This window comes from Wyeomyia smithii, chromosome 2, assembly GCF_029784165.1.
Source record: "Wyeomyia smithii strain HCP4-BCI-WySm-NY-G18 chromosome 2, ASM2978416v1, whole genome shotgun sequence".
Classification (NCBI taxonomy): Eukaryota; Metazoa; Arthropoda; class Insecta; order Diptera; family Culicidae; genus Wyeomyia; species Wyeomyia smithii.
In genome coordinates, this window is record NC_073695.1 from 110811464 (window position 1) to 110872558 (window position 61095).

At 38.8% G+C, this 61095-nt stretch overlaps 3 protein-coding genes across 3 annotated transcripts; all 3 read right to left on the reverse strand.

Moving 5' to 3' along the window:
* Positions 1–11789: 11789 nt before the first annotated feature.
* LOC129724681 (larval cuticle protein A2B-like) lies at positions 11790–12577 on the reverse strand. The gene is made up of 2 exons (XM_055679776.1): positions 12331–12577; positions 11790–12250 (listed from the first exon to the last, which is right to left on the reverse strand). Exons 1-2 carry the CDS (start codon positions 12442–12444, stop codon positions 11918–11920), a joined length of 447 nt encoding a protein of 148 aa, XP_055535751.1. The 5' UTR covers positions 12445–12577; the 3' UTR covers positions 11790–11917.
* A 6644-nt stretch (positions 12578–19221) lies between these two features.
* LOC129719818 (cuticle protein 19-like) lies at positions 19222–19610 on the reverse strand. The gene is made up of 2 exons (XM_055671228.1): positions 19602–19610; positions 19222–19536 (listed from the first exon to the last, which is right to left on the reverse strand). The coding sequence occupies exons 1-2, from the start codon at positions 19608–19610 to the stop codon at positions 19222–19224; spliced, it is 324 nt and encodes a 107-aa protein (XP_055527203.1).
* Positions 19611–19961: 351 nt separating this feature from the next.
* Positions 19962–31691, reverse strand: LOC129721121 (cuticle protein-like). The gene is made up of 3 exons (XM_055673300.1): positions 31214–31691; positions 20576–21023; positions 19962–20513 (listed from the first exon to the last, which is right to left on the reverse strand). Exons 1-3 carry the CDS (start codon positions 31220–31222, stop codon positions 20275–20277), a joined length of 696 nt encoding a protein of 231 aa, XP_055529275.1. The 5' UTR covers positions 31223–31691; the 3' UTR covers positions 19962–20274.
* Between the last annotated feature and the right edge of the window lie 29404 nt (positions 31692–61095).

A 61095-nucleotide genomic window follows, 5' to 3' on the forward strand; every position in this document is an offset into this window, starting at 1 on the left:
GGTAGAATCTACTACGTGTTTCAGAGGTTACTTCTGATAGAAATCTGACTGACGCCGGTACACTGGCAGTGTTGACAGAAAACATGATTTGCAACATAAATTTCGACATAATCAACTTTGAACAGCTCTAGTATTTTTTTGGGACACCCTAGCTTTTTAGTGTCTTCGGCCAAGTTGTTAGGCATCAAAAAACCTACAATTTGAAGTCATGAAACCTACGGTTCGAGCCATTTTGAGCTCTTTAGAATGGAATTTCCATTTAAATCTCCATATAAATTTTGTAACAGGTAGGCTTAACGTACGCTATATTGGACCGGTAAAATATATATATATATATATATATATATATATATATATATATATATATATATATATATATATATATATATATATATATCTATATATATATATATATATATATATATATATATATATATATATATATATATATATATATATCTATATATATATATATATATATATATATATATATATATATATATATATATATATATATATATATATCTATATATATATATATATATATATATATATATATATATATATATATATATATATATATATATATATATATATATATATATATATATATATATATATATATATATATATGTATGTATATATATATATATATATATATATATATATATATATATATATATATATATATATATATATATATATATATATATATAGATATATATATATATATATATATATATATATATATATATATATATATATATATATATATATATATATATATATATATATATATATATATATATATATTTTACCGGTCCAATATAACGTACGTTAAGCCTACCTGTTACAAAATTTATATGGAGATTTAAATGGAAATTTCATTCTAAAGAGCTCAAAATGGCTCGAACCGTAGGTTTCATGACTTCAAATTGTAGGTTTTTTGATGCCTAACAACTTGGCCGAAGACACTAAAAAGCTAGGGTGTCCCAAAAAAATACTAGAGCTGTTCAAAGTTGATTATGTCGAAATTTATGTTGCAAATCATGTTTTCTGTCAACACTGCCAGTGTACCGGCGTCAGTCAGATTTCTATCAGAAGTAACCTCTGAAACACGTAGTAGATTCTACCTACGCCTAGAATATTGACCTAGATTTGTTTGCTTGATCCAGTTGAGTGTATAAACTTGTTACGACAGGTTACTTCTGACGGAAATCCTACTGACACCGGTAGTTTGGTAATGTTGGCAGAAAACAAGATTTTCTGCATTTGAATCGACATACTCAACTTTGAACAGCTAGGGCTCTTCTTAGGGACATCCTATCTCTTCAGTGTCTTCTGTAAAGTTGTTAGGCATCTACAGTACTATATTTTACCATAATGTAGTGCATTATTAGAGTATTATTAAGCTCTCTAGAAAGGTAAATGCAAAAAAGTAGGTTTTCCCAAATAAATTGACTTGACTTTCGGTAAGTTTAGTGTTGTTTGGGGCCCCGAAATGAACCAAAAAAAATTGGTTCTGGAAAATCGATCACTTTGCCCCACCCTAGTGGTCATGGATCGTTGAACAGCTACAATAGGTGCTAGAGGCAACCAAAAACCATCGAGTGCGTGGAATTCCAAAGAAAACCATTTTGCCATTATTTATTAGATGACAAAATGAGCCGTACTGCCCCAATATTGTGGTGCATTCTGCCCCGTGGACGGGGTGCATTTTACCTCATTTGCCTGGTGCTTCTTGCCCCTTTGTGGCGGTGCATTTTACCCCAGCAAGTTTGCATTTATCCTCGATTGACGACTTTTATAAATTATTACACTCACTTAAAAAAAATTTTCTATAATGTTTTAGCATCAGATGCGAGTTTGAACGAATAAATACGGGTGTTTTGATCAGTATATAACATTGCGGCAACTTTTGGAGCTTTTTAAGAGAAACAATTTGCAATGCTGATATCGTAAATATCTGAATTCTATTCGAAGAAATTATAGTTTTTCATCAAAAAATATGCGTTTTTCATATGCATAGTGTATAAAATCATTGAAATTTTTGTCATGTTTTTAAATTGAATTTACTCAAATTTAAAAAATTAAATATTTTTTAAAATTCCTCCACTCAAAGGGTCAAGTATGCCCTTCAAAATGAGATCAAGAGATATTTTTTATGTTTGCCCCAAAAAGAATGACAAACAAATAAAAAAGGCTTATTTTTTATGAAAAACATTAATAACTTCGAGTAGAATTGAGATTTTAACGATATCAGCATTGCAAATTGTTTCTCTTAAAAAGTTCTAAAAGTCGTTCAAAGACAGTTTTAAGGTGAAACTTAAAATAAAAAAAGTTAGAGCGCAAAATATGTTTTTTTAAATATAAATCGGTTGTGTTCAAAGATAGAGAAAAACTTGTTTAACAAAGTTACTTGAAATTAATGGAGCTATAACATTGTAGAAAAAGTTTTAGAAAAAGTTAGATACTTGATTGCATAGAAAATTTTGGTCACCTTAATTTTTGATAATTTTTCAATAAGCGCTCTATCATATGTAACAGCTTTGTAGAAGAAAGTGTTTCTCCAAATTCTGGACCATTGTGCATCGGTTTTATCTCATAGCTTTAACAAGAATATACTCTGCTTTCGTTAACTGGTGCGTTTTACCCCAGGAACCCCTGCATGGTGTCCTAGGGATTAGAGAGCGGCAACCAATAATCGAGTGAATTGGAGAAACTTTGTTATTCAGGCCATGTCAAATAAATTAATAACCAACAAATAAATAAATAATTTTCCCGAAGACACTTAATCAACCAAACAAACGGGTCTTGCTTTGAAAATGTGTTTATCATTAAGAGGCTTTCGGCACTCCTTAAGCAAGATTATCCGTTAGCATAAAGATCTTAGCGCAAACATATAAACCAAATTTACTAAGCCGAGAGTGCCCTTTAATATTAAAAATATTTTTAGAGCCAGAACGGGTTATTTGATTTGTACAGTATATTTGACAAAGTCGTAGATAATGAGTTTGTCCATCCAGAAAAAATGTGCCTGATGGAATAAACATCGATCGTAGTTTCCTGTCGTTTTAAAATTAGTATGAAAGTACTTGTCAGCACCCACCACAAGCACAATCTTCCTCCCTGCAACCAAAATCGTTGATCTATTATGAGATAAATCCGGGTGTCTGCTGTATCCCGCACTTTAAAATATATATCCCGCACCGGTAAAATATATATATATATATATATATATATATATATATATATATATATATATATATATATATATATATATATATATATATGTATGTATATATATATATATATATATATATATATATATATATATATATATATATATATATATATATATATATATATATATATATATATATATATATATATATATATATATATATATATATTTTTTTTTTTTTTTTTTTTTTTTTTTTTTTTTTTTGTTTCAGGTGGAGGGAAAATTTGCATCCAAACCCCTGAGGTGACCAACCTCAGGGAGTGTGGGGTTGGTTTGAATCAGTGACCGGACCCACTAAAACCCCTCCAGTCTCCAGCCCATAATACTCCCCGGGACCACCGCCAGGTATTGCTTCGGGGAGCGGCTTTTGTGCTCTGTGCACCCTCTTGGTTCTATAGATCTCTTTGCTAACTTAGCTAACTAACCTGGAGACTGGCCGTTAGCTAACACTGGCGTGTCGGTGGTCAACCTGTCGCCTGTTTTGCAATTCTAAAACTATTTGAGAGGCGGCTGTACAAACCGCCCTCCAAATGTTTGGGTCTTTACACATCCTCCGAACTAGGTTGTCCGAAGTGGTGTCTGGCCCGCTCACTACCATCATGTCGCTCCGCGCATGCACAAAACGAGGGCACACGAAGAAGACATGCTCAGCAGTTTCTTCCGCATCCGCGCACTCGGGACACATGGGGGACCCCGCACGCCCGAATCTGTGTAGATACTGCCTGAAGCAACCATGACCTGACAGAATCTGTGTCAAGTGGAAGTTAACTTCTCCATGGCGCCTCCCGACCCATCCGGATACGTCCGGAATAAGTCGATGCGTCCATCTACCCTTTGCGGAATTGGACCATTCCTGCTGCCATCTGATCATCGAGAATGACCTTCTGGTGCCTCGTATACCCCTTGTGTCACGTTGATCGAAGCATTCTACATCCTCCTTAATGGCTATGCTGATAGGCATGATATACATATGTATATATATATATATATATATATATATATATATATATATATATATATATATATATATATATATATATATATATATATATAGGCATGATATACATATGTATATATATATATATATATATATATATATATATATATATATATATATATATATATATATATATATATATATATATATATATATATATATATATATATATATATCAAAATAATTCAAATATTGGGAGAGATATGATGATGTAAAATACTTAAACAGCTATAAAATTACAAGACGTAAGTAAAGCAAACCTGCGCCCGAAAGATAGGCCACCATGTGGACAGGACATTCCGCACTGTGATACGCGAGGTCCAGAGAGGAAAGCTCTTTAACCGGCTAAAAGAATTGGCACAGGCCTTCGTGCTCTCAAAATACTGGGAAAGCGGGAAGGCGAGACCTGAGAGGTAACTAAATTCTCAAAATCGTTCGGGTGAAGTATTTCCGGTATACCAAAGACTTCGAGAAACTATATATCTGAGGACTCGAGGTTTTCTCGTCCATTTGCCCGTGAACTCTATACAGTATCGGAAGTGTGGCCTTACCTTTATTCGCGGTTTTCGAAGTAGGGATAGTTGAATATAGTTAAATTTCCAGAGTGCTAATCGTCGTAAATCTTTTCAGTGATATCAAACCAGTGACAAAATAGAAATCTTTTTCGCAAGCTAGGCTAGTTACTTTAGTGATAAGTCAAAGAAAAAGGTAATATAATCTGTGCGTAAGGAAGTGCGTGTCTTAATTCGAATCTAACAGCCGTTCGACGGCTTTTTATTTTTAGTTTAGCCAATCGACTGTCGCCACATTTTACCGTTGGGCTTACGGTGGGCAAATTACCGCCCAACCGTCAACTGGGCTAGAGGGCCGCGCCGTCACCATCGCGCCGGACAGCATCAGCAGCAGAGAACACACATCGAAGAAAGACATCATCGTATTGCTTGCTGCTCATCGTTCGTGCTATCGTCACGCGCTGTAAGGCACAGCCAGAGGTATTTCAACCAGCAGCATTGCTACAGGCCTGTAAGCTGTAAGTACCAGAGCTCTTTTTTATTGTCCGTGTGCACATGCGACCGCCGGCTCAAGAATGCCGATCAATGAGAATTAAAAACGAATTTGGCTAAGCCCAGCGCCTGCGGACAAATATTAACAATGTTTTGTTCGGCGAAAGACAATGGTCTGGACTGTATAGCTAGACACGCACAGATAGCTAGAAAAGTCTCGTTGTAGAATAGAATATCGGAATAAGAGTTGTAAATGAACCTGTAAACATGTATTTGAATCATGGCTTAAAATATTACGCTACTACTCTCCCTACCACGCTGTTTAGTTTTTGGTGATTAGCTCCCTGGAAAATCTCAGCTCACGCGTTTGCCCGTGTCCGTGTTAGGTTTAGAACCCCGCTTGTGGTGGATTTGGCTTAGAAAGGCAACCAAATGACTGAAACGGTATTACGTTCGCTGACAGAGAGAGAGAGAGAGAACCCCCATGATGATGGTAGGAAGCTTTCAACGGGAGCTTCGCTCATATACGATTCGGTTGGAATCAGGGACTTATGGTCGTTAAAGTAGAATTAGATCAAGTAAGACTAGTGCGGGTGATTTTGGTGACAGCCGGACCGCTTTGATCCTATAGCAACAGAACCTACCTGAGGTTAGGTCTCATACCAGGCAACTAAATCTTGATGGGCGATCCTCGTTAGAGGTGGCGCTTAAATCGCTCATTCGTCAAATCATGTGCGGAATGGAGGTCCCTGGTTTTAAGTGTATTCGGAGTGTGGAAACGTTTAGTACGCCATCGTCTCTAGACGATTTTTGGCGTGCTACAATTTGAAATGCAATGCGCCAAGCGGAGACAAAACCAATCGACTTCCGATAAATTTAGGATTGATTGGGGCCTCAAATCGAACCTAAAAAAAATTGGTTCTGGCTTTCTGCTATCAAGTTTCGTTTTTTCTTTATAACGATTCCCCACCCTAGTGACCACCGATTGGATTTCTGGACAATGCTGGAAACGAGATGAAATGTAAGCAAAAAATTTATTTACAAAGAGTCCTTTTGCCCCGAGCTAAGAAAAGCGTTATGCCCCCAACGTAACAAAAGAATGTTTCTTGTTACATAGCGGTTATTCTCATTGAAACTTACCGATATTTCATCAGAAATATGTTGCTCGACATATATTCGATGCAATAACACTTTTCGCTAATGGAAAACAATAATTGAAGAGCTAAGAACACTTAATTCAGTTGAGAAAAAAAATAGACCGTATGCTACAAAAACTTTTTTTTTGTGTTTATTTACATTTTCTGACATTGTCACTACTACTGCCAAATTGACAGGGTGACTATAGAAAACATAGATTCAAATATTAGAATTATTATTTTGTATTAAAATGTTTCTCCATTGTAAATCTGAGGGGGTGCATCTTGCCACAACGGTGCTGATTACCCCAGGTACCCCTACTCCCTGCCAAAACTTACTCCACCTGGTCTACCCATCTTGCCCACTGCGCCATGGACTTTTTTTTTTATACCGGATTCGAGGTAAACACCATCTTAGCAGGATAGTTTTCCATGACTTTCCTTAACTCTTTTCTGCCGATAGTGTCGTACGCGGCTTTGAAGTCGTGGGGGTTCTTCGCATCTTAGCCGCTCGCGGAGTGTTCTCCTCATCCATTACCCTCCCACCTCCGTCGTCCAACCACTCGTTTCATTGGGTTGGTCCCGCATTTCCGATCACGTTCTCCGCTACGCTGTTGAAGGCTGTTTGCGGGCGTCGGTACCGAATGTTGTCAACAACGGAGAGCTTTGGGCGCATCATAATCAGATAGTGTTCAGAGTCAATGTTGGCGTGATGTCTGAGAAGTGCCGACAATCAATCAGAACGTGGTCGATCTGTGTTCTGTCTGATTTGATGACGACCTCCAGGTGTATTTGTGTAGGAGGTTGCGCTGGAAGCAAATACTACGCACGGTCATGTTCTTGGAGGTGGCAAAGTAGATAAGTCTTAGGCCCAATTCGTTGGTCATCTGGTCCACCTGCACCTTCCAGTCACCGGTTTTATTCCTCCTCCTGGCCGACCTGAGCGTTGAAATCCCCGAGAACGATCCTAATATCATGTTTTCGGCAGAGGTCGTACTCACACTCCAACTGCGCGTAGAATTCATCATTTTCGTCTTCGGTACTTTTGACATAAGGGCGTGTTCATGATGCTGATTTCGAAGAAACGGGCCTTGATTCTCAATCTGCACATTCGAGGGCGGATTGGCACCTGTGAACCACTCGTTTACGCATCTCGCCCATCACTATGAAAGCAATCCCCAGATCATGCGTGTTGCCGCAGCTCTAGTAGATGGCATGACCATCCAGGAGACCGGCAGTTCCACGTTCCGAGTTTCCGATTGTTAGTCAATTTTCATCGCATGGGCCTTTGCCGATTGTTCCAGTACGAATTTCTTTGTTCTTCGTTTATTACTTGTAAGTGTTTTACGGTAGGGGCTTGCGCAGCAACCCCCTGTCTCACCGGAAGGCCATCGAGCGCATTTGTACAACACTGTTTAGAGTCCTACGTTGGCACAAGAATGGTAATTGGAATACAACTACCGTTTTGAGCCCCTTCTAACATGGAGGACAGATACTCGGAAACTCAAAAGAGCCCTCCTTCCCTTCCTTGACAAATAGGGCCGTTACAAATTTTATATTCATTTTATGCCACCCCCTCTTCAAAACTCTTGAAAATTGGAAGGGAGAGAAAAAAAAGGCTCAACCCGTTTTGTTAATACTATTGGTTTTGAGGCAGCGTGTATGCTAAATTTAACAACAAACAAGTCCAGTGACAGCGAGAGTGTCGTCGGAAGGCAAGCGAAATTATTATTAATTATAATATAGTGTTATTTTTCAACATTTACTTGAAAGCAAGTTACAAACGTCGTAACTTGCATACAAACTTTTATTAAATGTATTCCTTCTTTTCGTCTCGGTGTTATTTTTTTTTTGATATTTGGGTAATTCTTGAACAAGTATGACCAGGGGCCAGGAATTGACTTTACATGCCATTTTGAAATCTAAGATAGTGACTTCCAGATTCTGGATAACAATCGTCCAGACTCTGGAAAACAGCCGAAAATAACCAAGATAGGTATTTCCGTAATCGGGGTGATGCGCAGAAATGCAGAAATAAACCGTTCTGATTTTGAACAATCTTATTATTATTGGAGAATTTCAGCTTCTGACGTAGAACTACGTCTCTCAGGAAGTTCGGCTACATACTCGGGAACATAGGGATGTAAAATGAAAATCTAAAACCGTAAAAAGTGAAAAATATGTCCAATTTCACATGCTAATAAATCGGTTAGTTTTCGATGGATTTCCTTCGTTCTTCCAGCAATAGATAAGAAAATCTTCTGAGATTCTTCCGAAATGCAAGAAATTGTAATTTAATTATTTGAACTATTGTACTATTGAAATTAGTCAAGCCTTGTCAAAACGCAAAATTCGACCTCTGATTGGTAATTATATGATTGCTTCCCAAGCACGGTGGTCCCCGTGGCTCTGTGGTTAGCGATATCGGTCGGCTAGCTCTTCCACACGGTTGGGTGTTATCGGGTTCGATTCCCGATCGAGTCGAGGATCTTTTGAAGCTGGAAATTTTCTCGATTCAGTACTGGAGCACGGTGTATCGTTGTACTTATCCTACACATGCAAAATGGCCAAAAAACAATATCGATAACGAATTCTCTTAACTAATATAGTTGATAGAGACCGCTATTAGCCAAGGCTAAGCGTGCGATATTGTTTTTCCCAAGCACGGTCGACAGAATACTAGACCTAGTAATTTGTAGTGTGTTATTTGGCCTATATAAGAGCCTGTTTCAGCCGAAATCGCTCATATTAGTTCTAGACAGCGACTACAACAATCCTTACTTAACTCCTAAATGCGCAATGTTGTTTTAAAACAACACTACTAAAAACGTATTAAAATATACGTATTTCAGTATTTTTTAGAAATATAATAATTCATTGGAATAGCTCTCTGGGCTCTAACGAAGAAAACTTAACAGCTGGAAATACTGTATTTGAACGTTTTGTTTTTATTTTTGCTGTCAAAATCTCGGAAACGAAAAAAAACATGGCGAGATTTCCAACTGGTGCTGACTGTCTTTGAAAATAAATTTTAAAATAAGGTTAGTGGTTAGTGAAAATGTCTGATTTATCAGTAATTATACTAACAAAAGGTCAATTTCAAAGTTACTGTTAACAAAAGTAATTGTTTAGACTTTTTTCTGCAATAAAGTCACAGTGTAGTTTAAAAACAACATGGTAATATTTGCACATCAATAAGTAAATCTTTCAATTTTTTCATGCATATTGGTTTGGCCTTAATCTCCTCTGTCGGGGTAGCACACAGATGCGATCAACATTGAATTCGATATGAAATTGAACAACAACAGTCCTTATAAGGACAACAAACAAATTATGGAAGATTTAATACTTTCTCGTTTTGCGCTGAAATTAAAAGTATAATGTTATTTTAATCTGCATGCACTTTGACTGTTGATACTTGTTTGTGTTGTATAGTGTTTGTTTCATTCAGTGTTGTATGTGCAAACTTAAATTCGGTAGCACTTCAACTCTTCTTTTACACAAAATTTTAAACATGTTCAATTTAAGTAATGCAACAAACAATGATATGTAGTTCTACGTCAACCTTGCGGTCGTGGCTTTGCATACAACCTTTGTAATTTTTCTCAATTTCTTTATGATCAGAAAACCATCGATGTTAAGTTAACCTTTCGTAGTTCTCATGAACTAAAATGATTTAAAAAAAAGAAAGAAAGAATAGATAAGAACTTGACAGTGACATCTCTAGCCCATCTGTACAAAATTTTTAAGTACTAAATTTAAAAAGGCAGTTTAAAAATATATTAAATTTGAGACCTTTTTATGGAGTTAGTCAAATGTAATAACAGTATGCTCTTCAAGCAGTTGGGAATTTTATTCTTTTGTTTTTCTTTTATCAAAACATTTATTTGAAGAGCACAGTCTTAATTTCAGTTACTAGAACTTTCGATGATTTTTGAGTATCCAAATTCGACCATTGTAAGATTTTTGTGAGTTGAAGTCTTAACATTCATGCAGATTTTTTCCATTAAACTGCATGTTGCATGGCTATTACGTTTTGGTCTAACATGTAATCAATAAAGACTATAGTGTTCCGTATATACCGTACATGGGCGAACTGTCATTCAAGATATTTCGAGCAGTTTTTTATTCTTCATTTAAAAAACGAAGGGAAACGATGAACATATTTTAAAAATCACGTTTTGCTCAGAAAATTACGCGGCTTTTTTCAAATGATTTATAAAAACTGGTATAGGCTTAGGACCCAATTTGGGAAACAGTTCCAACCGGCCAAAAATTGTTTACATCTGGAGGTGCAACTTTGAAACAGTAGGTACGGGCTAAGGAGTAGAAATTTTCTGGTCACTCGTGGACTTTCTAACTTTGTTGCAGTCATAACACTGTGTCAAAAGTCTCTCCAGGATAAATTTGTAAAAATGAAGGACTATGTAATTCCAACCCAGGTATACGGTGCTGTGAATTTTTAAGGAATAATGATTGTTGTATGCTGCTTTATAGGCTCATGAAATACTTAACTCCAAATCAATTTAACAGAGAATGGGGGCGAACCATTAAGAAATTTCAAAATTTTGTGATGAGTTGCTATCTTATTTCGGAACATCTCATGCGATTTGCCTCTACCAAACTAGTGTTTCACATTTTTTATTGAAATTTTCAGAGAATATTGTTGAATTATTACTCTACAACCCGAACAAACACTTTAGTTTCGCGAAGAATTCCTGGGGTTCCTTACACTGGATTCGTAGGCGTCCTCGATAAGGAATCCTGAAGAAAGAATCATCAAGATTACCGTGCTTATGGAACTACCAATCATGAATACTAATAGTGTAATGAAAGTTCATTGGATTCACTTTTAAGCATTCACAGAATTGAAAATTCGCTTTAGTTGGTTCGCGAAAATTTTAAAGGACACTACCACAGGTACACACGAAGAAATCAGAGTGTAAACTCCCAGAAAAGAAAGCAATAAGAATGTTTTCCAGGTGTCAGCTCCACAAATCCTATCTGTATTGCAGATATGATTTTTCTCACGATTTTGTCACCGAGTTATAGATATTCTAGTAATTCTCATTCGGGATTCTGTGTGTGTTAATAAGGGAATACTGTAGAGAATTATATTACAAAATTCTTTTCTCGTTAGGGTTTCATAACAAAAGTTATGGCCAGCAATTGATTTTCGTTACGCTTTAAAAAAAAAAAAACAATTTAAAAACAAGAAGGTATTTGAATGATTTTGCAGGAAAGACATGCCACTCATAGATTATAATGGAGTTTAAGTGACTATCTTTCGTTATTCTCGAAATTAGTTAGAAACATAAACGTACTTCAAATCACGCAATTTCGTTTAGTGTTTTCAGTTCTTTTGTCCTTAGAGTTTTCGGGTTGAAAAAGCAATAGTAATAACTATGTTATGATGACCGTGCTGAACTCGATGCACAAGTGAGGAACATTTTATTGTTTTGGCATTCTAAATTTACACAACTATCAACAGTTAACTAGTGGTGGGGAACACTGACACTGCACCATACCGCAGTCTTCAGTGATGCTGATCGATGTTAGCGTAACTTTCTCCATGTGGGTGATGAGCATGTCCTACTCGTTGTACGTGAGCCTGGAAGCCGTTATGATCGTCGGAGTTGTAGGACACAACACGGTGAGTACCGTCGGCTTCCTCGAGCGTGTACGATCCCACGACTACATCTCCGTCGCGGTGTTCCCACTGGCTCTTGTGATCACCGGTGTGGGAATCCTTCACACCGTATTCGAACTTGTACTTAGGATGCGAATGATATTCCTTGTGTTCCACATGCTCTCCCAAGTAGTATTCGGCAGAAACGGCAATAGCCAGACAGGCAACCAAAGCAACAATCTGCAGGGTGAAATGCAAAGCAAATTATTAACACTTTCACTAGAACGACACTAAAGGGCACACGATATGATAGCACACACCTTAAACATTCTGGATTTCCTGCGTTTGATGATGTCGCTAAGACAAGGTACTAGAACGAATGCTGCGGATAAACTGATGCCTCTACCAGCAAGGAGAACAATATTTATACGCATTAGCCTTTGGTGTACTATGGCACTGGACCAGAAGCGGCACGGCGCTTGCTAGTCTGCGGACACTACAAAGTCACCAAACCGTTACAAGAGAAATAAAATTTCATCTTTTCCACCACAATTTCGGACACTTGGCACGCACATTTCTGGCGGCGCCGCTCTGTTCGGTTGTAGGCAATAAATTCGCATCCGACGTCGATTGGCTGCGGCGGCCTTGAGGGACATTGAAACTGAGATATGGCGGAACTAGCGGTCCATTGAAAGGAAAATGAAACAAACAAAAATCGAAAAATATGAGGTAGAGGTGCGACGCGATGGGTTGATGCCTGTCCCACCACTAACCTCCAATTGGCTCACTTTACATTGACCATCATAAATTGGACAAGATTACTCACCAAAGCGCACCAATTTCTGTTCAACACTTTCGCTCGTTAATGTGGCACTGGCACCGTTATTATATCATATTCATCCGAGAAGCGCGCCGGACTGTAGCTGATTTTATGGCACCCGTTTTCGATGTTTTCCGTTTTCCCAGACTTGTTTGTTATGTGTGATGTTAATGGCTGTTAAGTTTTTTATTTTCTTCTTCCGAGGAATCAATTTGCGCTCTTGAGCAGCTTTTATTCAATATATAAAATTGTTCCGGTAAGTTCGCATTTAACAGCGCCTTGAAACTTTATTCTATTCATTGAAGTAGCCAAATGTATTGACCTAGAGAAACTGTAGGTACCTGTTAAGGATGAATGCTTCTAGGGGCTTTGTTTGTGATCCAAACATTATGTAATCATAATAATCGATTACAAAATATTTGGATCACAAACAAGGCCTCTAGAAGCATTTATAGGATTGCAGTAATTAAAGGCCAAGGGAATTTTAGCTAAATATGTGACGATGCTGCTTTTTACTATGAGATGATATTTAAAACTTATTTTTCAACAAACACAAGATTTCAATTTTTGTGTGCTATTTTATAAATATTAGCCGGACTTCCTGTATCTTATAGTCAAATTTATATTTATTTATTTTTTATTTGTTCTTTTCTGACATCAATGCTGATACCTATGAATTGCCTGTGATGTTGATTAACACATTTGACTGGTTTCGCTTCAACTCGCCCAGATGCTGGCAGTATTCTCTCAGGATTCAATCAAACTTTGTGAGTGTGTAGGTCGAATTTACTCTGGAGGAATTCGGTCGTAGCTACATGAGGACTACATTTTTGCCAGGTAGGTTTTTTTTCACTTTCCGGACTACTCGCCAGTGGACACTGTTGTGCACCTCTGCGTTTTCTCTGTAGAGTGATTCACCCCTCTTGTTTCTATCAGGTGTGAGGTGAGCTGGAAGTGTGTTTGTCTCTCCGGAAGCTGGTTGAGACACTTTGGAGTGAGAAAGAAGCAGTGTGGTGAAAGCATTTACACAGGCACATACTGGAAGGGGAGTGAGCGGTGAATTTTTTCTTTCCTTAACATACTGAGGAGAATGACAAGCGTGCGGACACAACTATAACAGCGGGCACGAAAAATTATAAAAATAAACTAGTAGGCGCTTGCACGAGCTGGAACACTGGAGCTAAGAATATGAAAAAACTATTCGAAGCATGAAATCTTTGAAAATGCACATGTTCATATGAAACCAAACCGAGTTCTATATTTGTTTACAAAACACCGAGCTAATCACAATCGTGTCTCGTCGACTTTCTCAACGTCGTAAATGGAGAATCTATATTTAAATCTTTGTAGAACAATTATCAATATACAAGTTAAATGACCAACTGTCTTCCGAGCGGAAGTTCAAGCAATTCCAGTGTAGGGCAATTACCGCGCGGAATCTCTATTACTTCACGATTGATTAAAGTTTTATATGAGAACTTACTGCTAACCCTAGAGTGTATTTCGCGAGAGACAATTTCCCCTCGCGAAATCACTGTCTATCCTTATTTCTTTAATGGCCTTTTCTCGGCCTGTCTCTACTTTAGAACATTACTTCGTGGGCTTAATCCCAATTAGTCTAATTCTACCGGGAGCGGTGAGTCGTGCGCTATCTTGTTTACAAACATTTTACTGGTAACTCACCCTCGCGGCGCTGCGACGAATTACCGGCCCATCAAGTATCCAACCGCGGGCTCTTGTTTTAATTAATTGTGGTTACGGGTGGCGGTTTTCGTCACCCAAGCCAAGCGGAAGACTCAACAGTAAGCAAGCTCTGACCTACTTTCATGCATAGCTGAAGGCTGTGCCAACGTAGAAAGAATGCGGTAGGAAACCGGCTTCTTTCTGGGTTCTAAGTATGTCACCTAATGTGACGGAGCCCTGTAGGCTTTTACAGGACGCGTGGGGCCATTACACCAGAACCATAGGCAGGGGCCTAGCTTGGTTGGTAACGTCTCCGCCAACCACGCTCGACGCCTGGGTTCGAATCCCAACGCCGACATAGGTGTCGATGATTGTGGGGAGGCGTGATCCACTCACAACCAACCCAACTGGTCTATATTCAATCCTAGCCGACACCGGGAGATTTTCTGAGGCGAAAAATTTTCTGAGATCACGCCTTCCATCGCATGAGCATGCGCCGGTCCGTTAATCAACGGGTCGTAAGTTAGGGTCCTGGGTGGAGTCGCCTCCCTGGGTGTCGGTGATTGGTGATTGGAACAACAGTGGCGGAACAAGACCGACGGAAAATGAGTGAGAACAAAAAAAAAGCAATTCCATAATGTTTTGTAATATGCCTACAAAGAAAATGCAGGAACTCAAGCATTTGCATCATGTCCGACAGTCAAGCTGCTTTAAATGCTCTGGAGTATGAGACATGCAAATCAAAACTTGTTTGAGAGTGTGTTCAATCACTTCAAACACTGGGTTGTAATATTCGAGTAAATTTATATTGGGTTTCTGGTCAATGTGGAACCGCTGTAAATGAAAAAGCCGATAAACTCGCAAGACTTGGATTGTTCATAGGACCAGAACCCTACACTGGAAATATTTTTTCGTTATTCTCCGCACGCAAATTTTGTAAACATGGAATTGGTAGATTGTACAGCACTTTTGTTGATTGTATAGAACATTCGTATTGCAAGTTATCGAATGGAATTGCAACATTACGCATAATTTGTGCAATTCACGAATGTACTTTCTTACGAACGTGCATAACAACGAACAAAAAAAAACGGAAGTACGAGTATTTACTTAAACGAAATTTTTGTGTTCTGTTATTTTTAATTTCGTATAATGTATATGTTATTGCGGAAGCTTAGGAGCCATCCACATACCACGTGGACAGATTTTTAATGATTTTGACCCCCCCCCCCCTCCCCCTCCGTGGACAAGTGCCCATATAAATTCTAAAAAAATTGTATGGACCGTGGACATTAGCCAACCCCCCCCCAAAGCTGTCCACGTGGTATGTGGATGGCCCCTTACTAATTTTTCGTACTATTTACAATATGCAGCTTTTGTTTGTACGATTAATTGCCTTCATTTTTAAAACATTCCGTTAAGCATACGAATAGAAACATGTAACAATTTTGACAGTTCTGACGAAAGTGGCTTCATATTTATTACGCATTGGTTTCATTGCAGAAAACAACAAAAGGATTTTTATGTAAAACAAACGTTTTCATGGAATAAATTAAAATATATTTTCAGTGTATTGTGCCATAGGACCAGAACCCTTCTGTGGCGTATCCGCTTCTCGACTCACAATGGAGCTGAAAGTATGGGAGATTTTGAAGGTTGAGTCCTGCTCGCAAAAAAACTGGAGCATACTGGCTTAATAACTGAGTATTGTCAAACCCGTTATTCCTTGAAGGGTATGAAAAAACGGAACATTTGTTATGCTGAAGTCTGGCAGTTTTTAGCAAAAGTTATAAGTTTTCGATAGAGGCCTATAAGGACCCTCTGAAATCTGGAGAACAACTCCCAGTACGGTTGTGTGCTTCGTGCGAAGCGTAATACCAGACAGGACTAATACTGTTGCTCATCATCATTTCCAATAGTGGTACCACAGACTAAAAGACGTAACACTGGAACCAAGCTCCATCATCACAAAAAACGATCATTTCATATTTTCATTCGAATAACATTCGTCGCGCGAAAACGCCGCCTGAGCCGCTGTCATGCATTCTCATACATTTTTCGTGGTTCCCAATATGACACATGCACGTACGCTGGTGCTGTTGTCGAAATACAGGGCGAAATTTTGACTCAATCAAACCTGAAATGGGGTGACGCAAAACGATTGAATTTTGGCCTTTACAAATCTAAAAAATTACCCAACGGAGTGAGGTGCATTAAGTTTCGGTTTTCGAAATTTTTTTTCTGGTGCCAGATAGCCTAAAAATGCATGAAACGTCGAGATTTGGTATCATCTGAAGAAAAAATCATAATGTTGGTTTTTTTTAAGGGGGGGATTTGTTAGTAGCTTAAGTATTTATGATAAATATTTGTAAGTAATGAGTATGTGTGTCCAATCACAAATGGTGACTTCTCAACACTGTTAAAAATTTGTAATTTCAATTGTTAGGATTTGTTTGTTTTCGCAATTAGGACTTATCGTTCGTAGGGATTAAAACCTGCTTGTCAGAAAACGGGAAGTAAACTTATAACTAACTTAATTGCTACTTATTGGCTTTAAAGAGAGCTTATCGTAGCAATTGAGGATTGCAACGATTTTTGTCGAAAATTTTTAATAATTTTATTTGACATATTTCTAATGGTTCAACACCAGTAAGTCTATGTAATTCGAGTGTACCAAACCAAGGAAGACGCTTCAAAATCATTTTCAGAATTTTATTCTGAATCCTTTGGAGCGTTTTCTTCCTTGTTGAACAGAAACTTGACCAGATCGGTACAGCATAAAGCATTGCTGGTCTAAAAATTTGTTTGTAAATCAATAGTTTGTTCTTGAAACAAAGTTTAGAATTCCTGTTAATGAGAGGATATAAACATCTCGTATATTTGATGCACTTGGCTTGTATACTCTCAATGTGCTCTTTGAAAATAAGTTTTTTATCATTTATCAAGACCAACTTAAAATAACCCCATTCATCTTGACAACGTGATTATTGTTTGGCTTGAGGAAAGAAGCCCTAGGCTTATGCGGAAAAATTATCATTTGAGTTTTAGAAGCATTGGGAGAGATTTTCCACTTTTGCAAGTAGGAAGAAAAAATATCTAAACTTTTCTGCAATCGACTGCATATGACACGAAGACTTTTTCCTTTTACGGAAATGCTTGTGTCATCGCAGAACAATGACTTTGTGCATCCTGGAGGCAAATCAGGAAGATCTGAAGTGAATATGTTGTACAAGACTGGACCCAAGACTGAACCTTAAGGTACACCTGCTCTGACAGGAAATCTATCAGATTTTGAATTCTGATAGACAACCTGCAGAGTTCGATCAGTAAGATAATTTTTTAAAATTTTGATTAGGAAAATTGGAAAATTAAAAGTTTGCAATTTCGCAATCAAACCTTTATGCCAAACACTGTCGAATGCTTTTTCTATGTCTAAAAGAGCAGCTCCAGTGGAATAACCTCCAGATTTGTTAGCTCGTATCATATTAGTAACTCTGAGCAATTGATGAGTTATGGAATGCCCATGGCGAAATCCAAGCTGTTCATCTGCAAAAATTGAATTTTCGTTGATGTGTGACATCATTCTGTTAAGAATAATTCTCTCAAACAGTTCACTTATTGAAGAAAGCAAACTGATTGGTCGATAACTTGAAACTTCAGCTGGATTCTTATGCGGTTTTAAAATTGGAGTATTTTTTACATTTTCCCATAATTTGGGAAAATCTGCAATTTTGAAGCAGCAATTGAAAATTTTCACTAAAAATTCCATTGTGCTCTCAGGGAGATGTTTGATTAGTATATATCATAATGTTGGTGATTTTTCGAATTTCTCAAGGTCCAAACTTCAATCGTTTCGCGCCACCACGTTTCAAGGGGTTATATACCTTTTTGGTCGAGAAAAATGAGGGAAGTTTGAATCTATTTTTAAGTGCATAGCACCAATTTCATTGCATCAAAGGGGTATTTTTCTGGAAGTACAGTTTATCAACAAAAAAAAAATACGTTTGATTTTGAGATATACCAATTATTACTGGAGTAATGGCCGTTTCCCCGAAACGCTATTTTTTGCAGAGGCTTGCGGTGATCTTGATTGAGACTCAGCGGGTCAACCGAAATCAAAAAACTCATATTTTTTTATTAGTTTAGAAGTGTGCCGGGTCCTTGAACGATTGCTTTTATGAGTATTTTGTTTTCAGTGCAAACGGGAACGTTTTTCCCAAAAAATGCACGTTTTGAGCGTTAAAAATTCCATTAAAATTTTTTTTGCGGCAAAATGTAACTGTATGTTTTAAAAAGCGATCGTTCAAGGACCGGCGAATTTAATAACGAAAATTTAAAAAAAAGATGAAGAAAATCGGTTCAGTAGTTTTCCCGCAATCAGGATCACGGCAAGGTCATTTTTCGGAAAACACTATTCCGAGATAATCGCGTGTAAAGTTTCAAGTTTAGCTTATGCGGCCGTGGCGAGGCGCGCTGCGAATCGCTCTAACTTTCTTCCTATTGCTCAGATCTTTATGAAAAATTTGTGAAAATGTTCTCAAGATGTTGTATTTGAAGATAATACAATAAAAAAAAATTCATAATATGACCGCATAATTGACCGCAGCAAATAGTAATATTTGATTTTCGATCAATCACAAATTTCGTTCAGTTTTACAAATAAAACTAGATAATGGTTCGGTGTTTTCTACCACCATTTAATTGAAACTCAATGAAACTGGTCAATGTTTGCATAGCTTTGCCCGTGCGGATGCTTGGCGTGTCCTTCGCGTTTCACGTGCGCTTGAAATCCGGTAGTTGGATCTGATTTATATTGCACTACGCGATGCGTTCCATCCGCTTCGGCTACTGTGTACTGACCTATCACACGATCGCCCTCTCGATGTTCCCAGTGGGTTTTGTGATCGCCGGTGTGTCCATCGTTGACTCCATACTGAAACTTATACGGTATCGGGCCGTGGTGTAGTTCAACTTTTGCCAACACGGTTGCAGCCAACAGGCAGGCTACTAGGAAATGGGTGATCTGAATAAGAGAAAATGTGAGTTCAGTAAGTGTTTCAATGAGAGGGAGAAAAAATTGCTTATTACTTTGATCATTTTGGTATTTAGTTTGCTAGAGGCGCAACGAATAAATTAACTTTGGTGGATTGTTGGAAAGCTCCTTGGCGAGTGATGCCAATATAAAATGATTGCGAAATATTTATAGTGTTTAGCTATGTTTTGGTTTGGTGATGATGCGTACCTGAAGAAAAGTATTTTACTTTCACTTTCTAAGCAGATGACTTTGATGAGTATCACTGTTTTTCTTCCGAGATACTTAATTTACCTTTAAATGCGAAGTTGTTCGAACGCTTAGCTATTCTACGATCATGTGTTGTTTGGTTGGAATGAGATATGAATGAATGAATAATAACTAATTCTAGAAAAAAGTCTTACATAGGTGTCGGTTTTATCACAGATCAATTTATTTCGTTATTGTAGAAGTTCAAAACTCTTCAATCATATTGCAGTCCATCAAACACATTCATTGTTGAAGTGATTGAGGCTACTGTTTATGTAATGTTGAACAGTTATCTAACTTCATAAATATATAATAAGTGAAGAGAAAAATTGGCTAAAACTTTTCACCGTTCATTACGAGCCTTTGGTGGCTCGATCTAAAACCTATCAAATAAATATCGTATCAATCCTGGATCTTCTGGCCGTATCTTTGGAGAAGTTATCGTTGTTGTGGTGAGTAATGGAACTGACGATAGCCGTTCTAGTGTTGCTTCCAGACTTTGGCGTAACTGGTAGCTCCTTTGCCGTAGTAGTCTCCGGTAGCAAAAGCTCCTGCATAGTTGCCCAGTTCGCCGTAGAGGCTGTGAACAGGCTGAGCGTGAACTGCCGGGTGTTCGGCGTGACCAATCTTCTTCACCACTGCATTGAATCCATTGTGGTCATCGGCGGTGTATTCCACTAAGCGGGTTGTACCATCAGCTTCCTTGAGCATATATCCTCCTGAGAAGAAAACAGAAGTAAATAGGTTACTTGAGGTTTGTTTTCAATATACTAAGGATTACCTTTAACCACATCTCCATCACGGTATTCCCACTGTTTCTTATGATCTCCGGTATGTGGATCGTCGACGCCATATTCGAATTGATACTTGGGGTAAGCATAATAATCGTTGTATTTACTAGCATATGCTGTCTGTGCCCCAGAACTGTACAGGTGACCATGATTGGTACCACCATACAGGGCACTGTGTCCACCATGGTAGGCATTGCTATCGACGTAACTCTCGGCGCTATGTCCATGGTAACCTTGCGATTCGGTGATGAGTTGGTGTGGTACTTCAACGTATGCCTGATGGTTATGGGCTTCGACAAACTGAACCGGGTAATGTATCTCGGGTATCGCGTGGTGCACGTATTCATAGTGAGGGTGTGCGGCCACAAAACTATAGTGCGCCGGTTCCACCGGAGCGGCCTTGGCAGTCGCCACGAAGATGGCGAGAAGGGAGACGAACTGTAAGAATTATGATAAATTGAATGTTTTAGTTATCTCTTTAAGATAAGTTCAACTGAGTTAACTCCCTCATAAATTAAATTCTAGAAAACAAGACTTTTGATTTCTAATCTTAAAGTAAAAATATATATGTATTTGTTGTTGATTTCCGTTATATTTTTTTCAAATTTAATAACTCGTGTTTTGTTATGAGCGTTAGTATAGTATGTATTATTAAATATTCTTTTTAGCGTTTTTTTATATTTCATGTCCAAATCAAATCAAAATATTCCTTATTCGAAATTTTAAAATATTTCCCTATTCGAACTTTTTTATGAAAAATTAATGTTTAGGGCTAAATAATATTTGGATCTATAAACAGTCAAGTTTTTTTACGCGATTTATTTACGCGGCATATAGGAGTACGTAGAAAAAAAAACATGGCGAAAATTATTATAGTGGGTTTTCAGATAGCAAATGTGTCTTAAAGTGGTTTTATCTCTATTTAGCTTTATAAATAATTAATATTAATTATTATAGAAGATATAAAAACTTATTATTGACAAGATTTCATCAATTTAAATCACCTAGTGGTGATATAAGATTTTTCCTCAGCTGTTACGTTGAAATAAAAAAAAGTTTCTGCAAGTCTAGGAAGAGCTTGGTCTGGTAAATATTTTTTGCCTATAATATATTATGCAGCTTCTGAAGTGTCTGTTGAATCATTCGCTTCAAAAGGATCGTCAAATAGGTTCTTAATAATGATAAAAGCCGCGATGCTCCCAGCAGATCTCTGAATCATCTGTACTGCGTAACTCAACTCATTGAATAGTACATTTTCATTAGCATTTGCGGTTTGCGTCTCTTGCTTCGATCACTGCAATCAGCAAACCCTTTGCTTGGACGATCTGAATAAGGAGTTTCCGAACAACTTGAAAATTTTATGATTTAGCTCAACCAATTTTGTCGTTTTTTGATTCTGTCCATGATTGTTCCAACTGGTTTTTGAAGCGATTCAGTTGACATCTCATCATTGAGATCGAGTGTTTCTTGGAGGGCGTTTGAGGGTTTCTTCATGTTTAACCTTCAGAAACAGAAACTTTTTATCAATCGAATGCTCAGAGCATTGTTCAATTGACCCGAATATGGCATTTCTGGAGAAATCTCGGAAAGTTATTATACAATCTGGAAGAACAAATCAAATTGTCACCGTCGATGTATGAAAAAGGCATGATTAAGATTAATGCGCTCATTCAATAAAAAACCCAAATTAATCCACCTAGCGGTGAGACCCAGTCTTTCTCATTCGAGCTCATTATTTGATAAAATAGATTTATATGAACACTTCAATTTTTTGAAGAAAATAAACCAATTTTCGCTGGATTTATTTTCAACTTTAAATAACGATTTTCTGGTAACCAACAGCACAACTATACCGAACATTCGAAACATAACATTTACATACATATGAGCATACATATGAGCATACATATGAGCATACATTAACACATACATTTCAGATACATCACGCGAAAAATCCAGATGACTACTCCTGGTTACCTGAATACATCCTAAAATGGCTAAATTCGATGGCGAAGATGTCAACTCTCAGTTTCTGGAAATAGCTTAAAGTGACCAAATATCATCCAACCAGCATTGCGGAAGCGTTACACCCAGAGTCGAGAAATCAACTTGGGACACCGATTTAAATTTGTAGATAGTGGGTTCCGATTTATGAAAAGGGACAAACATTACCCAATGTTTTTCAGGAACCGGGATAGGGCTCAGAAGCCGGGGTGAACTCTATACTTCACTTTGAAACCCGATTTTGCAACTTCCGGTTTCTGAAAAATATCCTTAAATTTTCAAATACAAGCCAATGAAGATATATCTTTTTTTTCCTGTGTGGACTCATCACTGCGACCAGAGATTAGATCTATTGTGATATTGCCCAGGTGTTTTCTGTACTCAGCACTTCATATTATTGGCAGTATTACTATTAAAGTAAGTGATACGCTTTCATTCATATCCGTGCTTGTGTGTAAGTTTTACCTTTCCATTTCAAGCTTACTATTCGACTATACCGAGCCTGTCCATGCTAACAATATCGCTCAATTACAATTCCCTGGAGAGAACTTTCATACGTTACTCATACCTGTTTTATTATAATAAGGACTTATTTTTGTTAGAAGGAGAGTCAACAGAGGTACTGTGGAATTCAGATTGAAGGAAGGGTACGTGGTGGGAAGCCTGAGAATAAACCCATGATACAATGCTTTGGCAACCAAATGGCCTGATTCTACTAAGATTCGAACCCACGACCACCTTGCGGCTACGGAGCTCCCGATGAAGGTATATATACTCTTTGGGTTCTAGACTATTGATGTTATATATATAAAGTAATCATTTAAGTAGAGACTAATTTTGTGAAAAATCGGTCCAACCATTCTAAAAAAAAATTAGTAGGGTTAAGCAGTTTTTGGAATATGTTGCTTTTCAAAAAGTGATTTCATTTGCAACTGATTCCGTGAAAATCGGTCTAGCTATCTCTGAGAACAGTGAATGAGTTTAAGCAGGCTTTGGTATAAGTTTTGATTTTATAATGTGATTTTTATAAATAACGGGCAAAGTTACTAACCGATTACAATGAAATTCTATAGCAATCTATGGGACAACTATACCTTTCGTTCGAGACTAATTTTGTGAAAATCGGTCCAGTCATCTCTGAGAAAAATGAGTGAATCTAAACAGTTTCTGGAAAACACTTCTTTACAAAACTTTTTAGCCAAATAAATCATTACGAAATTTATAAGTTAGGGGTTTCAGTGATAGCCCGTTCAATTGACATCAGTTTAGTTAAAATCGGTTTGGTAGTTTCAGAGATATTGATGTTTCGTGATTTTTACATTTTGTTACATGACTTCTAAACAAAAATCCGATTACAATGAAATTCAGTAGTAACCTTTGGGACACCTAGACCTTTCATTTGCAATTAATTTCATGGAAATCGGTCAAGCCATTTCTGAGAAAAGTGAGTGAGAAAAACGTTGCACATACACACACATACACACATACATACAGAAAATGCTAGCTCGTTAAACTGAATCGAGAGATATACGACATTGGGCCCTTTGGAGCAAGATAAATAGAAATAAGATGTCTGATTTAATATAGAAATTATTTGCTTTGAGCCATTTACATTCTCAGGAGCAACCACATAAACATCGCTAAAGCAACAAAGCGTGTGCGAAATCACAGATTGTTGACAGTTGCTGCCAGTCAACAATCAATGTCAACTGATTGGAGCTGAAAGTCTTTTTCATTATCAGCTCGTTCGTTGAAAATTGGAATTCAAAGGTTTCAATTTCAACTTCTTTCCAGACAGAGAAAGTAAGCAGCGTTGCTGATCGCATTTACGATTGGGTGCAATGGGGAAGATTTTCTTTGTGGTGCTTATTCAGGAAAACATAACCTTTCGAATGGTTGGTGAATTTTTGCTGTCACTTGCTAGGAACCCAAACAAAAATTCTGTTTTGTGAAAACTTTGTGAATCAAAAGAAACTAAATAACACGTGTCTGGTAAGGCCTCAATTTGTTGCAGTTTTTCCAAGCTATACAATTATCGCTAAAGGCTATACATTATCGCTAAACACGTTACCACTTATATTAAATTCACACACAAGAATCACTTTAAAGTTACGAAAACACCGGCATACAATGTACAGAGAAAAATAAAACTACCCGAATATGCGTATTTTTGAATTTTAGGTAAAAGTGATTTATCTACTTTTCAGTACCTGTACGGAAGTCACCATTGAGGTAAAATTGAATACCTTGAATCATCAACATCAATATCAAAAACACCAGACAAATTTATATCCAAAATTAAGTATTTGCATTTTATTAAGCTGTTGCGTTGGTTTCACCTATTTTTATGCGTATTATTTACCTAAACCAGTGAAAACATTCAGGTTTACGTAAATTTACGTTGTTTTTACGTGTTCGCTTGGTAATATTTTTTTTGTGTGTGGTAAGTATCACAGAATACAAAAAATACTAATAGCACAATGTACACTGTTTTTTCGTTTTTGGTTAGGTTTTTGACTGGAATATTCTATATGAGCGTGTTGCTTATTTCAGTAACTTAAAAACGGTACAGGATATTAACCTCATTTCAATCACGTTTTCCGTTTTAGGTCGAAAATAACCATACAGCAGTTTTCAAAAAGATTCACATTTTTTTGTGTAAATACTGAGAATTTATGATATTTGATTTTGCCCCCAATACTGACCACTATCTTATTCAGTCAAAGATCAAAGGCTTTGGGAAGGTTTTCCACGTTATTTTTCCATCCGCGTTAAAAAACTTACTGTATTTGAAAGCAGGACAGAATTTTCATGTTTAATGTTCTATTGCAATTTTCGTAGATTTTTTTTTTCATTGTTTAATTTAATTGTCTTGAATACTAGATAAAGATTTTTTTCTCTTGTGAACTCAAAAAAGTCTAAGAGTCGCAATTGTTTCTAGAGAACATAAATCTTGTTTCATCGAAACTGATCAAAATAAATTTTTAACAGTTCACTAAATGGAATGAATGATTTTATTTTTTTAGCTAAGGGGTTTATAAAGGAATAAATGATGAAACGGAAAGTTTTTTTTTCGTCTAAATTCTTTCTTATTATACTTTTCACTATCAACACATCAATTTGGACACAGCAGATGTCATCCGATGAACTTATAATTTGCGGTGATAGGTTTAATTTATTTTTTGTAAGCTTGTGTTGATATCATTGAAAATTTCAAATTATTCCTATTGCGGATATATATCTTCAAAATAACAAGTTTGAAATACGATTGTGAGATGATTAAATCTCATCTGACTCCGAGATTTAAAAATTTTCTGTGGGGATCAGCTGATATTTTTCAGCACTTTCGCTTGAAAGTGAAAAATTTCCTTTATAAAAGATAGTGGTAGCATGACAAAGAAATATTTCACTATCATGCAATGTATATTCCTTCTTCCTTCGTTTTTCATCATTCGTAAAAAAAGAAAGCTAAGTCTTCTGTCAGTCGCAATGAAAACGCGTCCGTTTGATTTTCATCTTTTAAAATTCTCTCAAAAATTCATTACTCCGAGTTTGGTTGTGTGAACTGTCATATTGTAAATTCGGTTTGTGTACTATACGATGGAATTACGCGACTAGTAATGAATGGGAAGAATACTACCCCGCCTTCGGAATCCGCTTTTGGACCAACTTTGGCCGTTAGTTTTGATGATGTTTGCTGTTTGATTTTCATTTTCGCTTTACAAAAAGAATGGGAACTTTAATTTGGTTGGAATTTTAACAAATTTTATTGCGTGATCGTGAACGATGCGCGTGAAATATTTCATCACAGTATGACAGCTTGTTACAGGGATGAAAATCTACAGGGTGTTGCGTGAATGCATAACAGGTTCGTGTAATTTTTTATCACTTTTTGCAAACCTAAGAAACTTCTTCGATTACACAAGAAACTGCTTAATTTGTAATTTGCTAGAATGATGGAGATATTATATATTTTTGCTAGTCCCATGTTACAAACAAACGCAGAACAGGTTGGAAATTACAGGAATTATCATTAAAAGACCAATTGATGTTAATTAATTGATACTACGATAAACTTTTTGTTCTATGTTTTCTTTATAACTTATCGCAGTCTGCCATTTTTTTCCTTCTCAAAAGATAGCATGTTTTCAATTTTTGTTTTTTTTTTATTAAATAAACTACACTTACAGCGTTTAACTCAGCTACGCATTTTTGGCAGTGTGACTCATTATGCGTTTATGTGCTGTTCATGGGAAGTAAAAATTGTAAAATATTGTTTGTATTTTTCGAAGAATTTCGTTAGTGAAAATGAACTTTACCAGCACTGCACAGTGGTCTAATCTTAAAAAATCGCGATCGTTTTAAATTTGGCGGTGAAACTTTGATTTTATGTACCCAGTGTTTTCAGCAAGTTTGTTCCATATAACAAGGCCTTTGATTTGACGTTTTCGGTTTTATGATCAATTCATCTAATTCATCAAATTTTCAAAATACCGGATTACTTTTTTCGGCAAAGTCGTAGAAAAACCTATTATGAATAGAATTGCTAAACACTGAAATCTTCTATCTGTACTTTGGACATGACAAAATAGAGTTTTTCGAGGAGCAAAATTAGTTTTTTATTCCTAACTTTTTTTGTAAACGTCGAAACAATGCAAGATGTTTTCTGGTTTTGTTTATTTCGTCAAACCTCGTGTTTTTGAAGAATATATTGCTTTGATATTTTCATTTCTTGTCAAGATATTTTTAGTTTTTCACTGAAAAAATTAATATTTTGAGTCCAAATTTCTCAAAAGAACTGCGTTACTCATAAAAGCTTAACAGTTTCTAGTTGTATCCAATCGAACACTGAATGAAAGAAAAAATGAATAAAATCTTAGAATATCTTGAATTGTTTCGACGATTACAGAAAAAGTTATGAACAAAAAACTAATTATGAGGGGAGTTCCTCGAAAAACTCTATTCTGTAATGTCCAAAGTACAGATGGAAGATTGCAGTGTTCAGGAATTCTTTTTATAATAGATATTTCTATAACTTTGCTGAAGGCAGTAAATTGGTATTTGAAAATTAGAAAAAAAAAAAATTTTATATCTAACTGTTAGGGAAATTGATCATGAAACCGAAAACGTCAAAAAAAAAGGCTTTGTTTTATGGAATAAACTTGCTGAAGACACTGGATACGTAAAATCAATATTTCACAGTCAAATCTAAAACGATCACGATTATTTGATTTCAGTCCACTGTGCACTGGTGGAGACGCTTCCTCACTGAGAAAATGTTTTAATTATTCACGCTCATATAATTTGGAGGGAATATATTAAAATATAATTTTTGAAAACGAGAACATTAATATCGAATGCATCTCAACAATCTTACACAAATATTGCGATTTGTTAGCTTATTTAATTTGCGATTACGAACTTAATTTTAACCTCATTCTTTATTTTTACGCTAGTCACTTATCGGGACTATATATTAAAAAACCTAAATTAATCCACCTTGTGTTCAGACCCAGCCTTTCTCATTCAAACTTTTATTTGTAAAAATAGATTTACATGAACGCTTCAATCCAATAAATGTATATTCACTCTAAAGGTTCTTGAATATTGATGTTGTAATCTATACATATAAAAATGTAGTCCGGTCTGTCAGTCTGTTTGATCCATATAGGCTCGAAAACTACCGAACCGATCGACGTGAAAATTTGTATGTAGGTGCCGATAAAGGTTTCTATGATAGTTTGAAACATAAATTTCTGCACAACTCAAGAACAAACCAAGCAAATGAAACCGAATTTAGCATGTGGATGTTTTAAGGGGTAACAAATATATCCATAATGGTTCGACACCCCTACCATTACTGGAAGGGAGGGGTTCCATACAAATGAAACACAAATTTCTGCACATCTCGAGAACTAACCAACTAAATGGAACCATATTTGGCGAGTGATTGTTTTTAGTGGTAACAAATTTGTTCCATAATCGACCTTAGGCAACATTTTGGATTTTAAGATGGCAACTTCCGGTTTCTGGAAAACAGCCAGAAATGGCCGATTTACACCCAATATAATAATATCCGGATCTAGAATGATACTCAGGAGCTAAAATCGATCGGAATGTTATTATGAAATTCAAAATGGCGACTTCCGGTTTCTGAAAAACGAGCAAATACCACCCAATATGGGTATTTCCGGAACCGTAATGATGCACTGGAGCCACAAATCGACTTTAGACAACATTTTGAATTGGAAGATGGCAACTTCCGGTTTCTGGAAAACGGTCTTAAATGGACGATTCCCATTAAATATGAGTATCTCCGAAACCAGAAAGATGGACAGAAGCTAAAAATTGATCACAGACACCATCTTGAGCCGGAAATGAACAAATACCATTCAATATGAGTGTTTTCGGAACCAGAATTACGCCCAGATAACAGAAATTGATTTCACAGGCAATTTTAAAGTCCAAAATGACGACTTTCGGTTTCTGACAAACAGCCCAAAGTGGCCAAATACCACCGAATATGAGTATCTCTGGAACCAGAATGATGCATGTAGCTAACAATTGACCTCAGGCACCATTTTAAATTGCTAAATGGCAACTTCTAGGAAACAGTCGAAAATGACCGAATAATGCTCAATATGGATATTTCCGTAATCAAGATGATGCATAGAAACCAAACATTGACCTTGGACACCATTTTGAATTTAAAAACGACCACTTTTAGTTTATGGAAATCAACCAAAATAACTAAATACCTCCCAATATGGGTATTTCCGGTGTCAGATTGATGCCAGAAAATCTACTGAAAATGACCGAATACCACCCAATATGAATATATTCAGAATTAAGGCGATGTACAGAAGCCAAAAGTCGAGGATGTTGTCATTTCGATAGAACCGATCATTTGAACGGTTTGTTTTTTGACTTTGATCATATCTTAGGGCCGATTCGTCATGCATTTGCAGACTTGGAACACATCGCAAGGAATCAATGAGTGTGGAACGTTCAAATAGTACGATACCACATTTAAATTATGTTGAGGCCACATATATCGATTAAAGCAGGTATCGTTTTAAATAGTCTTTGAATTTCTTTTCTTTCCATAACTTCTGAGCCACATATCAAATTGTTATGAAGTTTGTTATTTGTAAGTTCGAGAGATGACTCGTTCGTATGACACTAGTTATGTTCAAATAAGTCATGTATTCTTTGAGATAATAAACTTTCGTTGTTTTATTAACAATTTAATAAATAACGGTTGCTTAAGTGCGATTATGATCAAATGAAATGGAAACGTATAGGGCAGCAAAACTTTGAAACCACGTGTTCAATCATAATTCATCACTTAACCCTTAACTAGCATGCTCATCTGATAATAATAATCAAATCGGTTGTGTAGTTCCTAAGATAATAAAGTTTCGTGATTTTCACATTTCGGTACATTACAAACGAAGTTACAGTTTGATTACAGTAAAATTCAATAGGGTGTTGTGAGAAAGCTAGACTTATTATTTGACACTAATTTTGTGGAAATCGGGTCAGCCATCTCTGAGAAAAGTGAGTGAGTCCAAGGAGTCTTCGGAATATGTTCCTTTGCATAGCTGGATTTCACATTTTTGAACATAACAGGAAAAGTAATAGCCCGATTGCGAAACAAATCAAAAGGGTTTTATGGGGCAACTAGACCTTCCATTTGACACTGATTTTATGAAAATCGGTCCAGCCATCTCTGAGAAACATGAGTGAGATTAAACAGTCTTCAGAACACGCTTCTTTTCTTAACTTTTGAACCACAAGTTCAATCTTTATAAAATTCAAAAGTTATGGGTTTTCTAGGTAGCCCGTTCATTTTGGACCAATTTTGTTCAAATCGGTTGTGTAGTTTTTGAGATAATGATGTTTCATGATTTTTACATTTTGATACATAACCTCCAAACTAAGAATCCGATTACAATCAATTTAATGGGGTCTTATGAGGAAACTAGACCTTTCATTTGCAATTAATTTCATTAAAATCGGTCCAGCCATCTCTGAGAAAAGTGAGTGAGAATAAAAATCTGCACACACACACACACATACACACACACACATACAGAAAATACTTAGCTCGTCGAGCTGAGTCGAGCTGAGTCGAGTGATATATGCCATTCGACCCTTTGGAGCACTTTTATACTTTCGGTTTTGCAGGTGTTTGCTATACCTTTCTGGGAGAAAGGCAAAAACGCAAGATCCGGTTATATTCTCTTGAAAAGGTACCGCATAGTAACAGCAATGCAAGGACCTATTCTCATTTAAATGCCTTCATCCCACAAAAACTCATCGAAAACAAAAGCCAGGTCATGATTTCCATTCGCACACCATTATGAAATATCAAGTTTTACGCCGCAGCAGAAAATAATACACATGTTTTCTATTTTATGATCTACAAAACACTGGGCCCCGTCTCCGGGGCAATTATGTAACTAATCATTTTTCTCATCTGCTGATCCATATCTGCCTCAGCACTCCAACCACGAGCACTTCTCCACCCTCGAGTGGAGTCAATTTCACTTTCGTACCTACTCGACACCCAAAAGTACAACACGTACAACAACCCAGCCAGCGTGGGCTCTTTAACTTACTCTCAACATATTGCGGTACGACGACACTTGAATCGAGCTGAACTGCCGAACAGGTTGAAACTATTAGCCGAATTTAAGCACTCTTCACTAGATTTTTAGATAATTGCAACTGTTGCACGTGGTGTTACAGACGGACATCTGATGCTATTCTGGATACTAGACTTAGTTTTTATACCACCCTGATCGATAGCCACTGGCCGTTCGCTATCCGGGGCCAAGTTCGTTAATTGCTGCGTCATAGATTTTCTTGGAGGACTTCTTTAGTTACTTCTCGCCGTAAGCACACACCGCCGAGAATGGTGTGGGTATATCGGTGTGTACGTGCTACTAACGAATCGACGACAATATTTTCCGTCTAACTACTGAGGGTGCCACCTTTACCTTCTTACATGAAAGGCGGTATCACCCACGGAACATTCCGAACCCAGCACGAGCTACCGAAACACGATCGCGGCCTCTGTTGTCAAGCTGCTAATATGGTGGAAGGTATTTCTGGCTGTGAATCGGAAGAATCGCCAGCGAACTTTGGAAGTAAATTTAATCGCCGATGCTTCCACCGCTAAGTTGGTAACCGCAAAACTCACGTCGATTTTTAGTATGGGTTTAGAGTTCTTGTACATGTATAGTGGCCATTAGGGTAGTAAAATTGAACGGCTTCATTCTAAGCAAAAATTGTTTCGGATGAAATCTTCATATCGTTTTCACCCGCTCTGAATATGTTTTGTATAATATTTACGTTTTAACATTTTTAGGTGAAAAAAGTTGTACAGCTCATCATTATTTGTCGTTAGATGCTTTGAGTTTATCAAATTGAATTAAAATCAATAATTGTTTGGAAAGTAAATGAGAAACTTATGACCATCTTCCGTCCTGTGAGTGTAACGTAATTTATGGATTCCGCCGTAGCAAATGCTTTACAAAAAAATATACTCCGTGAAAACAATTTCAATCAACATAAATTATAGATAAACATTTAATTTTAATTTACAAAAACAAAAGAGTTGTAAATTACAAATGTTACAGGTGAAAATGAAGGTCAAAATCATTCATGTCGTTTGAGTTGTCAGCGACGAACTACCGTGCGAGATTGTCAAAAGGTTCACCCTTTTGTTTTATCAAACCACCTTTTGGGACACTAATTGGTAGATTCCCGAAAATAAATACATCAAAAAAACCTTAAAAGTTACTGTAATTGAACATAGTTTTACCATGATTTAACTAGGTTTTTCATTTTAAATACATCAATTTTAGATTAAACATCATTATCCAGAACAATAAAAAAACATTTTTTGTCATTTTTAGCATGAAAAAGGGGGGTTGTTATGTATCTTAACAGCAATTTTTCAGGAACTTTTCCCATACATTTAGAGGCACTGACAATGTTTTTCATGGTCAAATTATTGTCGGTCGTAGATTGAACAACAAACAACGTTACCAAAACATGGCAATAACAAAAAACGTGTGCAAGCTTACAATAAACATGCCATGTTTTTTATGGTTACAATTAAAAACATCGTCCATTTACTGTTCTCACCGCAAAATATATTGTAAATTTTTTTTCGGGTTCCCTTAAGACTTATACCCTCACTATTTTTTAATTTTTACCCAAAACACACATATGAGTTTGTATAAATGAATGGAACAGAAATTTTAATGATGTCGTTCAGTTGAATGACTTCAATTTTATTCGTTACGCTTGCCCAAATCTAGAATGTAAACAGCAACGTTCCTTTTTCTAAGCCAAATAGTTTTTAATTAATCTACTTATAAGCTTGTCGAGAACCTAATAAGGATGCAATAAACAATGCTACGAAATAAAAAATGAACTCAGCTTTTGTTAGTAGCAAAATTATTCAAAAATTTATATGTTTTTCTGATGAATTCGTAAGAAAAAATTTCCAGCCTGAATCGAGGTGACGTCAGCCGATAATTTATTTGATATTCGCTCGGCCTACTCGAGCTCGAATGCATCGGAAAATTCAATCGGTACCGGATGCACCTGCTACAACAGTGGAAGAATTCGCGTTTGTATACCGCATACCAACGTACTTAAAGCAACTATGTCCGCACATAATTCAAAAGGGTTGTGGTTGGTTTCATGCTCATAAAGTTCGGTATCGATGGTGTATATTTTATTCCGGTTGGAACAGAACGTAGCGGTTGATTTGTGCGGTAATTTCTAATAGACAAGCTATTAGTTTTCATCAGAACACAAATATGGCGAAACTTGGGTATAGTTCACTGGTCCGCGTCGTCGTTCGTTCGAGTTTGTTAGAAACTAGTCAGTTGTAACCACTGACTTGTTGTGTACGAGGAAGGACGCCCGTAAGAATCGTTGCAAAGTGCAAGATCGTAGTGCATTTCGTTGTACTACTTGGTGCTGGCTACGTAAGAAGTCGTAAGGCTCAAGAATGAAGGAAGCATTCGTGCAAATTCTGTAACAAATACGCGTTACCCGGACATGTTTATTGTATGAGATGGCTGAAGGACGAAGATGGCGGGTTTCGTGTTGCTATTTGGTGGTGATGGACGTTGGAATGTTGATTGGATGTGTGGTTATGGTCAACTGGTCTTGGCGTGACAGATGTGGGCTGCACTTGACCGCCATGCAGACTGATTTTCATTTACAATCAAATGTCGGTTAAGTTGAAGTTGGCACTAATTACCGGTTGGTAGTGCAGCCAATAGTCTAACCACTGCACGTTTCACTAGAAATCGTCCAGATAATAGGCTGATATAATTGATAATTGTATAATGATACTTGTTACGATGAAAATGTTTCAATACTCTTTAGCCCTTTTCATAAATTCTGTAGGTCAGTCGGTTGTTGATCTTGAGCAAAAGTTTCAAGGGAGTCCTATCACCAATTATTCTTATATTTTTTCGAGGTGTAAAAAGCGACACGAAGATATAATCTTTCGCATTTATTCAAAAGATTTTGACATGCGAATAAAAATGATGCAAAAAAACATTAAAGTAGCGCTGACACGGCGGTTCTCCACTGACAACTCAAACGGTGCGCACGATTTCGGGCTTCTCACTTATAAGCTCTAAATTTGATATTAAAGGTGGGCATCTGCACTCGAAAACTCATTTAATTCAATCACCTACCTCAGAAAACGAAATCCGCGCCTTGTTCTTTACGGCTACAACGGGACTCGTTCAGCAGCCAACCACAGTTTTTTTTTATCACTAGCGGACCACTTTTCACGTTAATAATTATAAAAAATCACTCACTACACTAAGAATACTTTAATCTTTGAATTGTTTACCTCAAATTTCCAAAAAACAAGATTGAATTAGAGGAAATATATGAGATGAATTTCTGCAACTCCTAAATTTCAACTGTATGTATTTTCATCAGTTTTCACTGCGTTGAAGAAAATCAAAAGTTGCCAAATCAGTTTTTGTTAATAAGAAAAAGTCATACTGGAAACATTTTTATAAAATATTATTCAGACATTATTATTTATTTATTTGGCATTTCGTCATGACATAGCCTGATAAACAAAGTTTCTTCAATTCACTCGGTGGCTGCTGCTCTCCAATCCCTGGGACACCTTGTACTCTCCGCCAGATCTCGCTCCACTTGGTCTACCCATCTTGCTCGCTGCGCCCCTGGTTGTCTTCTTCCTGCCGGATTCGAGGCAAATACCAACTTCGCAGGGTAGTTGTCCGGCATTCTTGCAACGTGCCCTGCCCAGCGTATCCGTCCAGCTTTGGCCACCTTTTGAATACTGGGTTCGCCGTAGAGTTGCGCGAGCTCATGGTTCATTCTTAGCATCCATATTCCGTTCTCCTGCACGCCGCCAAAGATCGTCCTTAGTACCCGTCGTTCGAAAACTCCGAGCACTCGCAGGTCCTCCTCGAGCATTGTCCACGTTTCATGCCCGTAGAGAACATCCGGTCTTATGAGCGTTTTGTACAGGTTACACTTCATACGGGGGCTTAGTCTGTTCGACCGCAATTGCTTGTGGAGCCCATAGTAGGCACGACTTCCGCTGATAATACGCCTCTGGATCTCACGGCTGGTATCATTGTCCTCGGTTACCAGTGAGCCAAGATAGACAAACTCGTCGACTACCTCGAACTCATCGCCGTCGATCGTAATGCTACTGCCTTAACGATGTCGATCGGCTTCGGTTCCGCCAGCTAGCATATACTTAGTTTTAGACGTATTTATCTGCAACCCAATCCTCGCTGCTTCCCGTTTTAGTCTGGTGTACTGTTCTGCCACCGCCGCGGTTGTTCTGCCGACAAAGTCCATATCATCAGCAAAGCAAACGAATTGACTGCATTGTTGAAAATCGTACCCCGCGTGTTGATGTCCGCTCGATCCATTACATTCTGTAGCGCAATGTTGAATAGCAGGCAGGAGAGACCATCACCCTGTCGAAGCCCCCTGTGCTGCGGGATTCAAATGGACCCGACAATCCACCCGAAATCCGCACACAGCACTGCGTCCCATCCATCGTAGCCTTTATCAGTCTAATCAGCTTCCCGGAAAGCCGTTTTCGTCCATGACCTTCAAAAAGCTCTTTTCGGTTGATAGTGTCATATGCGGCTTTAAAGTCGATGAATAGGTGGTGTGTGGGGGTTCTGTATTCACGGCATTTCTGGAAGATCTGCGTATGGTAAAGATTTGGTCCGTCGTAGACCGTCCTTATACAAATCTGTTGGCTATGGGTGAGAGGCGGCGGAAAATGATTGCGAAAGCACTTTGTAGGCGGTATTCAGGACGGTGATCACACTATAGTTCCCACAGTTTAATTTGTCGCTTTTCTTATAGACAGGGCAGATAAACCCCTCCTTCCACTCCTCCGGTAGCTGTTAGGTATTCCAAATTCTTGCAATCAGCCTGTGCAAACAGGTGGTCAGTTTCTCCGAGCCCGTCTTAATAAGCTCCGCCCCGAGGCCATCCTTGCCAGCCGATTTATTACCAATAAAAACGAAAACAATAACAACAAAACAATAAAAGAATAACGTTTCTCAACATATTTACTCAGATTCTATTAGATCAGATTGCGTAATGGAGCGCTTCTGTTATTTTAGGAACGAATTGAAACAAATCGGTTCTGGAGCGGTTTGTGCTTCTGGCGCTTACGTCAAAATCTCAGCCCACGGCAGATCTGCCAATGAATGCTTAGCAAGCAGAGAACACTAAATCGCTGTTCAAGCATTGTTTACCTCAGTCAGGTTTTCACTCGACGTAATGACGCTGAACGAGCTTTCAATCGTGCATGTTGTACATGGTAGAGCAAGTGCAATTTTAATAACTTTCTCAGTCGCAGGGAAGAAAGAACGGGCTTCAGCAAGCAGGTCTATAAGATCCAGCTCTTCCGAGTTCTAACGGTCTCATACTGCTACAATGTTGATACCAGACTTCCACCTCTCCAACAGAATTGTCAACTTCGTAAAAAAATACGGAAGCTTCGGTTTTGCGCTTAAATTCTTCCAACGGAAGTTTATAGCACGAAGTGCCTGCCGAAAGTTGCGTCGTACATTAAAAAATACCATAGGGGCGAATACGTGGTGCTCTAGCCGCATCTGGAGTTGGCCCACTAATCAATACAATTGTTGGAGGAGATGAAATGGCTGAAAATCGATGCGGTACCCAGGTCGGCCAACCCACCCAACGTTCCCCAGCTGCGTCCCATCCAGAGTTTCTGAGTAAACCAGAAGCGTAAGACTTACTCCAACAATTTTGACGCAAAAATTGAGAAAGAAATTGATAAAAAAAACGAAGAAACAATTCAAAAACATGCCTACACCTTCCGTTTTCACTGCGGCTTGCGGTATTAGAATACTATCATCAAACGACGAAATGCGGTGCTGGTTTCAATTGAGACGCTGAAGGAAATGATTGAATCTCTCTCTTCGTCACTCTCTCCGTCAATTGAAATAGTTATCAGTTCCATTTGAAACGATCCGATGAACAACAGAAGCAGCCGGAAGGAATCAAGTGAAAATGAAACTGTTCGAATCGAAATGACAGCGCGAATAATCAGTTTCTTTGTTTTGTTTCGAAAATGTTGAGCGATGGCTGAGCCACATAGCAGTGGTTCAGGTTCAGTTGCGTTACCGTTTTTCCCATGGTGCTTGCCACCTTGGCACCTGGGGCCTCCCATAAAGTGCTTGGCGTGTCTTTTCCGGAACATACCATGTATTTGAGAGACTCCCCACAAACCTTCGTTTTATGGCCTGCACCATCGCAACGCCTGCATAACTGGCTCCTGTCGGTTCCCTTGAAGGTCCAGGACTCATATCCTCCCTCAAAGTACCTGAAGCAAACGTCCGGTTGCTGGAGTATACACAGTTGGAATACTGACTAGCCGACCTTTCGCTTGCCTTCATTCAGTGCCAGGTTCAGATCTGTCGACGCTAGTCTGAAGGTGGCCACCTAGGCCCCGCTGGACCCTTTCGGGGACGGATTGACTCAGTGGCCACCTCCACCTCGCACTTCTCTTTGAGAGTTTGTGCACCAGCGCACCCCTCGGTGATTTCATCTAAGTTTTTAAGCCTGAGAGTCCCCTCTGAGGTGAGTGCCTGAACCTGCACTTCTTTGCCAAGGACCTGCTTGGCTACCGCCTTGTAAGAAGCGCTCTTGTTCTTCGCATTCTTTCGGAGCTCAAGAATCATCTCGCCAGTGCGAGATTGATGGATGGTCTGCCCAGCCGCCCTCAAATCCTTAAGCTGGGTTTTGCTCTTCATTTTCTTCAAAGCTTCAAAGGCTTCAACCCGAGCCACAAATTCGGCGTACTCCTTTTGAGCTTTGTCGATGATGGTCCGAAGCATCCGGTGTGGAAACTGGCATGTTAGTCTTTCCGCCACCGGGGTCTGCTGCATCCGTCTCCGCTTTTTCTGCGGAGAGCGCTGGATGCCACCTCGCGTGAAGGGATTTGGTAGTCCCTCCGCATCTGTTACTTGTTTTGTGTTCATCGAATTTATTTATAGTTTAATGGGTCTTCCTTTCAGCCGCTATCCTTGTCCGTAATGGACCTATGTGGTCCCATGGTGGTCTATTCCGACGCAGTTAGGTCATGGCTAGGGTTTGTCGCCCATAGCGGGAGAGACTCTTATAGCGAATTTCTTTATTCCACCAGCTCAGCTCGTTTTGACCTGGAAGCGCACTTACTGCTGTCAAAACCCTTATTTATTCGCTCGAATTCGACCCAGTTTTGACCTGGAAGCGCCTGCAAAACAGACAGGTTCGCCGCACTGTAACTTTTGTTAGTTTTGCGAGTGGGTTCACCAATACTATTACATCGTATCTGTCAAAACTATCAAAACACGCGGGTGATGCTGAAAACAAAAAAAAGTGTGATTCGTTGCTCTGTGCAGTGAAATCATGAAACGCAAACTAGAAATAATTGCTGCCGCAAATGTGTTTGTTATGGAACTAATGGATTCGGATTTAGATTTGGATTCCGATTTCGAGTTCGAAAGTGCTTTAATCATAATTTTCAGTAAGCCATCGAGAACAAGCATGAGTCGGGTGGCGAATTTTGTCATCGACGTAGTTGATAAATGTACGGACATCCGGAAAAAGTATTTTGACTGCATAATGTTTACATCGCACATGGTCTCACGCACACCAAGGCAAGGCTTTAGATCGTAGATCGAAATCGTTTTTCTATTCCACCCGAAAGTTGGCACTAACCCCGTGGAATAAAGAAATTCGCTATTAGTGTCAGTAGGATCGTAGCGTTAGCCCCGCAATTGCCCTGTACACTCAACAGTTACCTGCGAAGTATGTGTTTTTTTTTTTTTTTTTTTTTTTTTTAAAGGTGGCGGGGAAATCTGCAAACAGACACCTGAGAAGAGAACTCAGGGTGTGGGGATGAGACTAGGGGAGAGATGCTGGGGTAGTTACACTCCCCCAGACACCTACTTATCCCTGTCCCGACCCACTAAAACCCCTCCAGTCTCCAGCCCTGGTCTTCCCGGAACGACGGTTAAGTATTACGTCGGGAAGTGGCTTTTGTGCGTGATGCACCCTCTTTACTCTTATAACCTCCTAGCTAACTACCTGGAGACTGGTAATTAGCTACCACTGGCGTGTTGGTGGTTGACCCGCCACACACGTTGCAGCTCCAGAACAATCTGAGAGGCGGCCGCACAGACCGCGTTCCAGATGTCCGGGTCGTCGCACATCCTCCGGACTAGATTGTCCGGAGTAGTGCCAGGCCCGCTCACAGCCATCATGTTGCTCCTCGCTCTTACGAAACGGGGGCATACGAAGAAGACGTGCTCAGCAGTCTCCTCCTCCTCCACGCACTCGGGACACATGGGGGACACCGCGTGTCCGAACCTGTGCAGATATTGCCTGAAACAACCATGGCCTGACAGGATTTGTGTCAGGTGGAAGTTCACTTCGCCATGTCGTCTCCCGACCCAGCCGGATATCTCCGGTATGAGTCGGTGCGTCCATCTGCCCTTTGTGGAATTAGACCATTCCCTCTGCCAACGGAGCATCGAGAATGACCTTCTGGTACCTCGTATGCCCCTTGTGTCACGTTGGTCGAAACACTCTCTGTCCTCCTTGATGGCGATGCTGATAGGCATCATGCCGGACAAGACACATATTGCATCGTATGACACCGTACGATACGCACTCGCAACTCTCAGGCACATGAGCCTGTAGGTACTTTCCAGTTTGCCACGGTAACTGTTAGTACCTAGCGCTCTGGACCACACTGGCCCACCATACCTAAGTATGGACGAAACCACGCTGGCAAGAAGTCTTCGCTTGCTGCCATAAACCGCTGAGCTATTGGACATCATACGAGATAGTGCTGCAATAGCCGATGAGGCCCTCTTACAGGCATAGTCGACGTGACTCCCGAACGTGAGCTTGTCGTCCACCATAACCCCCAAGAGCTTCAGGGATCGCTTCGAGGTGATGGTGCAGTCTCCGACTCTGACCACCGCCTGTTGCTCCGATTTACGGTTGTTCACAACCATGACCTCCGTCTTATGATGCGCGAGCTCCAGTTTCCTGGAGCGCATCCAGTCCTCGACCTTGCGTATACAGTGCGTGGCCGTCAACTCGACCTCCTCGATAGACTCGCCGTAAACCTCCAGCGTTATGTCGTCTGCAAAGCCGACGATCACAACCCCTACAGGGAACTTGAGTTTTAACACTCCGTCATACATGACATTCCACAACACCGGGCCCAGGATAGAACCTTGCGGAACTCCTGCGGTAATTGGGACGCACTTCTGACCCTCCTCTGTGTCGTAAACAAGTACTCGATTCTGGAAATAATTTTCCAGAATCTTGTACAGCGACACCGGTACATGGATGCTCCTGAGCGCGAGCGCTATGGAGTCCCAACTGGCACTATTGAACGCATTCTTCACGTCGAGCGTGACGATTGCGCAGTAGCGTATTCCCCTTCTCTTGCGCTGGATTGCTACCTCCGCCGTCTTGATGACGGAAGAGATTGCGTCCAGCGTGGACCTGCCCTTCCGGAAGCCGAACTGGTTACTTGCCAGACCGTGTACACCCTCCGTGTACCTCACCAGTCTGTTGAGGATGATCCTCTCAAGCACCTTGCCCGCGGTGTCCAGCAGGCAGATAGGCCTATATGCCGATGGGTCCCCTGGCGGTTTCCCAGCCTTCGGCAATAAGACCAGTCTCTGCCGCTTCCACCTGTCCGGAAAGAGACAGTCATCCAGGCACCTCTGCATGACTGCCCTGAACAGCCCGGGGGCCGTTTTAATCGCCAGCCTGATCGCCAGGTTAGGGATACCATCCGGTCCCGGTGCCTTGCTCACCTTTAGGGATTTGGCGATCACGATGAGTTCCTCATTCGTAACCCTTGCCTCCTCCCCTGCCTCGACACGGGTGTCGTCGCTCACGGATTGGATGCTCGGCAGGTTGGCCGACCATCTCTGGTCTATGTCTGAGATACTGGAACGTCGGACGTGAGACTCGACCGCCGGAGGCCAAGGACTTGGCTCGTGGCGTGGAAAGAGTCCCTCGATGATACGCTCCAGCATCGCTGGTGATCGCTCTGCAGGCGCCAGCGCGCCTTTAGTCTTGGCCATTACGATCCTGTAGGCGTCACCCCACGGATTTGTATTGGCACTCGCACATAGCCTATCGAAGCAGGCCCTCTTGCTGGCCTTTATCGCACTCTTTAGCATCGATCTTGCCGAACTGAATGCTGCGCGGCGCTCTGTCCTCTCTTCTTCGTTTCGCGCAAGCTGCATCCTCCGTCTTGCACGGAGGCACGCACTGCGAAGGTCGGCTATCGCGTCCGTCCACCAGTAAACCGGTGGCTTTCCATTCCTAGGTTGGCGAGTCCTAGGCATGGTGGCGTCGCACGCCCGCGATAGCATAGCAACTAGTTGGTCAGCAGTCGGGCGAAGCCAACTGCCCCCCTCGCGCTCCCTTCTCATTGCCTCTTCGAATACCTCGGCATCAAAGTGCGATGTCTTCCACCCGCGAACGGTCGGAGTGTTGGCTCTACCCGTCGCTTGCCCCCTCTCGTTGTTGTCTACACTAAAACAGACCGCCTGGTGGTCGCTATTAGTGTAGCCATCGTCTACCCTCCAGTTCTTGATCAGTCCTGGGCTGGAGAACGTCACGTCGATGATCGACTCCGCACCATTTCTGCTAAATGTACTTTTGTTCCCAACGTTGGCCAGATCTAGGTTGAGCTTTGCAAAAGCCTCCAACAGGATCTGGCCCCTCTGGTTCGTGAAGCAACTTCCCCACTCAACAGCCCAAGCGTTGAAGTCGCCCGCCACCACCAACGGCGTTAGGCCCGTTAGCTCCATGGATAGGAGGTCGACCATCTGGATGAACCTTTCGGTAGACCAACGTGGCGGAGCATAGCAACTGCAGTAGAACACTCCGTTCACCTTAGCAACTACGTACCCTCCTTCTGAGGTTGAGACAACCTCCTGAACCGGGAACTTGCTCGTCGTACATATGGCCGCCAATCTGGACTTATCCGCAACCCATGCGAAGTATGTGTATAATAAACAGAAGGTCAAGCTTCGAATCGGAATATAGCACCAAGGCTTCGTTTTATGAGTGTATCTACATATTTACGTGAGTTTGTGAGTCTATGTTGTTATGGGTAAGTATCTATGTTGGATAGGGTGTCAACTAAAATGCTCATCTCGAATTTAAAAGAGAAACCCAATGCAAAATGTTCACATGCTCAAAAAACAGCGTGTGTAGTCTATTTTAACAAATGAAAGATTCAGAGCGACAAAGGCCTTACTCATATTTATAAACCTATAAGTTAAACATGATCCAGAGCAGTGATTCCCAGCCTTTTTGGTTTCGTGGTTCATTTTGATAAATACAAAGAGCTCCGCAGCCCCTGAAAAGAATTTCAGATACTTGGTTGTAATACGAGGCCGTCTCATTTTATTTGTAAAAATAGATTTACATGAACGCTTTAATCCAATAAATGTATATTCACTCTTTAGGTTCTAACATATTGATGTTGTAATCTATACATATAAAAATGCAGTCAAGTCTGTCTGTCTGATCCATATAGGCCCGAAAACTACCGAACCGATCGACGTAAAAATTTGTATGTAGGGGTTTTTGGTGTAGATAAAGGTTCCTATGATAGTTTGAGACCCCTCCCTCTTCTGGAAGGGAGGGGTCCCATACAAATGAAACATAAATTTCTGCACAACTCAAGAACAAACCAAGCAAATGAAACCGAATTTGGCATGTGGATGTTTTAAGCGGTAACTAATATGTCCATAATAGTTGGATGAAACACAAATTTGTGCACATCTCGAGAACTAATCAACCAAATGGAACAAAATTTGGCAGGTAATTGTTTTAGTGGTAACAAATATGTTCCATAATCGACCTCAGACAACATTTTGGATTGTAAGATGGCTAACTTCCGGTTTCTGGAAAACAGCCGAAAATGGCCGATTTCCACCCAATATAATAATATCCGGATCTAGAATAATACACAGGAGCTAAAATCGACCACAGATAGCATTTTAAATTCTAAGATTGCGACTTCCGGTTTCTGAAAACAGCAGAAAATGACCAAATACCACCTAATATGAGTTTTTCTTTAACCAGAATGACGCGCAGAGGCCAGAAATTGTCTCCAAATGCCATTATGAAATCCAAAATGGCGACTTCCGGTGTAGGAAAAACAGCGGCAAATGACCAAATACCACCCAATATGGGTATTTCCGGAACCGTAATGATGCACTGGAGTCACAAATCGACTTCAGACAACATTTTGAATTGTAAGATGGCAACTTCCGGTTTCTGGAAAACAGCCTGAAATGGACGATTCCCATTAAATATTAGTATTTCTGGAACCAGAAAGATGCACAGAAGCTAAAAATTGATCACAGACACAATCTTGAATTTTAAGATGGTGACTTCCGGTGTCTGGCAAACAGCCGGAAATGACCAAATACCATTCAATATGAATGTTTTCGGAACCAGAATTACGCCCAGATGACAGAAATTGGTTTCACAGGCAATTTTAAAGTCCAAAATGACGACTTTTGGCTTCTGAAAAACAGTCCAAAGTGACCAAATATCACCCAATATGAGTTTTTCTTCATCCAGTATCCTAAACACCATTTTGAAATCCAAGATGGCGACTACCGGTTTGTGAAAAACAGCCTAAAATAAACAAATACTATCCAATATGAGTATCTCTGGAACCAGAATGATGCAAGGAGCTAACAATTGACCTCAGGCAGCATTTTGAATTGCTAAATGGCAACAGTCGGAAATGACCGAATAATACTCAATATGGATATTTCCGTAAACGTGATGATGCATAGAAACCAAACATTGACCCTGGACACTATTTTGAATTTGAAGACGACCACTTTTAGTTTCTGGAAAACAACTAAAAATACCTCCCAATATGGGTATTTCCGGTGTCAGATTGATGCCAGAAAGTCTGCTGATAATGACAGAATACCACCCAATATGAATATATTCAGAATTAAGGCGATGTACAGAAGCCAAAAGACGAGGATGTTGTCATTTCGATAAAACCAATCATTTCAAACGATTTGTTATTTGACTTTGATCATATCCTATGGCCAATTCGTCGTGCATTTGCAGACTTCAAACAAACCGCAAGGAATCGATGAACTTGGAACGTTCAAATAGTACGACACCACATTTAAATTATGTTGAGGCCACATATATCGATCAAAGCAGGTATAGTTTTAAATAGTCTTTGAATTTCTCTTCTTTCCATAACTTTTGAGCCACATATCAAATTGTTATGAAGTTTGTTATTTGTAAGTTCGAGAGATGACTCGTTCGTATGACACTAGTTATGTTCAAATAAGTCATGTAATCTTTGAGATAATAGACTTTCGTTGTTTTATTAACAATTTAATACATAACGGTTGCTTAAGTTCGATTATAATCAAATGAAATGGGAACATATAGGGCAGCCAAACTTTGAAACCAAGTGTTCAACCATAATTCATCAGTTAACCCTTAACTAGCCCGCTCATCTGATAATAATAATCAAATCGGTTGTGTAGTTTCTGAGATAATGAAGTTTCGTGATTTTCACAAGTCGGCACATTACAAATGAAGTTACAGTTCGATTACAGTAAAATTCAATAGGGTCTTCTGAGGCAGCTAGACCATTCATTTGACACTAATTTTGTGGAAATCGGGTCAGCCATCTCTGAGAAAAGTGAGTGAGTCCAAGTAGTCTTCGGAATATGTTCCTTTGCATAGCTGGATTTCGCATTTTTAAACATAACAGGCAAAGTAATAGTCCGACTGCAAAACAAATCAATAGGGTTCTATGGGGCAATCAGACCTTCCATTTGACACTGATTTTATGAAAATCGGTACATCCATCTCTGAGAAACATGAGTGAGATTAAACAGTCTTCAGAACACGTTTCTTTTCATAACTTTTGAACCACAAGTTCAATCTTTATGAAATTCAAAACTTAAGGGTTTTCTAGGTAGCCCGTTCTTTTGAGACCAATTTTGTTCAAATCGGTTGTGTAGTTTCTGAGATATTGATGTTTCATGATTTTCACATTTTCAAACATACCCTCTAAACTAAAAATCCGATTACAATAAAAATTAATAGGGTCTTATGGGACAACAAGACCCTTCATTAGCAATTAATTTCTTAAAATCGGTCCAGCCATCTCTGAGAAAAGTGAGTGAGAATAAAAATCTGCACATACACACACACACACACACATACAGAAAACGCTCAGCTCGTCGAGCTGAGTCGAGTGATATATGCCATTCGGCCCTTTGGAGCACTTTTATACTTTCGGTTTTGCAAGTGATTGCTATACCTTTCTAGGAGGAAGGCAAAACACATATACTCATCTATAGCAATTGTTTGTTTTCTGATATATGGCTGCATAAGTTAAAATTACTTTCAAGAAGATGATAAAGATTCGATTATTTTGTTTGCATTAGAGATTCTCGCTAGTTTTTCTGTAGTAATATGCTATACTTTCCGAAACCTGAGATAGAATTGTAATTGTTGCCTACTTATCACACAACAAAATACTGGATAAAAAACTTGTTCTAAATAAGATTTTATTTTAGCTCGTAGTTGACAGCGAGAATAAATAAATCTGCTCTTAATTAGGTTCTTTAAGAAGTAAAGACATTAGATGTAATTGGCTCCGTAAAACTTGACAGTAAGGTCTATTTTTACACATTTTTTACGCGGGTTGCTTTTAATTACTCAAACATGGTACAATTTCAATCACGTTTTCCGTTTTAGGCCAAAGGTAATCATATATCCGTTTAAAAAAAATTAAAATTTTTGGTGTAAATATTGAAGATTGAAAATGTTGAATTTTGTTCTCTAGATTGACCACTATCATATTCGAAAGGGGTTCAAACATTTTAAGACGGTTTTCTTCACACTTAAAATTTTTTGCCGGGTCTCGGTGACTTATTGCCGAGAACGGCACCACTGAGTGCTCGGTTTAAAAAATAATGATAGCTGTCATATTTTTTTCGTAAATCTCGGTTCATCCAACTGAAATTTCGGCACAAAATATCCGAAATCTCGATAGTAATATTTTGTGCCGAAATTTCAGTTAGGTTGAACCGAGATATACAATAAAATGTGACAGCTGTCGTTAATTTTTTAATCGAGCACTCAGTGGTGCCGTTCTCGGCAATAAGTTACCGAGACCCGGCAAAAAATTTTAAGTGTGTTCGTTATATTTGCAACTCAAACAATTTTTTTTTACGCGATCTCATACAAATTTAAAACGCATCTTTCGTGTAAAAAAGATCTTACTGTAATTTGTATTTGTGTCAAATAAACAAAAAAATAGAATGTCAAGCATTACTTTCACACATACATGCACACATATAACAATAATGGAACCGCTTTCAAAGTTCCAGTTTGCCTATCAAACTGGAAAATCCACTATCACAGCGCTTCATACGCTAGTTATGATAATTGAATAGTCACTTTCAGCTAAAGAAATTGCTCTGTGCTCTTTCTAAGATATTGAAGGTGCTTTCGATAACGCGTCTTATTCTTCAATGTCTAGTGCAATGAAGAAAAAAGGATTTCACACGAGTATTGTTGACTGCATTCATACCATGCTTGCAAAAAGAGAAATCACTTCTGAGTTGGGAGGTTCGTCTATCACGGTAAGGGCAACGAAAGGTTGTCCGCAAGGAGGTGTTCTTTCGCCACTTATGTGGTCTTTGGTAGTGGACGATCTTCTCAAAAGATTAGAAGCAAAAGGTTTCGAAGTTGTGGGCTTTACAAATGACATAGTCATCTTGGTAAGAGGAGAGTTCTACACGCCTTCCATCGCATGAGGAAGTAAAGCCGTTGGCGCCGGTCCGTTAATCAACGGGTCGTGAGTTAGGGTCCTGGTGGAGTCCCGGGCGTCGGTGATTGGCACAACAACAGTGGCGGAACTAGATCGACGGAAAACAAGCGAGAATAAAAAAAAAAACATAGTTTCGGAAAGAATGCGGGAGGCTCTGAAGTATACCCAGTCTTGGTTTATAAAGGAGGGTCTCAGCATTAATCCGAAAAAAGCTGTAATCGTAACTTTCACTAGAAAAAAGAAATTCAATCTAAAAACTCTCAAGCTTGGAGTAGTAGAAATTCCATTCAGTGAACAGGTTAAATACTAAGGGGTTATCCCCTTAAAAAAAAACAATGATAGACTAGATTTACTTATTCGGATGTTGTATCGACATTTTATTCATTGGGCTCAGCTAAAAAAAAAACAACGGAATTAATGAGTTGGAAGTATCATGGTAACAGCCTCGTACTTATGTGGTACACTCAGAATGGCAAGCAGCAATTTTTATCAATTAAATTGAAGGTCAGTGAAGGCGGAAGCTTTGCTTTGTTGTTCGGCACATACGGTTAAGCTGGAAATTTCAACTAGAAATCAATATTTCTGTGTCATTCGATACCTAACAAAAAAATGCGAGGTTTGTTACTTAATTGTACATTCAACTCTTTGAGCAATACAACGGATAACAAGGAAAACCATGGTCAAAAACAAGGTAAATTATTATTATTATATGCAAGTCATGATGCATGCAAAGTTGTAATGATGACTTTGGGAGCATCTCTTTTTCTCATTATCTTCGATTAAATGTCCATAAAAATTGATTCCTAAAACTTCAGCTGTGCATTTAAGCAAAAGTGTTGGAAATAGAACACCTCCAGTCGAAGTCGAATCTATTCTATTTGTTACGTTGTTGAATTCATATTAACCATTATAAAATGTTAGGCCAATCATTCCAGTTTTCGATCAATTATAGGTTTGCTGTGCAAAATAATTTGAAAATAATAACAGCCAACTAAGCGTCTCTTAATTCGTGCAAATCATACCATTCTGTCATATTAAAATGCAGTCATGTCGACATCGAACTCACAGAAAAAATAATAAATACAATCGCTAACTGCTGCTTGCACATCGGCGATCATTCGATCAAAAGTTCACACGTATTTCGAGCGCGCCATGACCTGCCACAATTTTCAAGCAAGCTTTTCGTTATATCTCTTTTTTCTGTCGATTTTTGCATCATCACTCTCGATTGCTGAGCTGTTCTGTAAAGATGCAAGCTCTACAAAAACCTATGCTCTCGAATCGGCCAGCAATCGGGTTAAGTATGCTCATATGTTTTATGCTTTATTGAGTTTTGTTTTGATTTCGCTATTCTTCTTGGCTCGGTATTTATGTGGCAGATCTGATCGCTTCTACTGGCCCAGGAGGTACAGCGATACTCTCATCTGGAGACAAAGTTTTATTACGGAATATGTAAAACTCGATTTCACTTTTTTCTGTTGACGTTGTTGTACCATGCATTGAGTTGTCAACCTGGTTGTGTGCTATATGTTAGACAATGATCATTGGCACGTATTGTGCCGTGAAATATGTAACTTAGCCGCTCGGACAATGCCGATTATATCTGATGCAAAGCAGTGATGACAGGACCGGTGGTGCTACCGATTCGATGTAAGATGTCGCAATTGAAAGCTGGGTTTTATAAGAAAGAACCAGCGAAATCGGTCGAGTGTTGTCAAGGTATTTCGTAGCAAATGACGAAAAAATTGAAAGGACCTTCACCGAGTTGGACAAAAATGGCATTCACTAAATTATTCGTACCTATTAGAAACGTCCCATGCGCAATCGCTAATCGATCCGGAACGATCTTCGTCGATTTAGCATATAGATTACATACATATTCTTTTGGTAAGTTAAAGAAGCTGAAGATGTGAACTAAATTCGTGAATGCACATGGAACGATTCTATTAGCATTTGTAATTGGATTATGATTTTAAAGTCCGTGCAAAACACTGTTAATGGAGCTCGAGTAATGATATCTCGAGTATGATCGCTAAACACAATCCACTTAAATTAAAAAAAGCCGGGATACCTATAAAATCAAATGAAATTTAATGTTTTTTGATACAATGCCACACTAATCATGTAATAATCATGTCAGACTTTTGTTTTTTGCCTTTCTCTTAATAAAATACAGCAATCTTTGTTAAAAGCAAAGTTAAAAAAGTAGACCAACGGGTCAAATGTCATAGGTATAGCACACAATTCAGTTTGATGTAGCGAGTATCACCGCTCTTAACGCTACTATTACTTGAGAAGTACCAATAATAGATTCCAAATGCAATAAAATCTATTGAAATTGTACTTTTTGAACTGAAGTTCGTATGAGAAAAATCAGTTTATACTATTATGCGGACTAATTTTGTTTTTCATCAGATTGGGCGAAGATGAAGATTTGTAACACGTAATAGTTTTTGCTATACTTACGTTTTTTTGGCAAAAATGTCATGCCGTTATTTACTTACTGACCTGCGTTAGAATTAAGATTGCGTTCGGAAAATTGGGCTCAAATCAAGCTAAAATCATTATTTGAGAGTGACTGAGGATTACCATCTAGAACAAGATGATAGTGTTTTACCACGTATGGTTGAAAGAATGGCACAGTAATAATATTACCTCTACATTCTGTAGGATAAACCTGTTCTCCCTGGAAGCCTTGCTACGTAGAAATATGAATAATTATCTGCCATCAGGTATGAGGACTCAATCTCAATTCCCACATTTTCTGTGTCAACTAGTAGGCTCGCGCTCCATTCTAATATATTTAAATTATGACAAATATAGGTTCAAGCTGTATACATTATTTCAATATATAGAACAATATGACTTTCCTTGTACATAGCAAAGTTTTACAAATTCTTTGAAATTTTTGAATACGAACAATGATTATTAACAGAGCTATATTTTTAATTGTGTATCATAACCAGATCAAACTTTAAACTTGTACGGTCAATTCTTGTTGTTTCGGTTGATGTAGATGTATGAAAATCTTATAATAATAATGACTAATATAGCATTCAAGGTTTTCGAAATAGCAATTCTTGTGCTGTGGCTAGAAAGTCTTTCAAACACTCGGAATCGAGGTAGATTGGATAGAACGAAAGGTGTTACCGTTATGGTGATACGTCCAGGAAATATTAGATAAAGTATAAGAGATAGGGCATAAATAAGTATTTTTGATTATGTAAGCGTTAGTAGATGAAAGTATAAGGAATTTGAAATCATAAATTTGTCTACTTCAATACCTTTGAGACATTTTTAAAAAATCAGTAATATTTAATACTGAAATCTTACCTCTGTATAATAAACCTTTTACAGAGGCTAATTAAAAAGTAATTACAAAAAAAAACAAGCAAAGTTCAAACGGAAGTGATTAAATTTAGCACCGTTCTATTTCATGTAGCGAACCTATACATTAGAGAAATGACAAGACACTCACCGTTAAGGCAACTGTCAACATCAAAACGGATAACGGCAATGCAAATTTATACAGCTCGCCCGTTTTGATGTTGACAGTTGCCTTAACGGTGAGTGTCTTGTTATTTCTCTAATGTATAGGTTCGCTAATTTCATGCGAGGAGTTCTTAAAAGTGATATCGTTAACTGATTAAGTTTGTGGTGCACTTGGAACGGATAACCGTTTTGTATCAAGAAATTACTATATCTGTTGGTTAAACACCAGAGTGACGATGGTTATGGTGAATATTTACGGTACAGTGTGGGATATGTCATATTCATTTACAGTTAATTTTAGTATGGATGCAAAAATACCTACTATGTATGTGCTCAAACCATAGCTGCAGCGCCCAATTAATTGAATTCATATCGCTTCTGGCTGCTAACGTGTTTAGTGCAAACCAGTCCCGTCACACCGCTTGCATAATGCTGATTTACTTTCATCTTACTGCATCTTCACTTGCACTTTCTGGTGTTATGTCTGTTTTATTTTTTTCCCGCCTGCAGTTCGTATTTCAGAGCTGCGTGTTTGCAACCACCAGCAAGACATAACTGTGACGACTGTTTTAAAGCCCACTTGATATTCGCCTCGTCACATTTAAATAGCTCACACTTCAAACTGGAAACCCAATAGCCCAATAAAGAAAATAGTTAACGATTGAAGCCATAGGAAAACAAGAAGAGGAGAAAAACACAGCTCGGTAGCCATCATCAAGTATCGAAGCGAAGAATTTCAATCGGTTGGAAGACTAGCCCCGGTATGTCAGCCAGTACCGCATAACAGCAAGCAAGCAAGCAAGCAAGCAAAGAAATCATATTTTTCAAGTTCATCGTAATTTGCTCCAATCTTACTCTCGTTCGTTTACTCTTCCAACATATCGTTTGGCAAGCAGCCGCAAAAGTGAGTAGTTTGATGTAATAGACCGGCGCACTTTCAGTTCACAGCAACCGTGCCGCCCGCCCCATCCAGCGCCAGCGTTCATTACCCATTAGACGTTTCGATGAGCGACTACAGAAGGAAGGTGAGGAGGAGAGGAAGGCGCTCGAATGTGGGTCAGTCTCATGCTGGCCTATGTAAACTAACCTATGCGAACGAAACCGGCCGCGAAAGAGCAATGGCAATCAAGGGGCATGCACGATGTTTCAATTATTTCCGCAAATTGGACTGCAGTTTAGAGCTTACAAGTAGCTTCGAAAGGCGGGGGTGAGCGAATCAGTGGTGGCTGCTTTCTCAATCTAGCCTCGATTTGATGGTGGTGTAGAGGCATGGCGTTTGCCAAAGATGCCAGCCATCGAATGTTCGAGTCTATTGCTGGTGATAGAATTACTTTTTTTCGGAAACGTTATTTCCCGTTTGTACTGACTTCTTATCATTCAATAATGAGCTTGATAGGAAGTTAAATGATCGACTTTTTCAGTTGTAACTGACAAACTGTTTTTATTTACTGCTAGCTGACCCGGCAAACTAAGTTCCGCTCATTTTTTTCTTCATTTTAATAATTTGAACATTTTCAATTAACACATACATTAAAAGATTAGCCTTGCGGTTTGTTTGTAGTAGTGTAAGAGATTGGTTCTATCGGACTGAGAACATCCTCACCTTTTGGCTTTCGTACATGACCTTGATTCAGGAAATACATATTGGGTGGTTTCCGGCCATTTTCAGCTGTTTTCCAGAAATAGGAAGTCGTCATCCTGAATTTAAAAATGGCATTGACTCCACAATTTCTGGCCTCTGAGCAATCTGATTCCGGAAGTACCCGGATTGGGTGGTATTCACTCATTTTTGGCTGTTTTTTTTTAAATCGGATGTCGCCATTTTAGAATTTAAAAATGGAGTCCAGGGTTGATTCTTGGTTTCTTTACATCATCCCGATTACGGTTACACCCAAAAATCAGAAGTTTCCATCTTGGATTCAAAAATGGCGTCTGTAGTCGTTAGTTGGCTGATGTGCATCATTCCGATCATTTTAGGCTGGTTTTCAGAAAAATTGACCCCCCTTTTTCCTTTCCAGACTATGGAGAGGTGTAAAATCGTCATAGAAATATTTCTTGCCCCCAGAAATTTCCACATGTCACATTTGGTTCTAGTTTTTGGATTAGTTCCCGAGTTGTTCAGTAAGGTGTCGTTCACAAATAACGTAACGCATGAAGGTCAGGGAGGGGGTTGAGTTTGCGCAACGCAGCTACGTAACTGTGATAGTTCTTCAAAATCGAGAAGTTTTGGTTGTTTAGCGTTACGTAGTTTTAGAGGGGGTCAGACTAAACTTTACTTTGATACATAGTGATGGGGGGGGGGGGGAGGGTAAAGGAACGAAAATTTAGATTTTTGGCGTTACGTAATTTGTGTATGACAGATAATAAGTATTTGATTTGTATAGAAGCCGTAGTTTCCAGGTGAGTGGGGAAGGGTTGATCCTTCATGAAAATATTGTTCGCCTTTTAAAAATTCCACATGCCAAGTTTAGTTCTTATCAATAGTTCTCGAGTTGGGCAGAAATTAGTATTTAATTTCTATGGGAGGATGTTAAAATTAAAGGGTGTCCACGATGAAATTGCCACACACAAAATTGATTCGCAAAATTCGAGTTTTCATCCGATTGCCATCAAATTTTCAGGGATTGAAAAATAACTATTAAACTTCATTTTACCATTTTAGTCGTATTTTATTTACAGTCCACACGCAAATGCCCGCACCTTGGTCTTAACCCCGGCCATAAGATTGTGCACAACCTGTGAATCAACCATTTTTTGCATGTAAACCCATACTTCTTCAGTTCCTCGACTGTCTTCACTACCTTAGGTTGTTTAAGAAGGTGCTGCTCCATAATCGCCCAGTACTTTTCGATGGGGCGGAGCTCCGGAGTGTTGGGAGGGTTGAACATTTTCGGCACGAAATTGACCTTATTGTCCGCATACCACTTCAGCACGTCCTTGGAGTAGTGGCATGAGGCCAAATCCGGCCAGAAGATTGTTGGGACGTTATGGGCCTTCAGGAGAAGAAGCAGCCGCTTCTGGAGGCACTCTTTCATGTACACCTGTCCGTTCATCGTGTCCTGGGTCACGAAAGGTGCACTCCGCTTCCCGCACGCGCAGATGGCTTGCCAAACCAGGATTTTCTTCGCAAATTTGGACATCTTATGAGTGCGGACATGCTCCGGAACGCTGAACTTATCCTTGGCCGTGAAAAACAGGTTGCCGGGGATCTGTTTGAAGTCGGTCTTCACATATGTTTCCTCGTCCATGATGCTGCATTCAAATTTCGTCAGCATGTTGAGGTACAACTTCCTGGCACGGGTTTTGGCGGACTTGTTCTGCTTCTCGTCGCGATTAGGGGCCTTTTGTACCTTGAACGTTCGAAGCCCAGCCTTAGTTCTGGCCTTCTGGACAAAACTTCGGCTTAGGTGCAGCTTCTTAGCCACATCCCGAACGGAGGCGTTCGGGTTTCGGTTGAATGCCCCAACTACGCGGTTGTGATTTTTGGTGTTGTACGGAATACTTTTTCCTTCACTTCTGGGCTTCCGATCGGTGGTCAATCGTTCCTCGAACCGCTTAATCACTCGCGACACCGTGGAATTCGTGATTCCCAACGTTTTAGCGATGAAACGATGCGAGAGATCCTTGTTCTCGTGATGAATGCGCAAGATTTTATCACGCACGAGCTGTTCTTTCGACTCCATTTCCGCGAGTTTTGATCACAGGACTTTAAAACTTGCAGGATGTAAATAATGCACTATAAACTAAATCCACCCAAATTTTCATCAATTCTACTTCTTCTACCCAATTTTCATACTTCTTCTACCCAACGGTTAAAAAATCAGAGCAATTTCATGGTGTGGCAATTTCATCGTGGACATCCTTTAGTAACTCTTGAAAACATCCATATAACAAATTTGGTTCTATTTGCTTGATTGGCTCTCGAGTTATTCAGGAATTGGGCTTTTATTTGTATGAGATCCCTCCTTGCCAGAGAAGGGAAGGGTGTTAAACTGCCATAGGAACATTTATTGTTTTAAACAACTTCCACAAGCCAAATAAGGTTCATTTACTTGATTAAATTTTGTGTTATGCAGGAATGTTTGTTTCATTTGTATTTACCATCATAAGAAATTTTCCAGGCCCCAAAATCCCCTACATACAAATTTTCACGTCGATAGGTTCAGTAGTATCAGTAGCAGATCAGAAAGACAGACGGGACTTCAGTTTTATATGTTTAGAAGATTGATCGTCAGCAAGAGGGTTGTGGTTTGCAATTTCTTAGGAAAGAAAGTTATTTTGGTGACTGAAGGAAAAGAATGGAAAAATTCAACACTTTGATGGTACATGTTTTAATTTTTCCAAAAGGTAGATATTTAAAATAAAACTTATAGTTAGTAGAAGTTTTTCAATTGTAATGGGACACCGCCGCTAATTTTTGATAATAAATCACACCAGTGAGCGCAACTGTTTGTGTATTGCCATCTATTAAAAAATTGCTGAAACTATCGATTTTCTCATTCACACCAGAACTAGATGTCGTTGCTTGGCTAAGAGTATTAAAGCGGTTCATCGTCAGATGGAAATGTAAAAACTTGATAGCAAAGGGCCAGAACATAATATTATTGCTTCCATTTGAGCCCTTGAATATCCTAAACTTATCGGAAGTCAATTACTGGTGACTCCGCTTATCGAATTGCATTTTAAATTTGTATGAAGATTTCTAAGAGATAACTTGCTTTCTGCAACCTTGAACCACCTTAATGACTATTGTGCGCATCCGCTTTCAACCACACGGCTCTCGCCCTAATTTTGATCTGTTGTCAAAATCAACACAACGGGCTCATGGACGAATGGTAGTAAGACTTAATGGAGTTATATTGGAAGAACTTGTGTTTTGATAAAAATAGATTGCGTTTAGTGAAAATAAGTACCAGAAAGATAGAATAAAATGCATAGAAGACATTTGATAGCTGTATTATCGGTCAATGAGCAAAATACTCAGAGAAATTTCGATTTTACTACCACTGAAAAAGCGCCATCTCTTGCCATTGGACATGTTTTCAGGAGCATTGATTCCTATTGATTCGGTGCTGTTTGGAGCGGAAGTAAAAAAAATCGCTCTGAAGGAATAACATAAAAACAAATGATAATATCTAATAATAATATGAAACACTGTAAATATCAGTCAGTAATACTCAGTAAACAAACAACACCAAACAACAGTACAAGAGCTTAGAAGGTTCTTTGTTCAATGTCATGGGTGATCAAATATGCTCTGCTGTACAACCGTTCCAACCATAGTTGTCCCATGTTCTACACAAACCTTATGCATGCCGTGACAACTTGGAACGGCAGATATAATGCTTACAAGATGCGTTGGAGTGTTAATTAGATGCACCACATCTGAGCATTAGTAAATAAATAATTAATTTGTCAATTAAATCTCAAATTATCTCTGTGTTCAAATTTATTGTATCAATCAAAATAAAACTCTTGCTTGTTTTATCTGCCACTATATTGTGGCAACAGTTTCTTAATTTCGTCTTAAGGGGCTTTTAAACGATGTTAACCCCCCCCCCCACACCCCCGCGTGGACAACTGCTCATATAAATTCTAAAAAAAATGTATGAACCGTGGACATTACACATATCCCCGTCCCCCAAAGCTGTCCACGTGGTATGTGGATGGCCCCTAAGATAACTAACCCTAGAAAGATACCCTATCAAACGATTATAACAAACGGGTAATACAAATATATCTGAATTTGATAGAAATGACAAAGCCTGTTATATTCTTGATATGCCAGAATGATAAAATGCGATGAATTATATCAAATTCTGTTATCATATACTTGAATGTTCCAAAGTGTGTTTTTAAAAGCATATTTATAACAAAATTTGTTATTCAATTGACGAAATACCCGATCAAACGATTATAAAAAAACGGGTATCACAAATATATCTGAACTCGATAGAAATAACAAAGCGTGTAGTATTCTTGATATGCCAGAATGATGAAAAGTACAGGATTATTTCAAATTTTGGTAGCATACCTTTGAATGTTCAAAAGTATGTTTTTTTTTAGCTTATTTATAACATATTTATTTCAATTGACAAAAAATTGTACATTCTAACTAATTCTAATCTTTTTCTGCCAAAAACCTTACAAAACTTGTTATAATTTGTAATCAGTAAGTAATTTTGATAGGAGTTTTGATATTTCAACTATTAACGAGACCAAGTTTGAACACAAGTTGATACAAAAAGTTCGTAACAAAATATCAAGATTTGTTATAACCCTGATATTTTTGACTGATAGCCAAATGATAATAATATGATAATTATATATTGATGTGCGTAAAAGGATAATCATACGGCAAATTGACTCTCGACTTTTAAATAATTGAAAATGCAAATTTTTCTCCATTGATTTTATAATGAATGGTCATCACGGTGATAAGTGGTCGATAAATAACATACACCAGAGTTCAGGTTTTAATATTTCTTCATCGTTAGAGAATAAAAAACGAGACCAACCAACCAACCAATTTTAGTAAAAAAATAGGCAATATTGCTTAAAGTGAGGAGTCGAATTGACGTAGACTATTTTCAAGAGGTAAAGAAAAAAGGTTAAAATTCGCTATTTACCTACATGTTCAATTTTAAAAAGCAGGCCAAAAGTGGAAGATGGCTATAATACTCAGTAAGTAAGTCATTATTCATTACTAGTGATTCTTTTGCTTGGGTCCACTGTAGCTCTTATTCGAATAGATTCGAACAGTAACAGATCGTTGTATACCTTTAGGCGTACAGGTAATGTCCGCGTTTTTGCGTGCGTTCTCATTGTTTATGATTAAGCGTACATGAGAGTGAAGAAGTAATTTTCATCATGCTTCCAGAAACCTGATCAACTAGTTTCTCCTTTAAAAAAATTATAAAAAAATTGTTCTTTTTCTGACTGAAGTATGGTTTTGAATATACTTTGGGGTCAATATCATCTGATTTTAAACAGTAAGTCATCGGAAGTCTCAACATGAAAAAGAGAACGTGTAAAAAAGCTTGAGTATGTTCGATTCGATTTCAGCTGAGTTATGCAGTCTGTTTATGTTTGTTTAAACTCAGAATAAACAGCACTATTTTTATGATCAACTTCTCGATAAAACTGTGAGTCGCGCTGGTCGACAATAGCTCGAAACAATTCGCCCCAGAGCTCAAATTTGAAGAATTAGAAGGAATATAGCTTTTCAACCAGTTTTATTTATTTATTTATTTATTTATTTATTCAATAATTCATCCGACAACAGTCTTAATGAATATATATAAAGTATGTGGCTGGGAAAAGCCGCCTCGAAAGGCCACGAAGGAAACTTTCGAGCCGGCATAAAAACCCAGCATCTTTTAGGAATACAAGTGCAGTATAACATATATCATAAAATAAAATACATCAATGAACAATTCACAATACACAATAAGTTACTAAAAATTAAAATTTTCAAAGTATCGATTGAAGAGCAGAGCCATTTGGCGGATTGGCTCGTTCAGGCCGTAGTTTGTGCGATGCGCATTTGTATGCAATAAACGCTGGTCTCGTCGAGGTCGTAGAGGGCAATGCAACTGTAACATAGCCAAGATAGTTGGACAATTATACCGGCCTGTCAAAATTTTGTGTGTCATTTTGGTAATTATTTCTTTGCGGCGCTGTTCGAGTGGTGTGATTCCAACTAACAAGCATAGGCTTTCATACGGTGGCAGGTGATCGGGATCTCTCCATGGTAGTGTGCGACAGATTCTTTTAATAAAGGTTTTCAGAACGCGCTCAATTCGCTGAATCCAGAACTCATAATGCGGGTTCCATATAGCGCACGCAGTTTCCAAAATTGAGCGAACCAAAGAGCAGTAAAGAGTCCGCAAGGTGCCATAATCAACGAACTCATTTCCGATTCTGAATATTAACCCAAGTTGACGATTAGCCTTAGAGATGATCGTCGAAAAATGTTGCCTGAAAGTTAATTGCGTGTCCAACAAAACACACAAATCAGTGACAATATCGGTACGTTGTAAACAAGTTCCAGCAATGTTATAGTTGAACAATAGCGGCTGCTTTTTGCGCTGGGAACTAATCACAGAACATTTCGGAATGCTTAGCATCATATAATTGCGTTGGCACCAGTCATTAAATAAGTCGATCAACGATTGAAGCCTAAGGCAATCTTCAACAGTCTCGGTGAGTTTGAAAATTTTTGTATCATCCGCATACAGTAAACGTGTGCCAGGTGGTAAAACTTTCGTAACGTCATTTATGAACAGCGAAAAGAGTAGAGGCCCAAGAATGCTACCCTGGGTAACACCAGAATTGTTACTAAACCAGGCGGATTGCGACTTGCCCAACTTAACAGCGATCTTACGATTACGTAGGTACGAGTCTACCCATTCCACCATTGCAATTGAAGTTCCAAGCTTGTCGCATTTGGCACAAAGTAGTCCATGACCAACGCGATCGAAAGCAGCTTTTAGGTCCGTGTAGACAGCATCGATCTGAAGGCCCCGGTCCATACCGCGAAGGCAAAATGAAGTGAACTCTAGTAAATTGGTAGAGACAGATCTACCAGGGAAAAACCCATGCTGTGCAGTAGAGATGTAGTTCTTCACGCTGAACATCAGATGATGATGCATAATAGTTTCGAAAACCTTGGAGCAGGCACACAAACATGAGATACCACGATAATTTCCGACATTTCGTTTGTCACCTTTTTTATATACCGGAAACATTAACGACTCTTTCCATTTACCGGGAAATTGATGTTTTAGCAAGGAAAGATTGAAAATAGCAGCTAGCGGTGACTCTAAACTTCCGGCACATTTTTTCAGGAGTACAGCAGGAATTCCATCTGGTCCAGGGGAGTAGGACTGTTTCAGATCGCAGATGGCTTTGGAAACCTCTCCGATTGTGATCTCGAAGACTTCGGCATTGAAAACGTCGCTCGGTACAGAAGCCATTGCCGCGGCAATGTCGTTAGGTGAAGCGTGCTCCTTGTTGAAAACACTAGCGGAGTGCTCGGCAAACAAATCGCATTTACTGTTGTTAGTAGACGCTTCACTATTCAGCAGGAACACACTAGATGGTAATCCTTCTTCCTTACGCTTTGAGTTAACAAACCTCCAGAAGCTTTTCGGATTTAAGCGTAGGTTGCGTTCCGTTTTACGCACGAACATCGTGTACAGACTTTTATTCAGCGTTTTGTATGATCGACTAGCAGAAGTGAACCGTGTCCGATTGATAGGGTTTCTATTTTTTTGATATGCACGCAAAGCTGACTTACGAAGGCGGTTAAGTTTAGTGAGATGTCTATTTCCCCAAATAGGCTTACGACGAGGACGAGCTTTGGGAATATGGCGATGTATAAGTTCCTGAATCAATTCAGTAAATTCAGACACGGCCTCATCCAAATCTGTACTCCGGTTGATAAAAGTCCAGTCGATACCTCTCAATTCTGATTCGATAGCATCATAGTTTCCGCGCCGAAAATCAAAAGTGGATGAATCAAATTCGTCAATGAATAGAGCCTCAACAGGTCTGTCGAAACTAACCATCAATGGTGGGTGATGTACGTCAATGTTTCAGAGAGGGTCGGGTGCTGTAGTGACTGAACATGCTGGTAAAGCATGCGAGTTTACGAAAATTAAATCGAGAAACCTGCCATTCTGATTGCAAACAGGATTAATCTGGTGCATGCACTGAAAAGCCATACCGTCCAATAAATGGGTGCTACCTGCATTTACGGATGAGCGCAAAGCATCAACGAAGAGATAATTTCCATCTGTGTGAATCGACCAGGATAAGCTGGCACGATTGTAGTCACCAAAAATAAGAACATCGTCGTTAATACAAGTAGAATTAACAGCTCTTTCCACTGAAGAAATATGCCGATCGATTATCTCGACTTCATTCCGCAAATTAGGAGGAATGTAAATAGCGCCGATTACAACGTTCAGTTTATCAGTTTTAATCGTTACCCAGAGCTGCTCAAGCGAACCATCCATAGCTTGAATTAACAATGCCGATGCCAAAGATCGTCGCACAGCGATGAGAACTCCTCCACCCCTTGCTTTGGTACTATTCATCAAGCATCGATCAGTCCGATACACGGTATAATCCATGCCGAATAATTGAGAAGAAGAAATATCTGAATCTAACCAGGTCTCAGTAAGAACGATGCAGTCGTAAAGCGAGCTGGAAGCTTCCAAAGCAAAAACTGCTACTTTGCTGCGTAGACCGTGCACGTTCTGATAGTAGCAGAGTAGAGATGAAAGAATAGTGTCGCACTCGCAACTCGCAGTTCTGTGAGTTTTAAAGCCACTGGCAAGCCCTTTGGTGATCAGTGCAATACATTCTTTACTTCATATGATTCTCACCATTTATTTTATCTATCATAAAAATAAACTCAATTTTATTTGACATCTAACCGTAACAGTAAAATAGTTTGTTTTCTTAAAATCTTTGAGAATTTCCTGCTAACGGTTTATGTTTTTACATTTACCACTTACAATTAACTCCACAATACCGCAATCAGTTTATTGATTACAG

Excerpts from the sequence above, each read along its gene's own strand:
- LOC129724681 (XM_055679776.1), bottom strand. The coding sequence starts at position 12,444 with ATGCGTATAAATATTGTTCTCCTTGCTGGTAGAGGCATCAGTTTATCC. Across the intron at positions 12,251-12,330 it reads GGAAATCCAGAATGTTTAAG|ATTGTTGCTTTGGTTGCCTG; the intron begins GTGTGTGCTATC and ends TTCACCCTGCAG.
- LOC129721121 (XM_055673300.1), bottom strand. Across the intron at positions 20,514-20,575 it reads TGATGGAGATGTGGTTAAAG|GAGGATATATGCTCAAGGAA; the intron begins GTAATCCTTAGT and ends TTTTCTTCTCAG.